Source organism: Prunus avium, chromosome 5 (assembly GCF_965620075.1).
Source record: "Prunus avium chromosome 5, drPruAviu1.hap1.1, whole genome shotgun sequence".
Classification (NCBI taxonomy): Eukaryota; Viridiplantae; Streptophyta; class Magnoliopsida; order Rosales; family Rosaceae; genus Prunus; species Prunus avium.
This window is the reverse complement of record NC_142288.1, coordinates 11,670,914-11,743,002: the sequence shown is the minus strand read 5'-3', so window position 1 is coordinate 11,743,002 and position 72,089 is coordinate 11,670,914. Positions and strand designations below refer to the sequence as shown.

The window sequence follows — 72,089 nt, the reverse complement described above, 5'->3', positions numbered from 1 at the left end:
TTTTTTGAATAAAAAAGAGCATAGAAATGATATTCGTGCTTATTCTTGTTTTAAATTTTCTCCTCAGAGAATGGTACTCTTGGCATTTTCCTGAACTGGGAAAAATTGTCACTGACAATTATCTCTATGCTAAAGTGGCAAAAAGTATTGAAGACAAGTCAAGATTGTCCGAAGACAGACTTCCAGATTTAACTGATATTGTTGGGGATGAAGATAAGGCAAAGGAGATTATTGAAGCTGCCAAAGCATCCATGGGTAAGATTCAGTGATATATTGCCTGTCATTCATATATTTCTTTATTATATATTCGTTATTCTTATTGTTACTTTTTGGGTTCTTTTTATTTTTCACAAGGCAGGATTTTTCTCTAGTTGCCTTGGATATTGTTCAGCTATTTGCACAGAGGTTGGCGGGTCTACTGAGCACAGGAAAGGCATTTATGATTTCCTAGGTACTAAAATGAATGATATTGCACCCAATTTGGCCTCCTTAATTGGTGTAGTAGTTGGAGCTCGATTGATATCTCATGCCGGTAGTCTTACGAATTTGGCTAAATGCCCTTTTTCTACCCTTCAGATCCCTGGCGCAGAGAAAGCTCTCTTCAGGTGCGCTTTTACTTTACCTTAGCTTTCCTTCCATTGTGTGTAGTATATACCACATGAAAGTTTGTTGATCAGTATGACAATTTTTATTTTTATTTTTTTGACATAGTCAGTATGACAAAGAAAGAAAAAATATACTCATTTGTTCTTTTCAATCAATTTGCAGGGCAATGAAAATCAGGGGAAACACACCCAAATATGGACTGATATTCCATTCATCTTTATTGGTCGAGCATCTGCGCAGAACAAGGGACAAATGGCTCATTATCTCGCAAACAAGTGTTCCATTGCTTCTCGCATTGATTGCTTTGCAGCCTTGTCAGCTCATGCAAAATATTGGCTTCTCTATATAAACTCCCCAACCCACCACCTTCACTCTCACCCCTCATCCCACCCTTATCATTAATTCTATTTCATCATGAATTATACTATATTATTCGAAGCTTTTGGAATCTAACGTGATTCCAACACTCTACTTCAGTATATTATGGAGAATTGTTCAGGAGACTACAGTCGTGAGTTATCGAAGGTCTTGACGAACACAGTTTCCGGCATGGTCAATACTATGCATTTTAACAGGGCGACGGGTAGAAATATCAACTTGCGCTTCTATAACATAAATGATGTTATAGTAGCAATTGCCTTGAAGTGTTTGACTTGATGGAATGGCTGTGTGACTATATGGATTGACGTGCCTGGTGATATTCATGTCATACAACATGTGACAGAAAGAGTGGGTTTGAACCACTGCATTGCAAATCAACATACTCCATCAAAGGACATTGCTCAACACTTTGCCCAAACTTATGCATCATGCAAGAGCACGTTAGAGTTTACTGCAGTTATTTGAAATATTACATATTTTCTCCAATGGACTAAGAGATCCTTACAGTAGTGGCAGGTAAGCATATGAACATGAATAAACAACTTACGTTATGTTTACTTGACCAAGTTTAATAGTTTGTTTAATTCTCATCGCAGAGTGTTGGAGGATGTATCAGACACCCTCGTTGCCGTCCTTTGATGGAGTATGTTAGTTGCTTTCAACCTCAACAATGTGCATTGATGTTAATGCCTCTATAACTGCAGTCAACTCCAACGTGCTCTTGCATGATGCATAAGTTTGGACAAAGTGTTGAGGAATGTCATTTGATGGAATATGTTGATTTCCAATGCAGTGGTTCAAACTCACTCTTCCTGTCACATGTTGCATGGCATGAATATCACTAGGCACGTCAGTCCATATAGCCACACAGCCATTCCATCGAGTCGAACACTTCAAGGCAATTGCTACTATAACTCATTGATGTTATAAAAGCGCAAGTTGATATTCATACCCGTTGCCCTCTTAAAATGCAAAGTATTGACCATGCCGGAGACCGTGTTCATCAAGACCTCTGACAACTCACTGACAACTCACGATTGCAGTCTCCTAAACAATCCTCCATAATATACTGGAGTAAAGTGTTGGAATCACGTTAGATTCCAAAAGTTTTGAATAATATAGTATATTTCATGATGAAATGGAATTAATTATAAGGGTGGGATGAGGGGTGAGAGTGAATGTGGTGGGTTGGAGAGTTTACATAGAGAAACCAAAACCTTAGATTGTAATAAAGTTAGCAAAGTACACGAAGCATTACGAGTCAGCTGTTTCTCATATCAACATGAAAAAAAAGTATCACCGCTCTCTCTCTCTCTCTCTCTCACTAAAATTGCTGGAATCAGAGATGGAAGGAGAGAGGAAGAGTAGCTGATTTTATGGGTTGCTTTGGGGTTTAGGGTTGTTTCAGTGAGGTGAGGTGGGCATAAATATTTTAAATAAGCTTATTTGAGGGATTCCACAATGGAAGTTCTCTTTGTATATATATATATATATATGGTTATTCTAGAATACCACCAATACAATTATAACATACATTTAATGATTCAACACCACAAATCTTTACTTAGAAAATCAATTTAAAACAGTAACATCCTGGTCCGAAAAAGAAATAAAATAATTAAATTAAGAGGAAATAAAAATTAAATGAGAAAATAAATTGAAATAAACAATAAAATAAAATGATTTGAATTAATTAAGGCTTTTGAAAATTAAAATATTATTTAATATTAAAAGGGGCAAAAAGGTGATTTTAAGTTCCGGAAGGAATTTGGGAATTTCGCTTGTACCGTTGCGTAGAGCGCGACGAAACAAGTCCGTGGACACATAGTGGACTCGAATCGGAGCTAAAATGAAGAAAATGCGATTAAAAATAGGTCAGGGGCAAAATGGTGATTTGGCAGGTCATAATTTTTTTTAAAACCTTTTCTCTCTTCTCTCTCTCTCCCTCCCAGTTGCGACCCCCCCCCCCCCCAGTCTGTTTTGGTAGCGACAGTGCTGCCACAGCCCTCCACCAGAGCCAGGAATGGTCCCAAAGTTACCGGCCAGGTCCCGCCGTCATAACCCAGGCCACCCCCGCCCGCCGGAAAATCGAGAGGAAAGGCCAATTTTCGTTTGAAATTTCGCTACCGTCGTTCTCCCTGCTCCGGCCACCAATCCCGTCGAGTAAGGTATGGTTTCTCACCTATTTTTCGTGCTTTAGCTGATGGTTGGGTAGGATTTGATTAATTCCTAGCGTAGGTAATTCGATTTGTAACCCAAAGTTTGGCCAGTTTTTGAATTGAGATTCCGGTCACTTTTTGGCCCTAGTCCAGAACAAAAGTGATTCCAAATTAGGTGTTTTACCTAGGGTAGGGAGTTTGGCCGGCGGTTTGGAGTTTTTCCGGCCGCCGGACAATTATCAAGCCACCCACGCATGTGGCGGCGCGTGGGCAATGTGGTGGGGTCACATTTTGTCCTAAAATGATACCTATGTTGCCACGAGTGCATAGGTGTGCTCGGATATGATTCGGATGTCGTTTGGTTACCCAACGGAGTTACGCCTATTTTGCGTTGTTCGGGGTCAATATGTTCAGACCGTTGGATTGAGTTCAAATTCATATATTTTGATCTAGGCATTCTTAAGATTGTGTAGGAATTCGCGGATCGTGAATTGGAGCCCCGGATGTTCCGATTTAATAACTTAAAGTTTGTATTTTACGATAACCGTCCGATCGTGCGATCGTGAGCGATCCGACTGTCCGATTCGAACCAAACTTGAAGGACATGTTTATTAAACCTTGTTGAATCTGTAGGAACTTCCGGATCGTAAATTGAATGTCGTGGGCCCCGCAGGCCCGGTTGACCAAGTTTGGATAGTTTGATTCTCGGTTTACCATGAGTCTTCCTATGTAGTTTTACCCTTCGAAAAGTATTAGGATAACTTTGTAAACGAGTCTTAATGGTTATTTGAGCTATGTTGACTACATTGGGTTTTGAGATGGTTTTATATTATCGTATGAATTCTTTGATTAATAGTTTGATTAATGGAAGTTGGTAAATGGTTGAGTATAAGATGTTTGTGCGATAGGGTGTGAAAATGAATTATGGGATCTCTAAAGGTCATTATTTATCATTAACTAATATTATTAGGATTATTCTTAAAGTATATGGATTAGGTGGTATTGGGTTATTTACGGAAGTTTATTATTCTAAATTTGGAATATGGTATTTTATGGAAGTTAAGAGTAAATAAGTTTTGATTACTATTTGAATTATTTTTGGGGTCTTTCTAGAATATATGCTTGAGAGTTTATTTTCGATACTATGAATAAATACATTGAAAATTTGAATTAAGAATCGGAATATTATTGTGTTTATAATATATATATATATATGAGACTTTCCGTTTATATTTTGTTAGTATTAATATTATTATTATTATTACTATCATTACTATCAGCACCTTAAATATTATTTAAAAAGGGCTATGGTAACTTTGGGTAATACATAAGGTTATACATATTTATATGTTTTGCTTAAAATTGGAATTTTGCTTATTTCGATATTTGAGAATCATGGTTGTTTTTAAGTGTGGATTATGTTGGAAATTATATAATTACACTATGTTAAGTACCATATGTCGGTTACTGGATTTCCCACATGTGGCGTTGGAAATTTCTAGCTTGTGGGAAAAGTATGTGATTACCGGGTCTCACACATGGCGTTGGAATATTCTGGTGTGTGAGACACTGTGATTTTTTATGGATTATCACATGTGCCGTTGGAGAATTCCGGCGTGTGATAATGGATTTCCCACACGTAGCGTTGGAAATTTCCGGCATGTGGGAAAATATGTGATTATTGGGTCTCACACGTAGCGTTGGAATATTTTGGCATGTGAGACACTGATTTATTATGGATTTCCCACACGTGGCGTTGGAAATTTCCGGCGTGTGGGAAAGGTATGTGACTATCGGGTCTCAAACGTGGCGCTGGAATATTCCAGCGTGTGAGACACTGTGATTATATTATTAGCTTATCACACGTGGCGTTGGATTATCCGGCGTGTGATAGAGGATCCGTATGCTTGGATTACTGAAACTTTGCTACACGTGGCATTGGACTCTCCGGCGTGTAGTAAAGTAACAGAGAGAGGAAAAAGAGATTATTTTACTATGTTGAGGAAAGATTAATATTTAAAAAGAATTATGTTTGGTGTGATGTAAATTGAATTAAAGGAAAAATGATAATTCTAATTATAATTTATTTGTACTACTGAAATCGATTGTATATTATCGAGTTCGTGACTATGGAAGTTAGAACTACGTGTGCCTTGATCCCTCACAAAGGGGTACGTAGGTAGCCTGGGGTATTACCTAGGTGCAGCCACAAACTAAAGATATTTCTGACACTTTAATTTAGTCAATTGGATCTAGTCTTACTTCTTTTGGTCTTTGGATGAGTTTGGTTTCGACTTTGTTGGTGATCCTTAAGCTCGTTTGGAAACGAGGATTGATTTAATGATTATTCATATTCCAGTTTGATTAAGTGAGGGTTGTTAAAATGTGTTCGTGGTCAAGACAGGTATGAAACCCATCTCGGTATTTATGTATGATTTGGTGTCGAGTCTTTAAACTATTTGCGATTGTGCACGCATGGTAAGTATCGCATGATGGAAATTGGAGAGTTATTTTAAGTGGATTAAAGTGAGCACGCTTGAATTTGTTTTAGATCATTAATTGCATTGCTAATGTATTATACGACTTAAGAGCATTGCTGGTTCTGTTTTGAATTATTTGAAGGTCGGGGGCACTATTATGTTGTTAACTTGTGCATGCTGCCAGATGGTATTTTAAAATGTGTTTTTCACATATTGAAAATTTGGGGAAAAGTCCAATTTTCAAGGGAGATTCTGCTGAAAGTTCGGCAGAGAGTCTAGGTTCTTAGTAAGTGGGCTCGGCATCTGTAAGATGTCGGAAATAAGACGGGATTCGTTCTGGATTCCGAGGAAATTCAGGGCAAGTCCTGTCAAAAACGAAACAGGTTTCACTTACCCATGAACCAAATAAGTTTATATGCTTTAAATCAACTAAAATAATTTATAAAACCACCAATATTTTATTTATGAACCATTAACATTCTCTAGAATTAATGTTATAATATAATAATAACAGTGTGAATTCACTCACGTCCAAGTTGCATTTTAACAACTCAACGAATCCAACACCAAACTGAGTACTCCAGAATCCTCAATGAGTAACTAAAGCTCCAAAATCACCTAAGCAAAGCACATAACTCAACTTAGAATAGAAGTCCAATAATGACTGAGCTCCTCGCTCAGAAAGGCTTAACGTGCACTGGCACACAAATTGAGGCACACGTCACTTGAAATGAACCTCACCCGTGACTCACTAAAGTCACCAAAAACCCCACAAATATCACAAACAACACATTGTCAATCTTATCCTCAACCTCGTGCAAATAAAAGATTTTGTGCACAAATGACGAGAATGCCCTTCGGACAAACCCGGGGTCCAAAATGATCAATTATCGTCCACAACACTCCAAACCTAAGACGTACACACTTTCAATGTAAAAACAAGACAAATGACACTCATTGTCCAAAAAGTCATTATTTGGGTATCGTGGGTCCTACAAGTCCAACTGACGCTCAAAAGATCCGCCTCGAGCCCACAACCTCATATTCGAGCTCTAAGTCGATCAAATTGCTGTTGAAAGTACACGGGTTGAAGGTTCGAGTTCCACTAGATGGCGAAATTGATATTAGAAATAGAACAGTGCTAGAAAAGCCAAGTTGGGTTGGGTCGATTGCGATTGGGTCGAGTTTTATTTTTTGGGCTGAAATGCAAATAGTCCAATTTGCTCAATGGCCCTAAATTTATAGAACTCCGAAGTCCGCCAATGTTGACTATTCACTTTTTCAAACATGCCCCTCCCTTCAAACTCGATTTAACTCTAATTAATGTAAGGACGTATATTTGACAGGCACAAATGAAGGACTCGTGATTCAATTTGCAGGACTTACACCATCATGGCCGCCAACTGAAAGAATCTCCGGCTCCAATTGGTTACCACTAGGTCTGGGCAACCGAACCAACAAGAATGGAAATTGATTTCTTGGTTTTGATTAGACCTGGCAAACGGGTCGTTTTAACTAGCTTTGGGTCGTGTTCATGTTAACCCGTTAATTTAACGGGTTGACACGACACGACCCGTTAAGCTAACGGGTGAGAAATACCAGACCCAAACACAACCCGTTACAATTCGCGAATGACCTGACACGACTCATTAAGAATAAACCTATAAAAAATAATAAATAAATAAAAAAACCTGTCCCCCAAAATGAGCTAGCAACCCCCAATCTCTGCCCTTTTTCTCCCAATTTTCATCTTTCATAAACACCATCCAAAAATCTACAAGTTTAGGATTAGTCTTGCATAATGATAAAACAAGAGAAGAGAAGCAAAATAGTTGGTTGATTAGATTATTTATAGATTAAAAAAAACAGAGAGGGAGAGAAGAAGAGAAGAAAAAAATGGAAAGAATAAGAAGAAGAAAAAAAAAAGGGGGGGGAGAAGAAGAGAAGAAAAAAAATGGAGGGGAGAGATGGAAAATTTCCGAAAGGGGAAAAGAAAAGGAAAAAAGTGAGAGATTGAGAGATGTAGAGGAGAAAAAAAGAGGGGGAGATGAGAAAGTCGATGAAGAGAGGAAGTGGAATGAAGGAAAAATAATATTAAAAAGAGAGTGAGAGAGAGAGAGAGAGAGAGAGAAGGAAAAGAAGAAAGAATATAATATAAAAAAAGGCATGATGTTGGGGATATGAGATTTTTATAAAAAAAAATATATATTTTATAAAATTACAGAATTACCCTCCTTAACGGGTGGATGCGAATATTCGCAAATTGACCCGACACGACCCGTTAGCTTAACGGGTGGCTAACGAATTCACCCGTTTTCAACCCAACCCATTAAGCTCAACCCAAATACTGATAATTTGATGTGAATTCGTATCATGTTAACGGGTCATGTGCAATATTGCCGGATCTAGTTTTGATACTTTCATTTTTTATTTTATTTTTCCTAAAAAGTATAGTTTTTACAAAAAGTTCCCACTTCTAATCTACAAGGTTTAATTGGGTTCTTTAATTGCTTTGAGCCTTGGGACAAGCATGGCACAAGAAAAATGAGGTTTTTATTTCTAGACAAAACTTGGTAATTTTTTTTGGGGTATACTGCTGTTAAACTTATATATAAGAAGGCGACGGTGGAGTAAATGAGAAACATGGTGCTTATTGAAAACCGAAAAAAGCAAATCTGAGGGCCCTAGTTTTTGTTTCACAATCTCAAGTCTTATGTAAAATTGTAGTGCATAAAACATAACATTTCTCACGTTCACAATGCCACACTTAGCAGTGTTATACAATATCTCAACTTCTCTGACTTTAAGATCTTTATTTTTTTGTAGGTAAATACAATTATACGACAGTGAAATTAAATTACCACATTTTTTTACGGGATTGTGACGACCTCGTACTCATGGGCGATTCTGAGAGGTGACTGCTTTGAAACAGGCCTGTCCTCAGACCACAGCTCCAAATTAACAGTACCAGTTCCCCAGTGGATTAGGCACTTGTAAACCTGGCTAACATCAAACCGATTGAGTAGCCCCAACCCAAGACATTTATCAATCAGCATCCATTCACCTGTTGCAAAAATCATAATGAAAGAAAAGCTTGATCAAATATAACCATTTTCACGAGTGAACTAAATTTTTTGAAAATTTGATTTCTTTTTATGGATGCAATGACAAAGAAAATAGGAGGGAAATAGAAAAAGAAATCTAAGCAATTTCCTGAACATTTTCGTGACATTCAAAGTGAGGCATAGTTCCACATTTTGAGCAGGATAATAAAGTTCCAATGTCTCATTGTAATGAATGTAAGACATTGAAAGATAGATAGCATTACCATTAGGCAATAAATTCCCTTCATAGAACTGCTCCTCAGATTCTGGCCAAATTTCATGCTTCGACCCGTCAATGGCTGTAAATGAGACATATGATTCTGTGGGGTGCAAGAGGGTGAACATTGGATGTACTCTCAGGCAGACCAGCCTGCAAAGAGAAAACAAAAACAGACAAAATTATGCACAAAGGAAATGATATTTACGGAAAGAAAAAAAAAAGCATGCAAAGTGAAAATCAGAATTCAAATCCATCCAAGGATTTTCCATGTCAAAATTTTAATTTATAGGAAAAACAAGGATTTAATCTGCAAGTTAACAGAAAGTCACGAATGTCTGAGCTTATTTGAAATAAAAGTGAGAGGGGAGCAACTTGTGAACTCCTCCATTTAGTCATAGTAAGAAATTCACATTTTGTTTCTAATTTAGTAGTCAAACATTTATACATTTTGGTTATATATATATATATATATGTGTGTGTGTGTGTGTGTGTGTACAGAGAAAACAAAAGGGAAAGGAGGGGGATTTGTTAGAGCAAACCTTGAAAATCCACCAGAACCAGCACCAACTTTGCGTGCTATAATGCTAGAGTCGATTCGGAAAACCTTGGGATCATTCTTTGCAACATATATCTGTCGCTGGAGAATCAAACCACCCCCAATATCACCTTCTAACAAAAGAGATTCCTGCTCTCCAGCATGCTCAAGATTCCGTCTGCATTGACGTTTCAGAGAATAATACAACTATCATAATGCCCATTAAACATACATACATACATACATACGTACAAATGTATCCACTTACTCCATTTATTTTTACTCAACCAGGAAAAAATGGTCCTCCATATTTGAACTACAACATGGCTAAAAAGTTCACATACTTTGCAACTAAAATAGAAAAGTATTAATTGATGGGAACTATAAAGCAGCTCTACAAAGGGTGGTGGCTCTTTGAGATACAATACATTAACATGGTCTTAAAATAAAACATACAACTTATGTTTAAAGTTTAGAAGGTTTAAGGACAGAACCTCATAGCTAGAAGAATATATTGAACACATATAGTGATAGGATAGCTGAAAAATATCACCTGCTTTTCACATCTAATCTATACTATGAAGTAATTTGGGGTGTCACTCTTGTGCAATTTTAGTTTAAAGTATGTTAAAGTTCTACTGGTTGAAATTTTATTATATAGTTAAAAATCTTGACACAAAGGATTGTATAAAAGAATACTTTCTAGTTTGACTACGGGAATATTTTTGGGAAACTAAGGATCGTAATGACATCAGGATTTGGGCTCATAAGGAAAACCCCAATATTTATTCAGAAACTCACTCTGTAACATTGTATTCCTCAGTACATCCAGCAGAGCGGTACTCAGTACCACTATACTCTTCATACCCATTAACCTCAACCCTACTGTGAAGCCACTGTGTCCCTGCAACAATAACCGCATATAAGTATCAACTATAGAGAGAATCCTGAAGTGATGTAGGGTTACAACCCTTATTTTTCATCATCTTGACAAAAACATCAATTCGTGCAACAAAATCTTAATTTGGAAAGTTTGTACCTAGTTTATCATGTTTGTGTCCTTAGAGTTCCTCAACTAATTATTTGTAACTGAATAGATTCATGGTAGTGAAAAATCTGAGTCATTGTCGAAACTAAAAATTTTGTGGCAGAGACTGGACTTTATCCATCATTTTAATGTTTATCAATTCATGTCTATCTTTGTGCTTAAAATTTCCTCGTCTTTTCAGGCTGTCCAGGGGTCAACATTGTAGGGTGTGCAGGTCAAGTAAAATGAAATTTTATTCCAAAGAAATTTACATGAACAAGAGATTGAGGAGTTTGCTGCAATTTGGTAGTTTTGGAGAATATTCGGGTTTCAGCACGTAGTCCAGATAGGTGGAAATGGAAACTGGATTCATCAGTGGTTTTATCTTTGTTAAAGTTTTCTATTTGATAATTAATCCCTTTCTGTGTTCCAGCCTGCTAAAATAATTTCGAAGTCTACTGTTCCTCCCAAGAAAACACTTGCAATTTGGTACAAAGAAGAAAATCCAATGTGTCTGCCTCCTCATTGGTGAATCTTGTAGGAAAAAAAGAGGCAGAATCTGGAACTCACTTTAACAATGTCCATATGCTTTGGGCTATGGTGGCGGTTGGTTGAGGTAGCAGGGGTTAATGTGTTATTCCTCATTCACTCTTAAAGATTCTTTGTCAAAAGTGTATGTCTTTCATTGGTGGAAGAAAGGCTAGAGTTTTGTGTAATTGTCCAGTGCTAGGTGGTTTGTGGGTAATATGGTTGGAGAGAAAAGGAAGAACTTTTCAGAAGTATAGTGAGGATGAAGTGTGATGTCCACACTGAGCACATCAATCTTGGGAAATTCGGAAAACATTCTTTTTAACAATTTAAAGAATTTTATCCTCTTTTTCAAGATTTCAAAATATAGCCGCTTGAGGTCCCCTCGAGTCATGCTCGAGCCCTCTCGACCAGTGCCCCAACCCTCTTCAGTGGTTAAAATTCTAAAAGTCCAAGAAAATGAGCTAAAAATCTTTAACATGTCCAAAATTTGGCTACTTTTCAAAATTTCACACCCATCTTGGACAACGATACTGATTCATCAATTAAACCAATTTAGCAAGCAGAGATTTTGTACTACAATATCCAGACATACACCAAATGAAGGGGAAGGGTAAATGGCACAACGGAGGTCATAGAAACTATATACATTATAAACATATAATAATGAAAGGAAAATAATCTTCAAAGTACTACCTGAAGGAAGGTGCATCATGGAAATTATTCTACCACCAATCCAGGGAACTACTTTAACAACCCAATCACCACCTTTCAGTTCAACAGGAGTCCTTGAGAGTTCTATTCCTTTGTGTGCAGAAGTCACATCTACGTCTGGAATAGCCTTGGCATTTTCTACATTAACAATTTAAAAGGGGCACTGTCACTAATATATAAGAGAATTTTCAAGTGAGGATGTTCGCCAATATACTTGTATGTGAACATCCTATTTGTTTTGTCTGCCCAGTTTAGATGACAAAACAGTTACCAATTTGACTAATTTTTCACCAGGAGCGACCTCAAGAATAGATGATTCTGATTATTGAATTACAATGCAGAGTGGTCTCAGGGAAGATGTTTGCATGTATATATACTTATATGCACTGGTAGCTGATTGTATATATATAAATATATTAGCATCTTACTTCTCTTTATAAATGAAACATGTGAAAACACTAGATCCTATATAAAAGTGGAATGCTACAAAAACTCGCTCAAAGACATGTGAAGTTAATACCACAAAAGCAACCCCCACCCACGGAAAAAAAAAGAGACCACAAAAGAGGAAAGAAGAGATATTGACTAGAACATCCTGCAAGAATCAGAGAGATTCTTTATCAAAGCCTTTTATCAACATAAACAAGAAATATTAATCCTTAAAATCCCATAAATTCATAAATACTTGTTGCAATTTGAATTTACGGAAAAATGCAAACTCACCAACATAAGATGTATAAACACAATTATTTTTTTTTCAAAAAGAAAACAGCCTGGGGTTATGAAATCCAGATGGTTTTATTGAGGCCTGGTTCATGCAATCTATTTAGAGGGTTTCAGAAAAGGTAACGCTTATCGAGAATTACGTAGAACTTAGCAATATTTTAGGTACACACTGAGGAAAATATGAGCCCGTATATGGCATAAAAGAATTATACCCAAACGAGATCTGTACTGCTTCTCACTGGTAGAAACCAGCTTCACAACTTCCTGTTCTGAAGGCATTAAAATTTGAAGAACCTCTCCATCTTTGCCCCATGTATCAACCTGTTTGAAGGATTCAGGATTAAATATGGTACTTTATTAGCATTGGCTTAGTCCCAGACACTGGATTGTTATCCCTAAAGAAAATAAGCCATACCATTGCACCTCCACCAAGCAATAATTGCACATGCAGGCGACGTTGTGGCCTCTTCCAAGATCCTTCAGTTTTTGAAACTTTGACAGTAACAATAGAAGATTGAAGTTCAGCAACATAGTGTGTCAACAAGAATCCACCTTTCATGAATTCATATCCATCACCATCATCTTCATATAGAACACCTTTAGCTTTCCCTGTAAATAAAGAGAAAGTTGATAAATCTTTATAACTTCTAATTTTAGCCTACAAAAATTGGAAAAACCTAATTGTCCTTTTTCTTTTCTTCCCTTGATGAAACGTTTATTGAAGAAAAGAAAACTAGAGGAACTGCATGAAACATGGACAAGCAAAGCATCCATCAGACACCTAAAACAAGAACCAAAACATCATAATCCAATCGATACACCTAAAACAACAACAAATCCACCACCCACTAAGCAATATGATGCAGAATATGGGCCCATCTTCATATTATCAATGCCTTAGTGCCACGTCCAATTGAAGTTATCATTTTATTTATAAATAATTGTTCTAATTAATATAATTGTTACCCAAAATCAAATACAACTTTTGTTGAACTAGTTAAGCAATAGGTTGTCTTAATAATTTTTTGTGGGTTCAACCTCGTAATTTCTTATCTCTATTGTAATAGATCCGTACACTTCCAAGTATGATTTGGTTTAATTCAATGTATTCAATTACGTTAATTTAAAATCTACATCAATAATCACGCATTTGACCTTAAGTTGTGCATGACCATCCAAAACTTGAAACTGTTGATTTTACAACCAAACAATCCAATTATCTGTTAAGGAAATTGACAGAATCATAATTACCATGTTCATCTAAAGCAACAACGAGAGTCAAGTCATCAAATATATTAGATTCACCAACATGCTGATGAGGAGGACCCACAGGAATAATTGTTCCTCCTTGCAAATATAAAGCTGGTAAATCCTGCAATAACCAGAAACGAGCGAGAAAAAAAAGAAGAAAAGAAATGAGTGGAAAGTATTAACATGAGCAGAAAAAATTGAAAACCAAAGCATATCAATATATAGAGTCATACATACAGGATGTGAATCATCAAAATCAAAACTCAACCAAATTCCTTTGGGCAATGTGCACTGCAAAGTATCCATCCCCTGACCAGGCAAAGTGCTGAACAAGACAAATAGGATGTCAGAATAAAATGCAAGGATCAGATATAAATAAACATTTCAACTGAACCTCCTTTACACCATCCACGAGTTCAATGAAACTAGAAAGCACTTAACAGATCTCTGTACTGCAATGGGTTCAAAGGGCACAATTATAAATTTGCATTGTATTCTTAATTTCCCAATGATGCAAACAAAGTATGAGGTGGGAAAAAAAGGTAAGAATACAAGGGTGACAGAATCACATACAATTAAACCTAGAAAGGAAGTAACATTACTTTAGCCATAATATTGATAGACTCAGGTCTTCACTTCACTTCTCACAACAGCAAAGAACACTTCGAAAAGAAACATAATAACATATAACATAAGGCATCTGTTATTGCAAAATTACTTTTCTATATAAATGAATGGATTTATAAGTTAATATAAAGCAAGGAACGGTCGCCTTTTTCATGAAAGGTGATGTCAAATTCAGTCTTTGTCTGCTAAAAGCACAAGGTACAGATTACAGAAACCATAAAAGACATAATCTACAAGGATTTGGTTCTTTATCTTGTAGGAGAAGGGTGAACCTGGAATAGACTAGAAGTGGACCCAACAGAAAAGAATTCTCCAATTTCCTTAAGCTGGGGTCTTTGGGATCTGAACACGCATTTTACATATGCACTTAGTCACGTAACAAAGCCTTATCATGTCCAAAGAAGTTAGACCATTCAACAGCTAAAAAACTCACCAGCGAAAAAAGTAGGACTTGCCACTGGAGTACCCATCGTATGAGCCATATAGAAGAGAGAGTATATATGAGGTATAAGGCGGTAGCGCCTTTTCAATGCCAAACGGCATACTTCTTCACACTAACATATAGAATTGAAATGAGTTCTGATTAATGGCAGAATTAGCAGACCCAAATCTAAAAAGAACAATAGCACACATCAACATTTTACAGCAAATTGCAACATATAAAAACCATAAAAATGCATATCCTTTCCTGGATGATTGACTTTGGCACGAAAGTTAAGGTAGCTCTCACAATACCGAAACAAAATAGCTTCAAAATTATCAAGCAAAAGAACTTGAAATGAAAGACTTGAGTGCACTGAGGTATTTTTTGGGCATTGAAGTTGCAATACCAAAGCACAGTATCTTTCTGTCCCAACAGAACCATGCTCTTATTAACGATAATGGGTTGGGGATGATATTGTCGGTCAATAAAGCTACCAAGTGCTAACAACAGCCAGAGATTTCAGTCCCACATTTTCCAATTTCCACACTTTGCTCTAACCATTCAAAAGCCATATCATCTTCAACCTTTACTCCTGAACCCCTCATCCCCAAATTCCTGTCAATTAGTCCCAATATCTTGAGCTTCTCAGCCAAAGGAAGAAACTTTCACGTGTACACAATCACAAAAATCATTACACTTGTCATGTGATGGGTAAAGGAGCTGAAGAATCAGGAGGCATATAAATGTACCAGAATTTCAAGGAACACCTAGACATATCAATGACAGCTAAAAGGACCAAAGCTGAAAACAGCTGAGCCACCCCAAAATGCAGGTCCCTGTCTGTAGGGAAGAAATCACCCTCTAATACAAATCATGATTCTTGTTCGAAACCCTTCTTCCATTTCAGTCCTGCTGCTCAAATTTTTTTTTCTTTCCTCTATTTCTGCAGATTTTAGATGTTTTCTTTTTCTTCTTCCGTTTCAGATGAGATCTAGATGGGGATGGGAAGCAGGGAGGTGGGACACTGCGCCTTCATTGAGGAGGAACACTTTTTTTATTCATATATATTTTTTTCAATTATAAATTTACTAGATTTCGAAAATATTTTTAAAAGGCCATGTGTCTTTTACAATTTGTCACCTATTTATTTTCCATGTGGTGCAAATTTGGTGTCCTTGTCAACACAAAACGGGTCCCACACTCTACATAAGCAGAAAAAAGTGAACTAGGGGTCCAACAAACAGAGGCTTGACATTGCAATGTCATCCAAACTTTAGTTTTACCATTGCAATGTTTTGAAGTTTGGTGTGCAGAGAGAAATTTCAGGTTTTTATTGTAAGATTGTAGGCTCTTCAGAGATTGTCTCCTTGGGCTTTTGTGCTTTTGTGCTTGTGGATCTATATAGGTAGGAACCAAAGAAGCATTAGACGATTTTAGGCTTTGCTTTAAGAAAACAGATGGTTCCAACTTCCTTGAAAACCCGAAATACATGAAGAAACATGGAGCTGCTTAGAAAATACATCCAAAACCTAGGTCCTCTAGTGTTTTAATTTATAAGTAGAAAACTAGTAGAACTTCAGATCATAGGGGCACTACCCAAGTACACAGATCTGAAAAAGTAAGCAGCAAAACTAATAGAGTAGAAGATTTAGCTGGAGACCTGTATGTATAACAGTTATATGTGTTCTAAGAAGGTTATCTTACTCTAATGTATGGTAAAGTGGCTCAACCAGAAGCACCAGCCGATATTTAATAAAGGGATAACTCAGGAAACAAGCACAATAGTTATTCATGATAATGAAGCATGACAAACCTCTTTCCCGAACGACCATGGCTCATGGTCAATGGTGTCCAATTCAGAATGCCCACGACAAAAGGGAAACATAGAACCTATACCCATCCACCTTCCAAAGAGCCTGGGTGTTGCATTTCCAGCAAAGCCACCTATATCAGGCCCTGATAGTGGCTGACCACTAAGTCCCTGAAAACAAACTAAACAGTAATTACAATACAGTTGGATAAAGATATATACATATATATATATATATATATATATATATATATATATATATACATTGGGTTGTTTTGAGTAACTAACTAAAAGAAACAAATTTACTTCATTTCCACCAAAAAAATCAAACTTCTCACATAGTAACGCATTATACGACACCGGTATAGACCAACATAAACTTTTTTCATTGAGTAAATGAGAACATAAAGAAAAAGCCACTGGGCAATGCAGCAACAAACGATCCATACTTTTCAGGCCATGTCAGAAGTACTGATATTTCCATGAGCAGTTAACCAAGCTAATCATAAGTATACACTAAACACTAAAATCCTTCTATTTCTGTCTAGCCACACCACCCAAAAACACAGACTACACCCATCTTGCCTCCCCCAAAATCCTTGCGCCTCTCACAAAATAATGCTATAAAAGATGCTGAAGCAACCCAGCTCAATCCAACTCCCTAAACAGCGTTCACCTAAACTTAAGACTATTGGGTTATGAACCCACAAGTGATCAGAACTTTCACCCTCTCCTCTACACTTGATGCAACAATGGGGAGAAAAGCAATTAGGTATCCTCCTGTAAAACCCCATCACAACTGTTGGCCCTACCAAGAGCAACGATCCAACTAATCCCAGATAGAATGCCTATCTTAGGTGGTGTTTTAGCCTTCCAATCATAGGAGAAGATGGAAGCAAGAAAGAGATGGGTTGTCATTCAGCTTTCCTGCAATTGATTTACAAGAGAAAACCCGAGAAGATCCAAATCCAGGTCCTCCAATGAGACAAAATGGAAAGTCAGAAACAAAGTGGCATTTTCTAACAAAGAAAGAAATGAAGAAAGCTCCTCAATTTCAGGCGAGCTTTCTTCTTTACTTTTTTCCACAACACCTCAATTGCTACAAGTAATCTTTCATGCAGACTGCACATGTTCTTCTTGTACAACAAACTAACCATATAAGAACAGGGAAGGAAAATAAAATCAAGTCTACGTCTTTAACTCAGGCAAACAGCAAGCTACTAGAGTAACATACCAATTGAAGAACCATGGAAATGCTCATATGTAGGTGCTCCCAGGTTGAAAGATTATCTCCTGTCCAAGTTGCAGCATACCTTTGGCTACCAATAAATCCAGCTCTGGTGAGAACAAAAGGACGATTTTTTTCACTACCCAGCTTCATGCCGTCAAAAGTTGATCTTGCCATCAGCATGCCATAGACCTAACAGGCAGCAAAGTCAACAAATTGAAGTTCACAAGTTTCACATTGTATCAGTGATACATACAACAATCAATCAAAATGGCATTCACAAACCAGTAAGGCAGTCAAGTTCCTCCCAATATGCCATAGACAAAAGATCCTTACAAGATTGGAACCTAAACTAACTGTTAAAAGCAAGTAAAACGAATAGCAGAGCAGCAAGGTTGAGTAAATTATACATTGTGATAGTGTGAGTGAACTTGACAACCTCCAAGTTCATCATCCCCCTTGTGAATATTGCTCTCAGGCATCGTTTTTGTGAGAGTCTGAAAAAGGAAAAAGAATAAGATCAACACCGACAAAAAATTTGCAAGCACCAATAAACTATTATCGAACTACCTTAAAAACAGCCGGTTCATTCATATCATTCCATATTCCGTCAACACCATTTACAGTGAAATCTTTCACTAAATTGGACCACCAAGATCGAACTTTTGCCTGTGTATAGTCTGGAAAAACACAAGGCCCGGGCCACACCTCGCCTGGAAATGGAGAGAAAATTTTAACACAGTAACATACTAGGTTTGACTTTTGGTACCATTACATAGAGAAAATGTACCAACAAATGGTCTTCCATCTGCTTTTGAAATCCAGACATCATTTTTAGAACCACTATCATAGACAAAATAACCATCTTCCAGTTTTATCCCTGGGTCAAGCATCCAGATTGCTTTGAAACCATTTTGGTTTAGACCCTTCACCAAAGATTTCGGATCTGGAAAGCGCTCCTGAAAGATATCAGAATATAATTTATTTATTAGGAATGATACCCAATATCCTTTGGTGTTTATAGAAACAGAACAATTCTTTCATCACCAAATTCCTTTGTAACCATTGTGTTTATAGGAACACAACAATTTTATAAAAGAAATGGAACAGCAAAACCGATAGAGGGAACCGTAAGAGAATACCAAATAGGCCTAAGAAACAGATACCCCCCATTCTACAATCCCATAGATAATAGGAAACAGTCACCAACAATCTAACATTGACTCGTAAGAAATTTACTGCCTAAAGTTCTAGAGTTCCTTTCCCTCCAAACCACGCAAAAATTGGCCAACTGTTTAGTTTTATTCTAGAATGAGGGGGTGCCATTGCAATTTCCTAGCCTCATTCAATAAAAAAATTAAAATGCATAGGTGTAGGACAAAGCACAATCTTGTGCTTTGTCGATTGAGCCAACAATGCCTACATCACTGTATATCAGTGCATAATGAATAGCAAAATAGAGCTTGTACCTGACCCTATTACTCTGTCCCAGAAAAATCACATTCAAGTTTCCTTTGGATCTCTTTGCCCTAGAACTCATTTATCGACCTTCCAAATTTGATCCTATTACTTTCTCCCAACGGCAATTCATTGCATAGCATTCAAAGATTGAAGTCAACATCAAAAGATTAATTATGACAGATTTCTAAAGATGGACTCAAAAACTTGAGTTCGGCTAATATACATGGTAAAAGATGTGGTTGTGTATCTTCTATTCCGTTTTTTTCTTTTATTGCAAGGTATCCATTTCTGGTGTGGTTTGTACTACTACAACTACACAACATCTGGTTATGCTTATGTTTACACCAGTTGGGGGTCTCACAAGCCAATAAAATACTGTCTCTAAGGCTCTGGACGTAAAATAAAATGAGACTGCTCACACTGCACCTCAAGCTAGAACGTAAAAGTCAAAGATACCCAGCATGGAGTAAAATTCCACAAATGAACGTCATAAGTGGGGCTTGGTTAAAATATCACCAAGCCAATCAGAAGACTTTATATGAGGAATGTAAATATGTTTTGGCATATAAAAAAAAACAAAAGACAATCTACTTCAATGTGCTTGGTATGCTCATGGAAGACTGGATTACAATAAACGGAAACAGAAACCTGATTCACAATACATCCGCATCAATAGCACCACTTAAATACCCATGCCTAGAAGACGAGAGCAAACCTAGAACATCTTTGTTGTTTTATGTTCTCTAGACATATTTTTAGCCTAACCACTCAAAGGAACAGCCACACAACACCTTTCACTCTCTTGAAAGTAAATCTCTATAAAAAATTTGGAGAATAACTTTCAACCCTAAACATGTATAAAATGTCTCAATAACATATACAAGATTCTCAAACTTCAATTCACCCCTGAAAGCAGTAAATGGTTTCATTGATGAACTGAAGATGGGGAACCAGAAACAATGTATTCTCATCCATTAAGAACATTTAGGGGAAAACATACCTTGTCAAAAGTGAAACAACGAAAACCATCCATGTAATCAATATCCATCCATACAACATCACAAGGTATACCCTTCTCTCGAAATGTTCCTGTAATCTGCAAGTGTAAGCTGGTCAATGATCATGGCAATAGATTGTATAACGCTTTAGAAATTTGTACTGTCTATTTAGTGGCAAGGAATTTACAGAACTAAGATGTACTGTCTAGTTCCAAGTACTATATTATTTGATTGACAAGCTCATTCTTATGTTATGGCATAGTATTTGAATATGTATTTGACCAAACATATAAGCGAACAAGAGAAAGTGAGAGAAAACAAGCATGCATGAGAGACAGAGACAGAGACAGAGAGACAGACAGGGAGAGAAACTTTAACTTGAGATAATTATCAAATACTTACCTCTTGAACTTTCTTATCAGAGTCATAGCTCCAACGGCATTGATGATAGCCTAACGACCACTTTGGTGGCATAAATACAGTCCCTGGTGAGGAAATCATAAACAATAAAAACAGATACTAAAACAATAAATTAAGAATGATGGAGAAGGAACCGCATTATATACTATGGACTGCACTGACTAGTAAGCAACATACATCTGCAAGCGCCACTATATGCAAAGAAACATATAGCATGTGTAATATCTACTTTTTTGAATTCAAAAGTCTAGTTATTCTAATTCATAAGAAATCACATAACACATAACTTCTTTCATACTGCATACCTGTCTTCTCGTCGAATTCCTTAAATCGAATTCATCAATTATAATCAAATTTAGTATTTATTTTCTTTTATCTTATGTTACATGTATATTAGATGTCACATTTCAGTTATGAATGTTAACACAAGGTATTAAATATTGACTCAAATACCCGGGTCTAAAAATACAGCAATGACAAGGAAATATCGACATAATACCAATAATGAGTTCAATTATATGGGCAATTGAACAAAATGTACCAAAAGAAAATATTTAGCTGTCACAATAAAACATTTGAAGAACATACCACAAGAGCATATGCTAAATGGTTTAGGAAATTACCAATTGCATGGGATAGAGATATTAAAACAGCCTGGGGTGAGGGAAATGGACCAAATGTAATGACAGGATAAGAGGATGGAGCAACGAACTGTATCATCGATTCTTTCCTCGTATCAATCTGCTCATGAACAAAAAAGTGAACCAAAAAGTAGGTTAATAAATTAAAAGAAAAATATATAAAAACATTAACTTTCACATACAACAGAAGGTCAGAGATCCAGATGTCACGGCACCTCACAGCGTCGTGTTGTATCAGCGAGAATTCCCAATGCCTCTCCAGTTGGAAGAACAGCTAGAACCCAAGGATGTGACTGGTACAATGATGTAGTTCCAGAACCATAACCCCATGCATCAGTGTTCCAAGTAAAAACCTAAATCAAGCAGAAATACCAAACATTTAGAGGGGAGGAAATCTTTCATGGATAGATCATCAAAAGATGACTTACTCTTTTCCCTGTCCGCTCAAGTTGCCCACTAACTTCCCCAGTTCCATAGAGAGAGGTCCCGACAGGAAGCTAGACCAAAAGCAATTCTATCACGTTAATTTAAGGCATAGAAACTATCACGATGAAAAAACAATATAGTTAATAGATAATACAAGGAGCACCAAATTCAATTTGAAAATCTATTGCTGACCTCGAGTTTAACAATCTGCTGCCCCAATAGACATTCGAAATTTGGGATATATGAAGGTATCTTGTGACTCATAATTGGTGTGTCCCTATCCTTGCTATTAATAAAAGAGATACTAGGATATGCTGCATTTCTATCATTTGCAGAACAATCAAATCGGAATACTCCATCCTCAATGATAGGCTCAAAAATCATAGATCCTGAGGTGACATCTGTAACGGCTGCTTTTCCTTCATAATCAGCCATTTTAGAGATCAAACTTTCAGTAACCAACCTTTTAGCAGATCTCTTCTTTCTGCATGCCAAAATAACCATAGTAAATTTTGGAGTAATGAACTTCTTATCAGACCTCTTCTAGCACAAAAACTAATATCGTAAGGGAATATGCATTTTGAATCTAACATTTCATTCTGGATCACTATTAAAAATGTGAAAGAAGATTATAGAGTTGTCAATGTAAACAGAGAAAATTTACAGTGTGTTTGTATCATATGAGCTATTACAACTCAATTATCACACATTAGTGAGGTTTTTTCTCCATGCAAACAGAAGGAAATGTCAATATAGAATTTCAAAAAAAAAAAAAAACAAAGAGTATAAATAAAGTTTTATAGACCAAACATCAGTAATGGACTAGACAACTTGAAGTACTCCTCTACCAAGTTCCATACACCCTCAGAAAACAGAAGGCACTAAAACTAGCAATTAGAAAGGGTTGGACCTGGACTTTCCCCCTTTTCTTTCCTTTTCCTTTCATAAGTTCGAAACTAAGACTTCCCTATTTGGTAGAAGAGAGATGCTACCTGGCCCCTAACACCTAATATTTACTATTTACTTCCGGTTGGAATTGTGAAGTTACACAAAATTTAGAACTGAATATTAGGTCAAACTACATATTCATGTTTAGCGTCCCAACAAAAAAGTGGCGGAATTTTTAATACCTATATAAAATATCATCACATCTCTCGAATGCATAAACGTATGTGCAAGGAATAAATTACTGTCAAAAAGTGAATATTCTAAATTAGCAACGACCAAATGAACGGTGCATTTCCACATACAATTGTTCATATTTGCAAACCTTGGATATACAAATATATTACTACCAAACAGGAAGAAAAATTAAATAAATAAAATAAAGAAACTTGCTACATACACATCACAGCGGTGTTTGGTTGCTAGAATGAACATGGAAAGTATTGTGGATAGAAATCAAATAAGAATTGGATGTGAAGAGAGTTAAAAGGGTTAAGTATGAAGAATATAAAATTAGTAAGGAATGCATCACAAAACAAAACAAAATGAAACAAAACAGAACAGGCAATGACTTCAAAGAGCTGTTGTAAAATCATAAACTTGATAAAAATTAGTGCACTTTTTTAAGAATTCTTATCCCAACAAGGCAGAGGGGCACCATTGTCACAATTTGTTGCTTAAAAACACACCCCAAAAAAAAACAAATCAGGCAAGAATACGTACAAACCTGATCGATCCAAATTGAGGACCAGTCTTCGTCCTCAACCTCACCCCTGAAAAGAGGCTTGCATGAACTACACTGTTGCCGTTGGTACCAGATAAAGGAAGACGATGAAGATACCCTAGCTCGAGTTTCGACGATCCCCCACCTACTCTGCCACTCAATGCTACCACTTCTGCCATTGGTGTTTTGGACCTATATGATATATTTCTCTCATCAATTATTTTGTTGTTATTAATTTACTGTGATTAAACTTATTTTATTTCATCAAATAAAATTTAAAATTTACTTCTGAAAATCATCTTAAGTCCCTCCCGTGAATCCAACATCATACGAAACTAAACTTCAACCAAAATTAAATTAAATATGAAAAAACAGAGGAGGAATCTAGTAGCTCATTCGTCGTTTTCTAGTGGAAACTGGGAAGTATTGGAGAGCTGACACGTAGGGGATTGTATCTTGTAAGCTGTGTCATTGGTTTTCTAGCTATCAATTATGAACTATGACTCATTTCCTTTTGTTTCATGTGAATGTTAGAAATAGGGAGAGAAATGGCCAAATAGTTTATTTTTCTAGCTATCAATTATGCATTGTAGAATTTTCGTTAATCATGTAGTTTTGTGTCAGTAGGAAACAAGTCATGTTATATAGTGTACAATTGTTAAAAGAAAAATAGAAGAATTGATTATTGTTGTAAAGAATGTGATGGAGCCCATTAACTATTTATTTGAAGACTTGTTGTCCGAGTGGGTAAAAGTGATGATGAAGGTGTTGTAGAAGTGGAGTCCACATATTGGAAGAAATAATTGCACACCCACGGAAAGCCAAGAGGCTTTGCCTATAAATGGACTTCATCCCTTCATTGTAATGAGACACACCATCAAAGAAGAAATATGAGAGCCCAAGTATATAGAGGAAGGAAGACAGAAAGAAGAGTGAGAGGAGAGAAACGATAGCAGAAAGAAATTCTCCAAGAGAAAAATATCAGTGAGTTAGAGATATTGTAAACACTAAAATTGTAGCCATATTATTTTACATAGTGGAAAAGTTACTACTGTTATTCTCTGAGGACGTAGGCATGGCCGAACCTCGTTAAATATTGTGTCTCATTTACTTTAACAACAGCTCAATATTTCCACATATATCGTTCATTTTACAACAATTATATTTTTTTTATTAAATGCAACAATTTTGTAGAGACTGTCAAATGAGCTGTACATTCTTAATTAGTCTAAGTCAACTATTTGATTTTGCAAGATTATAGGCTCATAATTACATTCCTAGAATAGTTTCCTAGGCTCTGTATATATATTCTTCTTAAAGTTGTACATTGGAATAATCAATGAAATATTATTTCACCCAATCTGAGATGGTATCAGAGCAGTCGATCATGACTGTCTCTTGACCTAACCCTAACAATCGCTTCTACAGCAGCAGCGGTCATACAAACCAATTCAGATCATTGTTATCGTGATTCAACAAATATACAACCCCTTACCAGCCCATTACCTTCCCTCTAGTCAAATCATTTTTTTTTTTGTCTTATTCTCCTCCTTTGTAAATCACTTTCCACCATTCTGAGCATCTCATCCCCAATAATACTTTTAAGTTCCCAAACAAAAGCAGCAATCGTTCTCTTTGCTTTTTCCCCTCAGGCCAATATTTTTTTTTTTTTTGTCTTTTTCTCATCACTTGTAAGCCAATATCATGGCCAAAGATAATGGGTCTGCAAACACCAATCAATCCTTGGTGTCGGGAGGCTCCAACACTACCACACAAATCGTTACTTTGCAGAGTGACACCTCAAACTTCTCGACAGGAATCAAATTGGATGAGAATAATTATTCTCTATGGCATCAAGTCATAGAGATGAAAATAACTGGGCGAGAAAAAAAAAGACACTTGACCAGTGATATTACCCAGCATACAGCCACAGATCCCACATTTAATAAATGGCATGCATCGGATTGCCAAGTCAAGAGTTGGTTGTTCGACTCAATGCAACCTAATCAGATTAAACGGTTTATCTGTTATGACACAACAAAGCAAGTCGGGGATGCAATCAAGCAAACCTATTTAGATGGTGCTGATGAAGCCAAGATTTATGACCTTCAAAGGAGGTCATTCACATTGAAGCAAAATGGTGCATCATTTGCCAAATATTACAGTGAGCTCAATGAGATTTTTCAAGAGGTTGATCAATTAAGTCCAAGCAATATGGAGCATCCGAGTTTATATCTTTCTTGCAGGTTTGGACAACAATTTCGATCAAATCCGAGGAGAGATTTTGATGATGGAGCCTAAACCTGAACTTGAGGCAGCATATGCTCATATTAAAAGAGAGAGTAACCAACACGGAACCTTGTCTGAAGCTGGTGTAACCTCCGACACCACAGCCTTGACTACTGCCATGTCCAAGCAATCTTGCCCGAACAATCACAGTGACGACCCTACTCGTAACCAGCCTCCAATGAAGTGTACCAAATGTCGTTTAGATAACCACACAATTAAGTGATGTTATGAGATCATTGGTTATCCAGAAGGATGGGTTCACAAAGGGCCTTCATTAAGTACATCTGGCTCCAAGGGCTTGGCCACCTCAGGTGCCTCTTACACATCTTCACTTACTTGTAATAGACATCTAGTTTTACTGGGTTGCACTCTACCAAACCATCAAGCCAAACACATATGAATGCTAATGGAACCACTTCCCAAGTTATGGGAGAAGGGTCCTTATATCTTACATCCTCATTAAGTCTTGATCATGTCTTAGTTGTCCCTTCACTCGACTATGACTTGTTATCTGTTCCTCAAATCATTGATTTCCTTAATTATACCGTGTGTTTTTGGCCATTGTATTGTTTGTTTCAGGATCTTCTCACTAGGGCCGTGATTGGATGTGGTACTAGGAGGGGAAAGTTGTATTATCTGGACTTGACAGAAGACGCCAATAAGAGATTGAGTCATGCACATCATATGCGAGGAGACGAGTCCATGAGGATGAAGAAAATTTGGCTATGGCATAGATGATTAGGGCATGCTTCTTTTGGTTATCTGAAACTTTTATTTCCAGATTTGTTTTCCCAGTTTGCTGAATCAGACTTTCATTGTGAAACTTGCATTTTGGAGAAAAGTCATCGGATTTCTTACCCATTAAGATTGAATAAAAGTTCTATGCCTTTCATGATTGTCCACTATGATGTTTGGGGACTGTCTAGAGTTCCCACTATTAGTGGTTTTAAGTGGTTTGTGATGTTTATTGATGATTGCACCCGGATGACCTAGGTTTTTCCCCTAAAGCAGAAAAGTGAAGTCGCCGCAAAATTCAAGCAATTTCATCAATATGTTGCTACTCAATTTGACAAGAAAATCACAACACCTTGGTCTAGCAATGGAGGAGAGTACGTCAACCATGACTTACATAATTTTCTGAGCCAACATGGTATTGTTCATCAAACCACATGTGCCTATACATCACAACAGAATGGTGTCGCAGAGAGTAAGAATCGTCATCTCTTGGAAGTTGTTCATGCCTCTTTATTTGAGGCTTGTATGCCTCGTCATTTTTGGGGGGAAGCTCTTTGTTCTGCTGCTTACCTCATAAATAGAACACCATCTAGCACTCTTCAATATCAAACTCCATTTTAGACATTGACCACTCTAATCACCATGCCGTCCACACCAAATCTCGAACCACGTCTCTTTGGTTGTGTTACTTATGTTCAAGCATATCCACATCAACGTGAAAAGCTTGATCTATGTGCACTACGTTGTGTTTTTGTGGGGTATGCTGACACTCAAAAAGGCTATAAGTGCTTTAGTCCTCCCAATCAGACATTGCACATTACAGCAGATGTGACTTTCCACGAGAGTGAGTTCTATTACTCAAGAGAAGTTTCTGAGCATCCTTTGCAAGGGGAGAGCTCTATCTTTGCAGAAGATACTAAGAATTAGATCATCCAAATTCAAAAAAATGTTTTAGAGCAGCCAGTGTTCAAGCAACCAGCTACAGTGGTGCAATAAGATTAAGCATCGCAAGGGCTGAAGACTCCAGATAGTGGTTCAAATACTTTTCCCCCATACAACTCCTACTACAGTACCACCACCACTCATCCAATCAGGTCCTGAAGATTCCCTATAGGTAACTGAACATTCAAACTCCAACTCAAGCACTTTACCTGAGTCGAGTAATACAGGAAACATAGGTTATCAGTTACCCGCTCGTACACCTAAAGGGATCCCTCGACAACAATATGACTCTAATCCTAAAGCAAAAGTTAAATACCCTATTGCTAATCATATGTGCATCATTTGTATGTCAATTATCCACTATATCTATTCCAAGTAATGTGCAGGCAGCTCTGAAAGATCCCAAGTGAACTCAAGCGATGAATGATGAAATGGAGGCCCTCTAGAAGAATTCCACTTGGGAGATGACTATCCTTCTCAAAAGGAAGAGAATAGTGGGTTGTAGATGGATATATGGGGTAAAATTCAAGGTAGATGACACCATTGAATGATACAAAGCAAGACTAGTGGCAAAGGGTTACACTCAGACTTATGAGATTGACTATGAGGAGACCTTTGCCCCTGTACCCAAGATCAACACAATTCAGGTATTGCTTTCTCTAGAGCAAACATGGACTGGCCATTACACCAGTTTGATGTCAAAAATGTCTTCCTGCATGGTGACCTAGAAGAAGAAGTCTATATGGATTCCCCTCCATGATGCAAGATGGGGCCCAATACAAGCAACATGGTGTGTAAACTGAGAAAGTCTCTCTATAGATTGAAACAATCACCCATAGCATGGTTTGGAAGGTTCAGCAAATCAATGAAGAATTTTGGATACAAGCAAAGTAACTCAGATCATACTCTTTTCTTGAAACATAAGAAAGTTAAAGTCACTGCTCTTATTGTATATGTTGATGACATAGTAGTTACTGGGAATGACCTAGAGGAAAAGGCAACATTGCAGCGCCACTTGGCAAGTGAGTTTGAAATGAAAGATCTTGGTGCTCTAAAGTATTTCTTTGGCATCGAAGTGGCTTGTTCAGAACAAAGAATATTTATATCACAACGAAAATCTATCCTTGACATTTTGACTGACGTTGGAATGTTAGCCAATAAACCAACAGATACTCCAATAAAGTTGAATCATCATTTGATGAATATCCTGATCAAGTACCCACCAACAAATAAAAATATCAACGTATTGTGGGTAAGTTAATCTATCCAGGACACACTAGACCTGATATAGCATATGCCGTAAATGTGGTGAGTCATTTCATGCATGCACCAACTGAAGCCCACATGAATGCTGTAAACCGAATTATGAGATACTTGAAGTCAGCTCCTGGAAGAGGATTGATGTTCTCAAGACATGACCATCTAGATGTTGAGGGTCACACTGATGCAAACTGGGCTGGGGGGGGGGGGGGGGGGGTTTCTGTTATTGATAGGCGATCTACATCTGGATACTCTACCTTGGTGGGAGGCAATCTAGTCTCTTGGTGTTATTGATAGGCGATCTACATCTGGATACTCTACCTTGGTGGGAGGCAATCTAGTCTCTTGGTGAAGTAAAAAAAACAGAAAACGGTGTCAAGATCAAGTGTTGAAGCAGAATATTGAGGTATGGCACATGGAGCATGTGAGCTACTCTTGATAAGGAATTTGTTGCGGGAATTGGGGTTCCAAACCCAAACATGTCATGCAACTCAATTGTGATAACAAAGCCGCAATAGATATCGCACATAATCCAGTGCAACATGATAGAACCAAGCATATTGAAGTTGATAGACATTTCATCAAGGAGAAACTCGAGGCAAAGATCTTTGAGGTACCATTTGTTAAATCCGAAGATCAACTTGCAGATGTCCTCACCAAAGCAATCACAGGCAGAGTATTTCACAGCTCACTTAGCAAGCTGGGCATTGACGACATACATGCTCCAACTTGAGAGGGAGTGTCAAATGAATTGTACATTCCTAATTAGTCTAAGTCAACTATTTAATTTTGCAAGATTATAGGCACATAATTACAAGTTTAATCAAAACAAGACAGCAATAGTTATATAGGACTAGTTTCACATATAAGATTTAATTGAGACATATATGGTATATGGTATACATACATGGAGAGATAAAAATGCTTGATTGCTTAGTATTGGGCCCAAAAAATTCAGGACATGTACAAGCATATTCAAGGCCTAATGTTAGTAATGTGCCCTTAAAGCCAACTAATTATGTAATAAATTAAGAGTGCTCTTAAATAAATCCTAAAATTAACTGAGTACACCCTATGATCTAATCACACCCTAATATTTTAATCAAAATATAAAATTAACTAAGTACAACCTATTTAACTACCAAAAATAACCTTGGTACACCCTAATACACTCTCTCACACAAGACCCTAATACCAATCCTAAACTAGGTTTCTCTTTTTACATGAATTCATGCCCTCTCCTTGTGTTGTACTTTTCCAACTCTTGCTCATTGCAATATCTACACTCATGAATCTCAATAGATGCAATTTATTTAAAAAGTTTACTTCGGCAAGAAAGCAAGGGCGTAGAGGACTTTGGTGATGTTATTAGAGATGGTGGTGGAGCACTGGCAAAAGGCCTTTTCAGAGGAGTCACTCGAATATTAACAAAGCTGCTTGAAGGTGTAAAAACTTCTAGCATTGAGGGTTTTGTTCAAGGTGTTGGGAAAGGATTAATAGGTGCAACTTCACAACCAGTGAGTGGGGTTCTAGATCTTATGTCAAAAACTACCGAGGGTGCCAATGAGATGAGAATGAAGATAACATCAATTATCACTTCTTATGAGCAACTGCTACGCAGACAACAGCCATGAGCAAAAACTTCTCTATGTTTGATTAAGGTTGAATATGGTGAGTAGGGTGTACTTATTAAAATTATATTGTTTCACAAGTCAATATATCCTTTTTGGTCATTTTATATTAGGGTAAATTAGTAATTCAATAAATACTTTGGTAGTAAGGTGTACTTAGTTAATTTTAAGGTTTGTTTAGCAGTACTCTAAATTAATGTGAAAGACATCTTTTGTAAAGACTTATTAAGTTATTAATGGGCAAGAACAATTATTTTTCAATCATAATTTCTGGTCTATTATCATAAATGTAAAACAATAGTAGTACTAGGAATATGAAATAACATGATAACTATGTAATGAGATTGCATACCTTGAGACTTCTCATGGTTCCTAATCATATCCTTAAAGGTTCTTAGTCATAGGATTATATCAATTGGGTGTTGATCTTCCTCAAAGACCAGTACACACTATATCTACTCTATTGGAGGATGACAAGGTCTCGAGTCATTGAGTGAAGGGACACCAAGATAAATGTGTAGGTGCTTGCAGGAGAACAAGTACATTGAACGCGATCAAACTATGAGTTCTAGAATTGAAGTCTTTACTCACATGTCAAGCTAGAACTCATGAGTTGCAATGGAGTAAACTGATACTCATACCTGAGACATCATAGTTGTGTTGTGACTCTATTGTTTGTCTCTGAAAACACCATACACTTGTGTTATAAAACGTGACCCAAAGGTGTTATCAGAACTCTCAACAAAGTCACATAGACAAATTAATGTACTACAAGGGATCTCTACTCTCAATAAGGAGTCCTGAGATATGATGGATCAAATCTTTACGCAAAGTAGTGTATATGATTTGAAAGAAGATGTTTTCAAATCATAACCAAGACAATCATATAGAAGGATAATAATTCACATTAAGGTTTTGACATAAGCATCCATAACCTAATAATGTGAATAAGGATTATTGTATTAGAGAATGATTTAATTTCACAGTCAATAGCTTCTTCACCTTCTCTGATTAACTTGGATAGCCATGACATACTGCTATGCGTCACTTATGGTTTCTGGAAGTCCTGTAAGGATCAATTATAATTGGCCTTCAATAATAGGAAGAATTAAATTATGGGATTTAATTCACAATCAAATCATAGGAATTGAGACAACCCACTGCCTCGCTAAAAGGAACCTATGGATCACACTCCGATAAATGTAGGTAGATGAACAAATCAAGAAGTATAAACTTGGGAGAAAAAATTCAAAGTCAATGGTCATGGTCAAGGTCAATGGTCAAAGTTATAGTCAACTCGGTTAACTATGATAGTTAACCAAGTCAAACCACATAGACCATCATTGGGACTTAACAGTTAAGTCATAACTGCTTTTTGACACTTTCTAAAGGCTTTAATGGTGCCGTGTCATCTTTTGTTCTTCCTCGGGGGTGTGAAGGTGTGGGGTGAAGACATTTGGAGGATTGTTTATCCACCATACTTCATGGAGAACAAAAGGCGAATAAAAATGTGGTTAGCGCAACAAGGGATTCATCCTTAACATATAAGGACGTGGTGGAAGGCATTGTAATCTCGGGAGCAAAATATCTGAATAAGCTGGAGTGTTCAGGTGCGAAGTCTGCCGACCCCTAAGTAGATACCGAGACAAGTGATCTCACTTGGGCTTGTGTGGTGGTTTGTGAAGACCAGGTGGTTCACCATCCTTAGAAAGAAGTTTATGCGGCCTTATCCCGTTGGCTTGAGAAGAAGCAGGGGCGGACCCAGGAATCTTATCTCATAGGGTCACAGTGTAAAAGTTTAATTTTTTTTAAAAAAAGATTAAAATAACATTGAAAATGAAACTATAGTACGTTCATTCATAATTTATGTCAAAAACAACATTACAAATTACAATTGGCCACGACGAGGTTTCATATTTTGAAAACGTAGCATTATAGCTTCATTTTCAATACAGTCAAAAACATCATTCTCAACGTAAACAAGTAAGCTATCACTTAACCATTGATCTCCCATTTTGTTCCGAAGTGGACCCTTGATAATATTCATGACGGAAAATGCTCTCTCGATTGAAGCAGTTGCAACCGGTAAAACTAAAGCCAATGTGATAAGCAAATACACATAATTGAATGCTCGATGCATCCTTGTCTCCACCATTGTTTTTGCAAGACCACCAATCCCTTGTAATTAAGAGAAATCACTACTCGAAACGCACATAATGAATATAAAGCTCAAGTTGATCTTCAAGTGCCAAAAGATCCCCATCCGAAAAGTCTTGAGGATAAAATTGAGCAAGACGAAGTAGCTTTTGTTTATCAAAAGCTACAAATGAATCATTCGGACTCAAACATGTTAAACAAATAAGCAACTCAGTATTTGCCTAATTAAAACGATCATCTAACTCCGTAAGTTGCTCATCAATGACATAAATAAAGAGCTACACATGATAATGATGACGATTTGTCTTTATTGGAGCATTACGCCTTGACCTCCCTGGAAGTATGAATGCCTCATCCATGGTAGAAACATCAATATGATGTTTGTCACAAAATGAAGACACCTCATCAACCAATACATCAAACCCATTATTCCTCATCCAATGTAGCTTTTCCTTGCATAATTTCACTAAAGCCATTGCATTCAAAATTTCTTGATCTTTCTTTTGCAATTCTTGTGACACATCATTTGTGAGTCCCAATATAGCTTTCATTAAGAATAGGTGAAACACAAACTCAAAAGTAAGCATTTCTCTTTGAATCTTATTTGCTTCACCGGCACTATCATTGGGATTATCATCAGTAATCATTTGAAGCACATGAATCACATATGAAAACATAGAAATGATGCTAATAATGGTACCGTAATGTGAGCTCCATTGTGTGTCACCGACATGTTTGAGACTTGTTTCTTGATGCAAACCTCGCCTCGTTATAAGACAATCATTTTCAAAAGCTATCACAAGCTCTTCTTGGAGTTGCGCTCTAAGTGCATCACGCCGCTTACAAGATGCTCCCACATGGTTAACCACACTATTAGTGGTTGTGAAGAAAGAGGCAATATCAATATTCTTCTTTGCCACGACAACAAGTGCTAGTTGAAGTTGATGAGCAAAGAAATGAACATAATATGCACAAGGTTGTTCTCTCAAAGTCTTTGTTTTGAGGCCATTCAACTCACCTCTCATATTGCTAGCTCCATCATAACCTTGTTTTCTTAAAAAATCTTTCCATAATTCTACATAAATTAATCAAAATAATAACTAAAATCAATTAAAGAGAACACCAAATTTATACCAATTAACCACAAAAAATTCATAAATGAAACATCCAATAAATCAAAACAATATAATACAATCATAAATTCAATTTCAATTCAAGTAATTTAGGTTTAGAGTTAGAATGGAGGAGCTGAGGCTTAAAGATTTGGTGGGGGAGACGGTTAAAGGTTTGGGGTTGGGTGGAGATTGGGGATTTAGTTTTGAGGGTTTAGGAATGGGGGTTTTTCAAAGGCTGAAGTCGGGAGGGGTGTTTTAAATCTGTTCTTTTTTTTTTCTTTTTTTTTGTAAAAGACCTGGACCAAAACGACGTCTTTTGGGGTTGCGCCAAAACGACACCGTTTTGCCCAGCATGTTTAAAAAAAAAAAATTAAAGCTAGGCCAAAACAGTTTTGGCCAACATGTTTTAAAATATAAAAAAAACAAAAGCGCTGGGCAGCTTCTTCTTCCTCAGACAGCAACCTTCTCCTTCAGCCATTCATGGGGTCACACAGCCATTAAAGGGGACCTTCTACCTTGCTTGCATGGAGTCCATAGGGTCGTTTGACCCTATTGACCCCATTGTGGGCCCGTCCCTGAGAAGAAGGTTGAGCTCTTTCCTTACTAGAATGACAAAGCTTTTTTTGTTTGTGATAGTAAAGAGGAAGCTCTGTGGTTTGCTGGTGTGGGAAAATTTGTGATGGATGGTTGTCCTCAGTTATTACTGTCTACGTAGGAGTAGAGTCTGAAAAGGAATTCGACGAAGGGGGTGAGCTTTGGGGGATGAGTTGCAATAACTGGGCTTCCATTACATTGGTGTCCCCAAAGTTTTTTAATCGAATTGGTGAGGCTTACGGATGGCTCATTGAAGTCAATAGTAGGACTTAAAAATTTGAGTATTTGTTTAATGCAAAATTAAGAGTCGGGATGAATGATTGTGGCCTACTACCTAACTTCTTGATAATTTCATAACGGAACGAGGTTTATTATGTCCAAATTAGGCCCTTGACTCCTGCAATTCGACCCCCCTTGCCAATAAATATTCAACCTACTGACCCACATAGTGGGCTAAGGTCGGGCTCTGTTTTGATCGGAATTTGCATAAGTTAACCGATGGCTGGATTCCAGCACGAGGATGGAAGAATAAGGAACACGATTTGCTCTCTAACAGAAGATTTGAAAGGGAAGGTTTACGAGGCAATCAAGCTGAAAAGGTCAGTGAGGGTGAGCTTAATGTGTCTTCTCGGGGATAAGATGTGGTTACCTTGGTATTTGGAAGTTTAGAGGTGGGTATTAATGATCCTAGTACAAAGATGGAATTGGGTTATCCCAAAAAACTCTTAAACAGAGATAGGGGCCAGGCTGGTGAACCTAGGGGTGATGCTCACATGTGCCATTTTAAATTTGGTGGGCCCAGTAGTGTTTTGAGTGAATTGGGTGTTCAATTAGGCCCAACAAAGTTGTCTGGGCCAAAAATTAAGAGTAGCATTATTTGTGTTGATACTTAAGGGAATTGCTTTATGGCCTCTTATGTTGTCAGGCCCAACACGTTGTGTGTTTTTGGGCTTAAAGCTTTTGATATGAAAAGTGACCCAAAAACCAAAGGTATTGTGTCTTTATCCCCCATATCCGAATCCATATATGAATCAGTCTCTACTTCAAGTTTCTATTCAAAGTTTGGCTCTTCTTCGAGAGGGAGAAGTAGACGGCGAAGAAGTCAGGGAGTTCCTCACCTTCAAATCAAACTGGTGGATCTTGGAGGTGATACGATGGCTGGGTCTTTACTCTCGAAGGCAGTGGATGAGAGAGATAGTGATTCTTCCTTTTGCCTCGACTCTGTCAACCATGATGTGGAGGTGTAGTCATCGTCGGATTATGTTGAGGGAGTCGACGTGTATTCTGAAGACGAAAGGGCAAAGATAGACGTTTTAGATGCCGACCCTGGGTTTTTAGCTGATCTTTTCGTTGACCCCGCCAAACCCATTGATGTGCCGGAAGTTGATTATGGCGACGCTGGTATCTGGGTGGTGAGTTCATAAAGGATCCAAAGTTAAAATACAGCATAAGACGATTCAATTGTCGCATCGCTGATCCAATTTATGTTAACCTTAAATCAAGGCATCCGATGTCTAAATTGAATATTTCTATGGTTCCTCTCAAGAGAAATATTTTCCAAGGGAAATGTGGGAAAACAAGTAAATTGAGTTGCGACTCTGATTATGTGGCTTCTGGATGTAGCAGCAAGGTAAGGAAAATTCATAGGGATTATACCTCTCCTTAATGAAGATAATAAGTTGGAATGTTAGGGGCTTAGGCAGTAAGTCAAAGAGGCTGATGTCGTAATGTCAGTTAAGGCGCTATAAGCATGACATTGTAATTTTGCTTGAATCTAAAAAGATGGTGGTTGAATCTAAAGGAAGGAGCTATTAATCTAGTTTATTGTCGAAGTGAAGATCAGGTTGCAAACATAGACTAAACCACTCAAAGTGGCTGCTTTTGTGAAGTTGTGTGGGTTACTTAGAGTTTGCTCTAGTTCTTCTCTAAACTGATTTCTTGAATAACATTCAGTTTAAGGGAGGGTGCTAAAGTTCAGTTATTGTTTTTTTAATAATTCCTATTTTATAGGATGTTATCGTTGGCTTTACCTATTTCTTAAGAGAATCCTATGAGTTCAATACTTGTAAGTTATGGGATATCTATTGCTTTATTTTCTGAATTTATTTTCTTGTAATTCTATTTAAAAGCAGACTTTGGGTCAATGAATAACACACGAGTTCTACAAACTATCTTTCGCATGTGTTCTTCAAAGTATCATTCAGTGTCAACATACCCAATTACCCAACCATATATTTGTGCAAATATAATAGCCTATTACTTGGCTTGTTACTTGATATCCAATTGTCGGGTTTTTTTATTATAAATATTTCACTTTTACTCAAATGTTACATGAAGCAACTTCTAAGTGGAGTTGATCACTTTCATAGTCATGATGTCTTGCATCGTGACATAAAGGGGTCAAATCTTCTCATTGACAACAGTGCCATCTTGAAATTTGCAGACTTTGGCTCGGCAAGCTTTTATGATGCTCATCACAATGTTTCATTGACAATCATGTAGAAACTCTTTGGTATGGACCTCCATAAGTTTTAGTTGGAGCCTCAAAGTATGGGGTTGCAGTAGATTTATGGAGCACCAGTTGCATACTAGGAGGAAGAAAGCAAACGGGTATACTTGACATTTTGTCAATCCAGCCTAGTTAGTTAACTAAAAATATGTTAATATTAACATAAGGGGGTGTGACTGTTATAAATGAAACTTGTGGCGTGTGACTATAATTATGCCAAACCTCCAAGGGTTTAAGTGAAATTCTCCCTTCTTTATATTTTGAACTTCTTGTGAGCTTTGTAATTAAGTAGATTATTGTGAAGACCCGTATTTTGAAATATATATATTGGTTATATTTATGTGTGTAATTATCTTGGTACGTATATGTAAATATTGTTGTTATACTTCTATATTAATTATTATGAATACTATTATAATAATACTGATATATTTATGATAATATTTAGTTTCTTTGATTATTAAATAAATTTTTTATCCATGTGGCATCCACTTCATGCATGTTAAATGGCTAAGTTCAAAGGTGTAGTAATCCTATTACATTTGCAACACCTCCTGCTATTACATTTTATACCTGGCAGTCTTATATTCGTTACATGCATTATCACCTTGAGTTCATCTATTAACTTTGTAGAGCATGAGACACCTCATGCTATAATTTTGGGTTGCTGGCAGACTTATCTTGTTAATATCATGCCAAATCGACAACATGCTATTTTGTTAGCCGCCATAGGTTAGTAGCAACCAACTTTCCCTTAATAGAAATAGGCCATTCTGCAATTGAAATGAGATTAAGAAGAGAGGGAGAGAGAGAGAGAGAGAGAGAGAGAGAGAGAGAGAGAGAGAGAGAGAGAATGTAGCTTGTGTTTTCTTAAAATTTTGAGCTAGCTTTTGAATAGAGGTAGAGAAATGTAGAATTGTTAAGAAAAAGAGTGGGAGACTAAGTTTGTGAATGCGGTGGAAAACTAGAAAACACCTTACATTTCTAGCAAAAGCTTAGTTGTCAAGGTAGGGGTTTCTTGGGGGCCTTTTACAAAGATTGTTTTAATTAAATTTCGTGAGCATTATATTATGTGTGGTACAGTTTGGTTGACATTCCTTGTATTGGGTGTGTTTACGTACTCTTAACTATTTGAACAATGTTGGCATAATTATATATGCATTGGTGGTATTTTAAATAGCTGCATTGTTGTGGGATATATGGATATGTGAAATGCATAATTATATCATGTCATGGAAATTAGTTGAAGATGTTGGGTGGAGAAAATACTGATGGAAAATAGGGTAATGAAAATAGTCTTTTGTGTAGTTGAGTCTAACTTTTGGTAAGCACCAGGTCTCAAGGATCCCACAGTGCACATGGTTTTTATTGGGTGATTTGGGACTGGCGATAGGGAGTTAGACAAGATGACTACGAAAAGGGGAATTATGGGATGATTGAAATGGGTGTTAGTTCATATAAATGGGCATTTGAGACCAAGTGGTATAAGCATGGTATGGGGACCAAGTGGTATAAGCATGGTATGGGGACGTGCAGGTCTGCTTGTCTAGTTATATGAATTAACGGGAGTAGATGAAGAGCATTCATGCATTATTATTAATAATGTGATATTTGGCTTTGTGATTGTATGTCACTTAATTTAATTGTATCAATTTCCTGTGAAAAGGTTTATGTCCCTATTGAGCTATGGTTTCGCTCACCCCCTAACAGATTTTGCAGGTACCGAACCTGAAATCTGGAGCTTGTGATGATTTTGGCATATCTATAGAGTGTATTGTGTACATATAGCTTGTAGATGAATAATGAGCTACTCTTTTTGTGGATTCTCGAGTAGTTCTAACTTGTAAAATAATGTAAAATTTTTAAGATTTCAGATGTTGTCGTTTCCTCTGAATATTCTATGTTAAATATTTATTTTATTTATTTAAATGTTTCTTCACATTTTAGTTATAGTTTTTATTAAATTCTATAATTAAGGTGTGAATCACGTCTTAACCCAAGGTTACTTAAATCTGTGGATTGGGGCATGACAATTATTGCTATGATATTCTCATGTATATGGTGTAGTGACACATTTAAAGGGCCCGAGATCCTATTGGTGAATAGTATGATATTCCATGATGATAAAATAGGTATTTTATTCTACCGAGTGAATTGAATATAAGATTGCTTGGTCATGAGATTTTTCTCGATTGTATGGCGAGGTAAACGAGCTCCTTGGTTACTATGTTTCGCAACTTGATTTGAAAGACCTTTGAGCCTTTCTTTGTTTTAGCACTCATATTAAGTATATAAAGAATCAATGGTCTTATACATTATTTGTTCCACATATTACATTTTTTTTTACTTCTTATTGCAATAAGAAATATTAATAATTCTTCGTGTAATTGTAGCATGTAGTAACTTCTTCTTGTTGAAGCCTAGTATACCCAAAAAAAAGAAATTGAAATTTAGAGCAATCCCTAATTACTAAGACACATCTGCTAATTCTTGAGGCAAAGGTAGTAGCAAGTTTTGACATAACCTTAAAAAAATTTTGAATCTGTGAAAAAGAAGAAGAAATTAATACGAATCTCATAAGCCTATATAAAGTAACTATTATAAAATATTTTATGTAATTATGTATTGATGCTCTATTTTACGTTTATACATATAAATTTTATAAACATATATAAAGTAATTCTTTACGTTAATATTGTATGTGTTAATGCTACACTTATAACAAAAAAAATATTGATTTAGGGTCAAGCTCAATCTCTCATCATTTAGAATTTAGTGTTTGAGGTTCATACTAGAAAAACAATTCAATTCTTAGTCAAACACAATTTTAGGACAAAAGATGTATCTAGTGGATCTGAATGCATGTTCATATATCTATGTATACTAACATAAGCATAAACAATTGACCATATGGATCATTATGAATAAGAGAAGAAACAGACGTTAATCTCAACTAGCCTATGAGGTCAGCCACGTCGAGAAGGCGTGATAACATAATGGAATGTCGAACACTTAATTGTAATAAGGAGGCACACAAGGTGCAGAGTCTACATGAATTTAACCTAATGCTCTGACACCAATTGAATGAACCCACCCCGAATTCCCTATTGGAATCCATGACGAACCCTCTTCCTATTTGACACTAGGCATGTGTCAGCTCAAATTACTAGAATACCCTTCTTGCCCTAATTCCAAACTACTTTAGGGCTTGACTTCTACCAGAAAATCGACAAAGCTTTCCTTGAAACTGGCTCAAAACCCAAAAATCTACCTACACATCAAACACAAAGTATAAACCACACACCAATTAGCAAAAGTTTCACTGGGCTTCAGGCCCCCCTTTACCAACATAAGGAAGTCAGCAAAAACATCTTAACATAACTGAACATAACAAACAATAAATTTTGAGTGCATATCTTATGAATTTAAAAATAAATAAATTTTGGTACAATCTTCATATATTTTGAGAATTCCCTAATTTGCGGGGGTTGAGTTTTTCCTTAACTATGTGGGTAATTGTTGGAATCTTTGTGGGTATTTTAAATACAAAATTAATCTCAATACTTATTTTATGTTGAATTTAATTTTCCAGATTTTGAGTGGTTTTGATTACCTCTTTGTTAAAACTGAAGTTATGTTGTACATTTATTATATAAGTTTTGATATCTCTTTTATTGGGATATATCTTATTTTGTTTTAATTAGCCCTCAAATGTTTACGTTATTTGCTTTTGATAATAATAATGATTATTATTTATTTTAAAACCATGTGGACCTCTCTGGTGGGAGTTGATTTTTATTTTCAAAGTAAACTTTAATGCTATAATTTTATGTGTGGCTAATGTTGAGCAGTTTTTGTTTTATGTTGAAAAACGTTAGACTCATTTAATGTAGTCTAATTGCATTGCTTTAGTGTCATAGTCTTTTTGGAGGTAACCAACAATCATTTAATTAAACTCCTTTCTTTCAAAATATTAATAATAATAATAACAATAAAATTAATTAAATTATATAAACTCTTCTTGTTAATTGTTGACATGGAGAAATCGTGCAATTTCCTTCTCACTTCTCTTTCCCACAAATTTTGAGTGTGTTTTCAATTTCCTTGTTTTCTCATGGGAAATGCTCATTATACTCATTTAATGGCTGTAATGTTAATTTCAGTAATAATTACCCTCGGCAAACATGTCGTGTCTGTGTGAAATTTGTTTTTATTATAAAATTTTATCATGAGACTAACTTGTCTTCAATTTTGATATGAAAGTGGGTGTGCAACTAATGATGGCCTTAGTATAAAATTTTGGTAAAGACTTCTTATTGTCTTATAGGTTCATATTGAGAATCGACAAGATACAATTTCAACTTGGATATGTGATCATGATTTTAGCCACTTAAAGTGTACAAAAAGGGAGTAAGAGTATCCTAAAATACTTAGTATTTATAATTAAATTTATTTAATGAATTAAGCGTTGCATAGTTTGTTCATAGCTTCTCAAGTGCACTCAAAGTTTCAAAGACTATTGCAGACCCATATTTGAGTACCAATATTTGAGAGGTATTCAGATTATATGAATTTATATATAGTGGGATTTCCGTTATATTTTAATGTATACCAATGTGTATATAATTTCCAATTATACTGAGGTGAAATCCACTAATTATTTGCGTGCAAGATTGTGTAGGAAATATTTCTAATAACATGCAGGTTTAGAGCACGCTAAAGTGGAGAACAAAGACGTGAACCACATTATATATATATATGCATGCCTCGTGGAGGAGGCTATTAATGCAAAATGTCGAGGGGGTTGTGCTTAAGCCCATAAGAAAGTCACCTAGGGAGGTAACCCAACTTATGTGACTGGCGATCCCATGAAGGAAGTTCAATTAGGTAGAAACAATCCATACTGCGTGACTCATATAGCATTCATAAAACTATGGAGATATCCTTGAGATATTCTTCTGCTCATCCCTAAGGCAAAAGTGCTATTTTATGTGGTATTAGGAAGGGATTTATCCCTGAATGAGTTTTGAGGTGGGCAAACTCCCGTAGGGTGCAAGTCACATGTACTATTGGAGAACTCACCTAAATGAGAGACGTCGTGAGGCCGCGACTGTGAGAATTGGGCTATTCTCTAGTAACTCTCATGAGAATCAAGATTAGCACATGGCCATAAATAGCGCTACCCCGCATCCAAGTCTCTACCAATACTATGTGGGGGACATGTTGAGCCGAGTTCAACACTCAGGTTCCTCAAATGGAGACTATTATCACTAGGTGAAGGTTCAAGCTCGGAAGGCACCTATACCTATTGCATAGTATTATGTTGCCCATATATAAATATAAATTTTCACTGTTTTTTTTAATGTAAAATTTTGAAAACCTTGTGGGGGATTGTTGGAATTTAAATAGGTTTTAAAAATTTAACTGTTTTGATTTATTTAATTATTTTGGTTGTTTTATTTTATTTATTGTGGGGGTTATAAATATTTAATTTTCAGGTTTTATTTCTATATTGAATGCCTTAATTTTCTAGTTTAATGTGGTGAAGGTTACATGTTATTGGATGCCTATAAAAGGCCACTCCTCCTTCACATTTGAACAACCATACCACCATCAGAATATCACATACCACAATTTGATTCTCCCCTCTTCTACTTTTTATACTTTCTCTACTTATATTATTATTTTGGGCAATGGTTTTGTGACTTGGATACCTATATCCGTCTATGAACGTGCTCATAGGGGATCTTGAGCTTGTGTATTAGGGTCGTATCTTGGAGTCTTGTAGACCGCCAGTACCTGTACGTAGGGAGGCTACAAAGGCTTTAGGACAACGTCTTTGATGTGTTTCACCGTACCAAGCTCACTTTCTTACTTATAATTTATTTTTCTTTTACTTACCTATCAATTTGTTTTGCTTACCTTAATAGCTTTCCAATTTGTTTATATGTTATTTATAATATAAAGATTTTTGTATTTGGCTTTACAGAAAGAGAAAACCTATAATTTTTATAACAAAATATGTACACAACATGATCTTCATAGCTGCTAAAAGTAGAGCCACTCTGCTGAATCACTGTAATGCTCAATATTTGGATGAGCATTTGATTATGTGCTAAATGGAAGAGACTGGGAAAAAAAATGAATATAAAAAATGGAAGCTCCCAGATTTCCAAGTGCTCTGTCTCCCTGTAGCTAGCCATCATCCAATCCAACTTATATCAATTGGATGTTATTTACACAACAGTTTTCGATTGAAAAGGTCATTGCTATAGAAAATCAAAGAAAATTACCCTATTGGATTGTAGGAAGAGACTTGTCTGGGATGAAAATGGGGCTACTAACAATGGCTGTCATGTCATCTAAACTGCTTAGTTGTTAAAACCAAACCTTTCAAGACTATATTATTGACAGACATACTTGTACTTGTACCACTAATCAACTTAACTTGATCAATTTTCTTCCTCATGCTTGGTCAAGATTCCAAACTACACATAGTGCATGCCTCATAATTTCACAACCCTCTTCTATTTATTTTATTGTTCATTCCATGCAAAGTATATATTTTTTATTTCATAACATGAACAATACCAGACTGCCTTTAGTCCACGGCAGATGTTGAATAAGAAAGTATAAAAATGATTTTAAAATGTGGAACAGGTCAAATCTCATACATATGCAATAGAAATGGCAACTGACTTTGTTTTTCCGGATTGATTAATTTTAGTGTCATGCCATAGCCAGTGGCGAAGCCAGAATTTCATGTGTCTGGTGGCCTTTCACAAAATATAAATAATAAAACTTCGAACTCATAAGACATCAAAACATCAAAAATCATATTGTCTATATTGTCTATATTGTCTATTCATTACAATCATAATTGTCCTCGACGAGTTTTCATATTTTGAAATCGTTGCATAACAACCTCGTCATCTATACTATTAAAAATGTCTTTCTCAATATATGCAACCAAGCTATCATTCATCCACAAATCCCCCATTCGATTGCGTAACCGATTCTTCACAATATTCATAGCAGAAAATACTCGCTCTACACTTGCAGTCGCAACAGATAGGATTAGTGCTAGTGTCAGAAGCAAGTACACTAAAGGATAGATCTTATCTTTATTTGTCTCAACCATCTTTTGCGCAAGATCACTAATCCCTTTCAATTCTGTAAATTCATTGTTAGAGCTCACGTCCCAAATGTAATTCTCAAGTTGATCTTCAAGTAATTTGAGGTCATGCTTAGAAAAATCTCTTGGATAAAATTGGGCAAGTCGCATCAACTTTGCTTTATCAAAAGCAGAGAATGAATTACTTGGACTCAAGCATGCCATACAAAGAAGTAATTCAGTATTCTTCTCATTGAACCGATCATTTAACTCTCGGAGCTGAATATCAATGACATCAACGAATAAATGAACACGATAATGATGTAAGTTTGTGATAGGCTGAGCTTTACGCTTTGGTCTCCCTCCACTGGAAAAAATATCATCCATTTTAGGAATTTCAATATGATACTTGCCACAAAAGAAAGAAACTTGATCAAGTAAAGAATCCCAACCATTATCTCTCATGCTTTGCAATCTTCCTTTACATATTTTGACCAAGTCCATGGCATTCACAATATCTTGATCTTTCTTTTGTAATGCCTGAGACAAGTCGTTTGTGATTCCCAAAATTCTTTTCATCAAGTGTAGACCAAAAATGAAGTTGAATGATTGCATAAAAGTCAATAGAACCTTTGCTTCAAATTTTTGTTCGTAACCTGATCCATCTGTTCTTACAATCTTAAGCACATCTATCACAGACGGGAACATGTTTTCCAAACTGATTAAACAATTATAATGAGAGCTCCATCGTGTATCACTAGACCGCTTAAGATTAATTTCTTGATTCAGGCCTTGCCCACTTAAGAGCTCATTATTATTGAGTGCTTCAAAAATTGCATCAGCATGCTTTTCTCTTAGCATATCACGACGCTTAGCGGATGCACCCACAACAGTCACCACATTAGAAACCATAGTAAATAAATCTGCAATTTCTGAATGTTTCTTTGCCACAGCTACTAGAGCTAGTTGAAGTTGATGAGCAAAACAATGAACATAAAAAGCAGAGTCATTCTCATTTAGAATGAGTGTTTTAAGACCACTAAACTCACCTCTCATATTACTTGCGCCATCATAACCTTGCCCTCGCAATCTAGAGATGCTTAATCCATGTCTCGAAAAGAAATCATCAACGGCTAACTTGAGTGAGGAAGATTTAGTATCTGTAACATGTACAATACCTACAAAACGTTCAATTACCCGACCTTTATCCACATAACGTAGCACAATTGCCATCTGCTCATTTGAAGACATGTCACATGATTCATCAACAAGAATTGCAAATAATGAATCACCAATATCTCTGATGATTGCATTGATAATTTCAGTTGAAATAGCACTTGAAATGTCCTTCTGGATATCAGGTGATGTCAACTTCATATTTTCAGGAGCATTTTTTAGCGTGACAGCTTTTATATCATCATTGAAACGACATAGCCATCATAAAAATGCAAGAAAATTCCCTTGATTCGTTGAATTTTTAGATTCATCATGCCCACGAAATGGAAGCTCTTGTTGTAAAAGTATCCTGCTAACACCAACTGATGCACCTGAACGAGTTCGATAATCAATTCGATCTTGGTTTGAGTGTTTTGAGAGAATTGTTTCAATATGCTGTTTTTGGTTTAATAAGACCTCACAACTTCTCCAAGCTTTATTATGGGCACTATTCGGTCCTCCAACATGAATTTGTAGTCTATCTTTTTTCTTCCAATTCGAAAATCCAACATCAACAAAAGATTCACCACCAGATTGCTCTCCAATATCAGGTTTAAAGAGATAACAACATAGACAAAAGGCAGCATCTTTTTCTATGTTGTACTCTAACCAAGTAGGAAACTCACTAAACCAACTAGGATTAAATCGTCTTTGTTTTTCTCCAAAATTTTTGTAAGGAAAATTATGCCCTCGAGGTTGACAAGGACCTTTTTGGAGATAAGCTCTTTGAACTTGGTCTCGAACATTTGGATGGTAACTCAATATTTGATTACGTAATCCGGGATCAGCTGGCAAATTTTCCAAGTTAACTTCCGTAGTTTGGTTTGAACTACTATAATTTTTCTTTTGACTCTTTGCAGGTGACGACTCCACTAACTCAGACTTTGATTTTCTTTTGAAAAATCTTTCCATAACTTGAAATACATATATGAACTAAATTTAAATTGAAACAATTATGAACATCTTCTCAAACTTATAAACCGAAGCAAATTGAGCATTCAATTCAAAACAATATATTAATCAAACCAATAGAAAATCATATATATAGAAATTTATAAATTAAAATTAAAATTTCACCAACACAAGTTCACAATTGCATAAATAATTACATACTACGCAAGAAAAATTACAAGGGATAGACAAATACATACTTGGAGTTGAATAGCGATTTACCAAATATCTCCAAAGCCTTTTCTATTTGGTAATCTACACATAAATTGAAAGACCCATTAAAATCAATAGAAAAAAAAAACTTGATAATATAATTAGAATTTGAGAAGAAAAAAAACTCACAATCAATTGGTTGGTCTGGTCGTGTTTCTAACCCAAGAAAAAAGAAAAAGGCTTAAGTTTATTGATTTATACAAGAAGACAATATATAATAATAATAATAGTTCTAATCCTTTTAGGAATGGGTAATGTATGATTTTAGGATATTGGCTGTTAATAGGGCCCACGTTGCTGAAATCTACTTTGGCTGCTTGCTGGATCACGCCATTATGGCTTAAATTCTTAGGCTGAAATCTGCTTTGGCCCATATGCCTTCTACAATCTGCTTCTGCTAGACTCTATATACTAGTATTATTATTTTTTTAAATAAAATTTCAGTGGGGGCCAGTGACTGCACTGGTCCCCATATGCCTCCGCCACTGGCCATAGCTATGCGGAATAGGAGGTTCGTTATAAAGTTTCGTGTTTCATCATCTACTTATAAAGTGGGCTAGGCTTGTGCTTGAAGCAGGCTCAGGTCAAGCCCGGCTCATGTCGGGCTACGAGCCGGTTCAGTCCATTGAACCTAATTTTTTGATTTCAGTCTGGTCCAAGCTTTCATGCCGTGTCAAACACGGCCCATTAATATTCATGTTCTTGCCGTGCCGTGCCCCATTTAAACGGGCTAGGCTCATGCCGTTCTGAGCCAGCCCGTCTCGTTTGATACCTCTAGTTGTGACTCATAATTTAACCTATAAAATAAATATAGAATCATAAAAGTTGCAATTCGATCCAAATGCCATCTGTTCACAATAATAAGTAGCATTATTGTCACTTTAAGAAAAAAAAAAAAAATGTTGCATGATCGTTGTTGCCAATGAGGTCTAGCCCAGTGAAAAAGGGTCTTCAATTGTAGATGAGTGGTCTCGGGTTCCAATCTCCACCACATCATAGTTGTGTAAGTATGTGAGAAATCCCTCTTCTCTCTAATTTAGACTATTACTTGTACTTTAAATAATAATAAATAAATAAAGTAGCATCGTTGTTTATTTTCTTTTACCCATCAGTATTATTGAGTTAGAAGAGCTTCTTTATTTTAATGATGATTCTTTCTCTATTTCACCCAAAAAAAAAAAAAAAAAAGATTCCTTCTATGGCTTTGCGTGCTTTGTATACTTGTTTAGCTATCCTGTCAACATGACAAAATTACATGAATCTCCTTCTGCTCTAAGACAAAATTTATCCACCCTACTCTGTAATATCCAACAAAGACTTAGGACAGTTGCATAGGAAAAAAACGAAAAAAACACCTATAACGTCATTGGACAGATAGCTTCCTAGTTTGACTTCACACACACTTGACACTTGCATTGGTCCTAACAAGAAAGAGAGAAAGCAATCTCAGCCTCTATATTTCCGTTCTTTGTTAGTTTGTAGATTTTGTTTTTGATGACAGAGAGAGGATAAACGAGCAGCTGGAGGTGCTGTTCTGAAAGCTCTCTTGCTGGCCTTGTTCATGGCTAGCTCTTGGTCACAGTGTCCTCCTTTTGAGTTTTCAAGCAAGTACTACCACGTGGCAGGAGATGGTGGTGGCTGTGTGAGGCAAACCAGCTTCTTTGGAGGCAAACCAGTACTCAATCAGGGCGTTGGTTATTCTGTGATTCTTGGCTTTGGAGCCTTCTTTGCTGTCTTCACATCTTTCCTGGTATTCGTCACTTGTTCATTTTAGTATGGAGTAAAAGAGTTGTCATTATTGATGTTTTTTTTGTCTGTTTATTAAACCTTTTCACTAAATAAAATATAAAAAACTAAATTTACCTTTTACCAATGTGATTCACCATATCCCAATTTCTTGGTTTCTTTATATGTACTTTTGGGACCGAGTACGCACGTAGGCTGTGACATATAATATTGGTTCACATCGGAGTTTTGGTCTAAACCCCTAACTTATGATGCCCCTATATGTTGTTCACTAAACAGAATTGAGTTATTAGACATTGCAGGGATCTGGTGAAACTTGTGGTATCTAGTTGATATGGATTGAAACTTTAATGCGTTGATAGAACATAGTAGTTCCATTTGTGATTCTAACAACTATCTTGATCATATTCTAGCTTCTTACAATTCAATTCATGTCTCTAATAAAATGTTAACTAAGAAACTGTTTATGTAATCACATAATGCTGGACCCTTATTGTGTTAAACAATCTATTATTTAACCTCCACCATTGTATTTTCATATGCTTTAAAATTCAAACACAAAATTTTTAGTTAGCAGTAACCAGAATAGGATTTATGGTACTTGCCTGTTCCTGAAAACAATGCAAGATGTTGATGCCTTGCATGTTTATCTGTGGGTCAGGTATGGCTGGAGAAGCGATATGTCGGTTCCAAGCACACATCCGAATGGTTCAACACTGCAGGTAGAAATGTTAAAACAGGACTCATTGCCAGTGTGATTGTATCCCAGGTACAGTCCCTAGCACGTAAACAATTTACGGATTTTAATGGAAAAGTTTATTTCTCAAGATGATTTTAGGAGACTGATTGCTCTTCCTTTGTGTTGAAAATTTGTGCAGTGGACTTGGGCTGCTACAATCTTGCAAAGTTCAAATGTTGCTTGGGAGTATGGAGTAAGTGGACCTTTCTGGTATGCTAGCGGGGCTACAATTCAGGCATGTCCAAGCTGTTTCCTTCTGTTGATTGTTAGAGATAGCTCATTATGAATAATCTTCATTTAAGTGAAAACGAAGGCATGTTAGATTAACAACTTAATGTTCCTAATAATTAGGTACTCTTGTTTGGTATAATAGCTATAGAGATCAAGAGAAAGGCTCCTCATGCTCACACTGTTTGCGAAATAGTAAAAGCTCGGTATGTTTGGTTCGATAAACCAAAAGATAAGATTCATCAAGTTCCATCCCTCCCTTACAGGGACTTGTGTTCTAAAGCTCATAGTTCACTAATTAATGTTATGAATAACATTCCTCTTCAGCTGGGGCACAGCAGCACACATTGTCTTCCTCAGTTTCTGCTTTTTGACAAATATTATTGTAACTGCAATGCTGCTGCTCGGAGGTTCAGCTGTCGTAAATGCACTTACAGGAGTAAACATCTATGCTGCTAGCTTCCTGATACCTCTTGGAGTAATTGTCTACACATTAGCTGGAGGACTAAAAGCTACCTTCTTGGCAAGCTACATACATTCTGTTATAGGTAGTCATTTAAATTTCTTTTATAATGTCCTTGATGCAATTTGATATGTTTTATTTTATGTCATCCTGAGATATGTGTTCTTGGTTTGGTTTCAGTTCATGTGGTACTAGTCATATTCGTTTACCTTGTATACATTGCAAGCAGTGAGCTCGGTAGCCCCAGCATCGTGTACAACCGTCTGGTAGAGTTAGCGAGTAAATCAAGGATTTGTAAGGAGCCTGTTTCTCATCATGGACAGTCTTGTGGTCCTGCTAGTGGGAATTATAAAGGGTCGTACCTAACAATGTTGAGTTCTGGAGGGCTAGTGTTTGGGATTATCAACATAGTCGGAAACTTTGGCACTGTTTTTGTTGATAATGTAAGCTGTTCAATAGATTACAAGCAACTAAGCAGACATCTTTTAAATGTCTTAAGTTCAAAATTTGTCACATTTTACAAGTTTCATTGAAAACTTCAGGGATACTGGGTAAGTGCCATAGCTGCACGGCCTTCATCAACGCATAAGGGCTACCTGCTAGGTGGACTTGTCTGGTTTGCAGTCCCATTCTCATTAGCAACATCATTGGGACTGGGAGCATTGGCACTTGATCTACCAATTACAGAGAGTGAAGCAAGTCGCGGACTTGTTCCTCCTGCCACAGCTATAGCTTTGATGGGAAAAGGAGGATCTGTGCTTCTTCTTACTATGCTTTTCATGTAAGTTCAAGCATAAGTGTGAGTCAACGAACATAACATGCCAAAACATTGAAGAATTGAACTCTAGTAAAGTATTTATCTTACTTGTGTTTCATTTTACTTGATTTTTTCTTTTTTGGATCTGGAGACAGTTTATCTTGTTGAGCACAATTTAATACATTTACTGTCGGGATGTATCGAACACTCGAGGATTACCTTACTCTGTTGCACTTTCTTTTTCAATGTCTTTATGGTATTGATAATTCAACTCTCTTATATATTCAACAGGGCAGTGACATCAGCTGGTTCTTCAGAGCTTATAGCCGTATCCTCATTATGCACATACGATATCTACCGTACATACATAAACCCTGATGCAAGCGGGAAGAAAATCCTCCAGGTATCAAGGGGTGTCATCCTTGCTTTTGGATGCTTTATGGGGATGTTAGCAGTAATACTAAACAAGGCTGGAGTTTCATTGGGTTGGATGTATCTGGCCATGGGAGTGCTCATTGGTTCAGCAGTTATTCCCATTGCGTTAATGCTTCTATGGAGAAAGGCAAATGCAATTGGTGCAATTCTAGGAGCAACTGTTGGCTGTGTTCTTGGGATCATCACTTGGCTATCTGTTACAAAAATCGAGTATGGCCGCGTAAATCTTGACACTACTGGTCGAAACGCACCAATGCTTGCTGGAAACCTTATCTCTATACTTACTGGTGGAGCCATACATGCTATCTGCAGCTTCTTGTCACCACAAAACTACGATTGGGGCACCACTAAGAAGATCACTGTGGTTGAGAAAGAAAAGAGTGATCTACCAGCAGAAGAGTACAAGGAGGAAAAATTGTTGAGAGCAAAGGCATGGATTGTGAAATGGGGTGTTGGCTTTACTGTGGTCATTGTTTTATTGTGGCCTCTTCTCTCTCTTCCAGCAGGTAAACTTTGGAGAACTTATTAAAATTCCAGATAGTAACAGCTTATGAGTGTTTGTCAAAAGATAAATAATGCATGGACTTCCCCAAATTTTTCTTATTGATATTTCATAAATTGTTTCTGAATGCAGGGGATTTCAGTTTAGGGTACTTCACATTCTGGGCAGTCATTGCAATAGCATGGGGTACGATAGGTTCGATTGCAATCATTGCATTACCGATAGTAGAAAGCTGGGAAACGATCAAGAGTGTCATTCTTGGCATGTTTACAAATGACAGGCTCATGGAAAAGGTTGAGGAAATGAATTTGAGGCTGCACACAATCATGCTGGCTATACCTGAATCAGAGAAGATTTACTTGCTTGAGAAAGAGAAGGCTAAAAGGAAAGAAGCATCAGAGCAAGAAACCTCTATTTCTGCTGCAGGACAAGCATGAGACTTGGTCAGCTGTTGAAGACTACATATAGTGGCAATCAAATTGGCTTTAATTTAACCAATCATATGAATGTGCTTTTTCTGGGTATAATGCGTGGGTTACTGAGGATCAATGTTGACCCTCTTAACTCCTTTCCACATTTGTAAAGCATTTAATCAAACTGTAATGAAGAATTGTATTATCAAGCAACAGCTTTTGAAGTTCACTGCATGAAGTGGATGAATTGGTATCAGTCCTTCCATTTCAACATTTTCAGCATCTTTTGGACTCATCAGTTGTAAGGTTGCTAGGGTTTTGAACTGACAATCTGCCACTTTGTATGTGCAAAAAATCATTGCAGTTTTGAGCTCAATGTCATTCTTCACACGGCAATCCAAATCCAAAACTTCCCAACAAAAAATTTGTACCTGTGACAAGATCATTGATAACCAACCTCATAATCACAGACAACAACCAATTTGGGAGGCACAAAATTGTGATTGTCTAGTGCAGGGAGAAATTGACATAACACGAAATCAGATAATACGCTAGAAAATGTTTCAAGAGAAGCAAGGAAAGGATTACAACGCCAGCATCTGTTCTTATAATATTTACAGCTTGAATACAACTGATCCATGGGTCGAGGATGTTTCAAAATGAGCAAAGGTCAAGTCGCCATCTGGCTGCCATCTCGGCCTGAACAGCAACTTCGGAAAAAGTAAAAACCTGCCTCTTTAAAAGAATTGGGCACACATCAGAATTTCGACTTGCTCTTGTCAACCTTGTGTAAATTGTTGGTCGAATTTGGGCATGAACTAAAAGTCAATTCTAAAATTGACCGCCTGTTTCTGCAATATATTGATTTTACCCACCAAAACATAAACATGTGTATATTTCATGTTGCTCTATTTAACATCTTTCCTTGCAGATGAATTAGTTACAGTTCGTTCTTTCATGGCTTCCTTTTCAAGCTTCCTTTTTTCGACGTCAGCGAGTCTTTCATTTTCCTCTCGTGACTTGTTGAACATCTTGACAAAAACGAACAAGACCTGTGTCACTGCAAGGCCAAGACATGTCAAAGATCAAAGGTTTTAATAATTTGACATGAAAATCAAAGAGATCATAAAATAAATTTCGGATGAAATTCATATAATCTCTGGAAAACTAGGAACTCAAAAATTGGATCACATGATCGACCGAATTATAACCACTATATCCATATTTTTATTTTCCTTGAATATTTAAATCAGTACTTGGAAAACTATGAATGGATTTCAATCATTTTCCACCACCAATAATAAAGTGAAGAATGTGTTGTGTATTCATGAGTTGAAGATCATAGCAGACCTTGTTCAAAAGGACACCGAGCTGGATCTTCCCCAAAATATTGAGACAAAGAATCTGCATTTCTTCCCTGGAAAAAATGAGTTAAGACATTATACCATCAGTAAGCTGCATAAAACAAAGCCATCAATCAACAAGATAAGAACTCTGGAACTCCGGACTGCACTCACCACTTCAGAGTACAGGGATATTAGTGACCTTACTTCAGCTTCAGCAGTATCAAGAAAATGTTTCAGGACCTGCAGAGGAGGAAGTTCTGCTTTTTAAGTTGAAATGTAAAGGTAACAACTAAACTTATCTCCTATGTTTAAATGTCTCGAAAATATCCTAAGCCTTGACCAAAAGAAACAGAAAATATCATAAGCAATTTACTTAGAAGAAACAATGAATGAGAAAGCTTAAAGTGGAAAAAAAAACTCATGACTTTATCTCAGTACTTTCTAGGACATACATTTGTATGCACCAGAAAAAGGTCTAAAAGAAATTCCAAAAGATCCCTCCTAGGAATAACATTAGGATAATATACTTGGCAGTGGGTCCCAACTAGTATGGACCTCTACATCGCTACTGTCTGGTACAAACCAATCAGATTATAATCATTATATCCATCGGGTTGCTGCTGAAACTACTTCAGATTGTTATGTGTTATGGAGGTGACGGAGGTGTTATTTCAATTTCTATTGGGAGGAAGAAAAGGGGATATATAAAAGGGACCTGCCCAAAAGGTATACTGATCACACTTTTCTTGTTAATTTATACTTCAGAACAATAAATTATCTTAACAGGAGGAGAGCAAGAATTAAACTCTTTCTGCGGGTTTTAGGGTGAAGTGCTGTACCACTGGAACTACACTCATTGATTGTAACACATTTAGTTTGACAACATTCTTCTTTCACTTCAAACACAAGAATATGATATAACTGAAACATTTAAGAAGTGTGACTAGTTTTCAAGATGAAGTTGCAGATAACAAGTATTTAATTAATGTCAAGGATGAAAATGTCAGCAATGTAGATAATATCAGCCCTCCAATTTATACATATTTCAGGGATATTGATATCATTTTTTATATAAGTGAAAATGGACAAAAGGGTGAATTTGATTAATTGGCTGGGTTAGTACATGGGTAATTAATTAAGGCTTGGTGTGGTTTATAATTGACTGAATTAGAGATTCTAAACAATGATTACAGTTTATTTTGTTTGAATTTGCGTCTTCTTCCACTTTTTCCTTACAAATCAAGAATTTTTTTCTCTGGGTTTGTAGAGAATATCAAGATATGTTGGGATTATAGTGAAATGTCAGCGATGTTGGGGAAATCTCGCCAACATGGGAGAAGAGATGCTTTTAGCCCCTAGTTTCACTGTTGACACTTGAAAAAAGGGACACTTTGGCCGAAATGTCTAGTTGTCGGCCGACATTTTAATCCATGATTAATATTATCTTTATAAAATAGAAATTATAAACTGGTATATGCTGTTTATTTGAGAAAACCAAAATATCATCAGTATTTCTCACCTTTTGGAAGCCAGCAGAGATTGCTCCATCATTTTCTGAAGCAGCAAGTTCTTGCTCAACCTTTTCAAGACCTTTACTCACGGCTTGCATTTCTTCAGCCAAAGCTTTCAACTGAATCTGATTATTTGATGTTATGATCAAACATATGCAAGCAAGGAATTGGACAGGTCAGCTATGAAATGGTTACTAATACAGGTTACAAACATCGGAAAGAACGAATTCTAGCAACATAAACAGCATACCTTAGAGGCAGCTTCTAAATGAACAAGATCCTTATTAAAATCCAGCAACTCTGGCATTTTCTCAGCAATGAGCTAATGAAGACAAAAATTGATAAAGGCATGACATGAATATCCTTAATAACGCCAAAAAATTGCAAAATATGAATGATAAAGCAAGACATCTGCACAGATGGATACGGTTCAGATTTTCAACGGCCATACCTTACACAAATAATGCATTAAAGTCATTTTGTTGTTTCTTGCACGGGTGTCAGACAATTTAAGAAGGCTGTCCAATTTGAATCCTATGGCAGATCCTGCAAAATCAAAACTAAACATTTAGGCTAAGGAACATAATGGTAATAATGTAAATACCAAGAAATATAATGGCAACAGAATCATAGGAAGAATTAAAATAAGCATTAGACAGTGGTACCTCGAGCAGTGCCTTGATTCAAGGCATTTCCCAAAGTAAGAATTGTCTGCATTATCTGTCGTAGTTTTGCGGATTCTTTAACCTGCACATACTTGTGAAATCAAATGGAGGCCAAAAATATGCTCATATGTACTAGTTTACTAACCACTGATTCTCATGATACCTCTCTAGCAGCACCATTGATTGTATTCAGATGAAGTCTTAAGTCATTCACCTGATCCAATTCAAGCACCAAAATGCTGTTAAGTATACACCACGCAAAATCATATAAAGAAAATAAAGCTCTACAATGTACCTGACTAGAAAAGGTAATTTTGAAAGCAAATACTCGCAACTTGGATTCTACTCGTGGAACCTTCATCAGCTCTACGAAAAACTGAAGTACTTACTAAAGACACTGTTAGTAGGAAATCAAATAGAAGTTAGAACAAACTTGCATTTAAGATGATGGCATTAGAAAGAACCTGTTCACATTTTCCTAGCATTTCCTTGTCGCCTGTATAGTTCTGGAAGGAGGAAAATGGAATCAGCACTACCTTCTAAACTAGACAATCTCTAATAATTCAAAGAAATCTATAATCTCACCATATTTTTTTTTTATTTTTTAAAGAAAACATTTATTGATCAATCTCAAAAGCATTACAAGTTGTGGACAAAGGGGTCAACCTCGACACTACAGCAAGAAGACAAAAACGCTATCAGAAACATTAGGTTTGTTTAATTCACAGTGCAGCTTTCTTTGTTGGTTTGTTGTGCTGATGTAAACTCATATTGTGTCAACCTTAGGGCTGTTTAGAGTCTTATACCGTTTTAGTGTGAAAAAGAGAAAAATCATCTCACTTTGATTCCAAGTTTGAGTACAAGAATACTGGCAGGGTACTATAAACTGAAGAAACTTTTTTTATTGGGAATAAACTACAAAAACTATATGCAAACAAGATTCTAAACCCATTATCCAGAACACTAAGATATTACTTTTCTTTTTAAAATACAAGTGAAAATTCATGAAATCTATGTACACAGCATCGATAAAGATCAAATTACTAGAGCAAGGATAACATTAGTATCAATCAAAAAGACATGTACATGCCCAACATATAGAAGTATGAATTGCTGCAGAAAAGGAGTGGGAAGGAAGAGCAACTTACCTTCAAAGTTTCCATTTCTTCTTTACTAGGACAAAATTTAATGAGATTCTCAACCTGGTCAATGTCAAGAACAGAAGAATCCAGAGCCAGAACTGCATTCTAGAAGCATAAACACCTAACTTTAGCACCATTATAGGCTAATAGCCTAATAGGCATTATTAATGACCATATACAACAATTGGGACATGACACAATCCGCAATAAACATAAAACATCCATGCAACAATCACAAAAGATGCCAAAGTTGAATTTCCTTCCTTTATCTTTGTTATAAGATAAGATGACCATGAATTAGAAGAAAGGAATGATTTTCACACATGAATGAGAGAAATGTCATCAGATATGAGGACATCAATGTCACTAACTACGAAAATATCAATGATCAACATTCATGTCCTCAACAGTAGACACAAAGACTTAATCTGAACATTCATCCATCCACATTTCCCCAAGCCATGCAAATAGAAGGCTATGAAACCAGAGGAAAACACTTTTTTCTGACGATATCTGTGAAATGTACATGAGTAGAAAGAAGAACTTACAATCATATCCGGCAAAGGGATCTTTACATTTGAGAGCATGATTTCACAGTTATATGCTCGTCGCAAGTCAACCTGATAAACACAGACAAAATATCAAATTAAGTCTACATACATATCCTAAGATCACACTTGAGGGAATCAAGGCTGGAGATATCATAAAGCATAGGTACCCTAAGGAACATGATTTCCAACTTTCTTGAAATTTTGCAGAAGTTTCTGCTTTCCATACTTATAATTTGTTCACTTAGGGATTATAATTGAAATCTGGGGCCAATTAGGCTATTTGGAGAATTCAGACTCTATCCTTTCCTAGGATTTTCCTTGATATCAATTAGACAAAACAAGAATATGTAATACGTGGTCTTGGCCAAGGATTAAAATTTCATTGCCAGTAGATATATCGGTACTCCGAATTTAAGGAAATAACAACGGAAATATCAACGTCACTGGAAATATTGATGAAAAATAAAAATTGTACGACATGAAGATTGTGAATGAGATTTTAAGAAATGCTAGCAAGCCATATGTATCCCTGCTAAATATATGGCATGTATAGTTGAAAAAACTTACGTGGGTGACCTATACTTTCATGATTTACGTTCATATTTTATATTAGATCTATCTCAACTCATTTTCTTTTTAGCTTTATATAGAGCTACTATGTATTGAATTGACAAGTGAGTTTTATTGGTTAACAAGGATTATGTGTGTTGAGATTATTTCAAGTAACATGAGTCATTTACTTATATTTACTCCTCTGGAGGAGTTAAATGATATTGTTCATTGGCTACATTTATCAGTTGTAAGTTACAAAGCCTAGCCCGGAGCTTTTATCAGAATTCAAAGGCCATTTAGTCTACTGCTTTTTGCAATCAAGGCTAAAGGCTAGTTGACAAAGCTAACTGATTAAAATGAAAATCCACATGGTTGGGTAAACATGGTCACTGGGTAATTTCACTCAAATTCCACCAAATTTCAGTATGAAAAACAAGACTGATATGCATAGATATACCAATACTATGTCAACATTACTGAAACTGCTGAGATTTCTTCAAAATTTCTGCAACTGTTTTAAGATACACCTCCACCCTTATCAAATGTTGCACCCTGATTTGACCGAAACATCAACAATGTCGCCAATAACCTTGGTCTTAGCCTATGTTGTCAATTCCATTCCTTAGGCACAAGATTTAACAAACAAACAAATGCCTGCCGTACCCCATCCTCCCACTACTTGGGTGCTTATGTATAATTGAAAATTGACATACATTTAGCAGCAGAGACATGTTTGATCGTGCATCAATTGAACAATTTATGAAGTAAAAACTTGTCACTGAAACAAATAATGATTAATGAACCTACAAGTGGCAAAGCATCAAGCACGATAAAAGCCTAAAGCAAACCAAAAATTACTGCATGGCAGAAGAAAGAAAGAAAGCTCACCAATTGCACTTTCTCAGGTTTGGTGATGGTAGAACCGCGTCGACCTCCACCCTTACTGCCATTCCCATCTGAAGCAGAGGCTGCTGAAAACAGACTTTCAAGTTCTGTTATATCTATTTCTGGAGCCCTGAGAAAAAATCCCACAATGTTACATCAGAAGAGAAACAGAGAGGAACAGAGGAAAGAGAACCAAGAGGAAAAAAGCAAAAACTAACTAAAGACAAATTAGCATCACATGGAAAGAATGAAGAAAAAATAACGTGACAATGTATAATGGATTCTCTTAAGCTCATTTCAGTGACAATTATAATCCTGGTGTACACTAACAAGGGGAACCAAGTATTTGACAAAGTGACTTTTCATAGTGCTTGTGTTCTTTTTTCTTTATTAAGAATCAAGTGTCTAGAAGAATTCCATAAGAATGCACCTTGACAGATTTTCCTGTTGCTGAGAATCTGCCCATAAACTCCCTTGCATTGCTCGAGTAACTTTGACCCAGTGTAAGGGCTTTAACGAATTTTTCTTCGGGGCATTAGTAGCACCAGTGCCACGACCTTTTCCAAGACTTGTCGGCCCAGAAGAAGCTCTGCCCCTTCCAATGGCTGGTGGTGGTGGCGGTGGTGCATTAGAGCCCTTTGCTCCAGGTGGTGGAGGAGGTGGTGTTGCACCACGACTTGAGGGTGGAGGAGGAGCACTTGGGGGCATTGGTGCTGGTGGTGGAGGTGGCGGGGTTGGCCTTCCCGGTCCCGAAGGAGGTGGAGGTGGGGGTGATGGCCTAGTATTATTACCAAGGCTACCACTCATAGGAGGAGGAGGTGGAGGTGGTGGTGGTCCACGACCAGAACTAGAACTGGATGGTGGAAGAGGTGGAGGAGGCGGTGGTCCACGACCAGAACTAGAACTGGATGGTGGAGGAGGTGGAGGTGGTGGTGGTCCACGACCAGAACTAGAACTGGATGGTGGAGGAGGTGGAGGTGGCGGTGGTCCACGACCAGAACTAGAACTGGGTGGTCCACGACCAGAACTAGAACTGGATGGTGGAGGAGGTGGAGGAGGTGGAGGAGGCGGTGGTCCATGACCAGAACTAGAACTCGATGGTGGAGGAGGTGGAGGAGGCGGTGGTCCACGACCAGAATTAGAAATGGATGGTGGAGGAGGAGGAGGAGGAGGAGGTGGTTGTAGCTTGTTAGTTGCAGGAAGAGGGGGCGGTGGTGGTGGCGGTGGTGGTGCTGCTATTGATTGTACCTTGTTGGGTGCACTTCCCAAAAACGGAGGAGGTGGAGGTGGGTGTGGCAGCAAAGACTCTTGACTAGATTTAGGAGGAGGAGGTGGTGGTGGTGGGGGAGGACGTAGTGGTGGACCTTTGCTAGAGACACAACGAGATAGAGCAATAGGTGGTGGTACTGGTGGACCTCTGCTAGTACTGGAAGGTAGGAGGTCTAAAGAATCTCTACAAGCACCAATGGAAGGAGGTGGTGGTGGCGGTGGTGGTGGAGGGTGAAGAGCAGGACATAATGGTTCCGTTGATAGTGGTGGTAGTGGCAATGATTGAGGGGATGAACAAGGTGGAGATCCATTACTTGTATCTAATGATTGTTGATGAAGAGAGTGCAGAACAGGTCCAATTAACTCTTGATCAGGAGAATCTGAAGCAAGGTTCGCTTCAGGTGGACCATCATTTTCAAACGATACAGGAACTGAATCAAATGTGTCCAGCATCAATGCTTTCGCTGAATCTGCTGAAGCCTTGGAAACAGTATCAAACGCTTCATCAGCACTGTCAGCAGTGCTAGATGCATTATTTTCTTCTTCAGAGTCAGCAGGTGACGAATATAAATTCACTTTGTTTTGCAACCTTGAAATTTCTTTTGCATCACTTAGTACAGAGAGCTGTTTAAGCAACCACAAGGCTGCATCATCATTGCTATCAACCCACTCAACCCCATTGAAAAGTTCTTGAACCCTCGAAAAAGCTTCAAGGGGCAATCCACCTTTCTCCTCGCCATTTAAAATTGTAGTTGGAGCTTTAGGAGGAGATATGCTCTCAAACTCCCCAAACAATACCTGAATAAATGAGTTCATTCAATCAGATGGATGGCTAACTTATATGAAAATTAGCATACACAAATATATGTTATGTTTTTAATATGGTGTATACATAGAGTAAGTTCTCTTGCACTGTCTGGCAACATAAGACGCTTATGTGCCACTGTTAATCTGGACCATTGATCAGGATGATTCTTACTAAAATGTGTGCTCCAGATCCTTAGTCTGGCATAATAACATTTCCTTGCAAGTACATACACGTCTATATTCATACAACAAAAGGCACCATGTTTAATCATTTTTCTATGAAGATCAAAACAAAGGGCTCACTAATAGTCACCTCAGCTCGGAAGCCTTTTGGATAGCGTTCCTTTGAATCCCATAGAATGTCTAAGTTATCCGAATTCAGCATCAGTATATTGGAACGAATAAATGCAGTGTTGAACATAATACGGAACATCATAACTTCCCTCTCTGGATCCAAATCTACATGGACACACTCCAATACAACATCTCCTTGCACTAGACACTGAATGTCAATTTTGATGACATCACAGTCTTCCTGCAAAGAAAGAACATTATAACTGGAGTAGTGATAAAGGAACATTGACTAATGCAAAAACATAGAATGACAAACATCAAGTGGGAAAATTCTTAGAACAGTATAAATCTTACTTGACGGTAGTTCCGAAGTGTCTTCTTCCTGGGCATGGAGAATATCATCTGGGTCGAAAGCCCACCCTTGCTAAGTAGATTCCTACCAAAAATACGGATAATTGGAGTGCAGCCTTTATGGGTATCGAAGTTTGGAATGGCTCGAAGAATGACACAGTCTAAAGAAAGTGCTCTCTCAGGAGGTGGCCACTCTGGAGCTATATTTCTTCTTGCCACATACTGAAGGTATCGAAGCTGAGACGGAAGAGGATTCAAAGGCGACAAGAGCTGCAAGAAACCTTTAGGAGCTTCTCGATGTACAATTTCAAGAGTCTTTCGTTCACCACTATGCAATTTTCTAAAAATGAGAAAGCTAGCTAAAAGAAATGCCAAGAGTGGCCAACCTCCCCTCTCACAATGGAGAAGAATAACATTCTGTTGCTTGTCAAGCAAGAGCCAACTCTCACAAACACGGAGAAAATGTTGAATGAGAGATAATGGGAGGATTGGACAACCCTCGTACTGCCGCGGATAATCCATAACTGTAACATCGTATTCGCATAGTATCTCAGCAAATTGGCTACGTTTCTCACCCTCACGAAAATTGAATGCAAGGAAGGATGAGTCCGGGAATTCTTCATGTAACTCAGTAATAATTTCATCTAGGTATATTTGGTACATTTCCTCAGGCAAGACCTCGGTGGAAAAACACGAATCAAACACTGCCCCATATTTAATATCATGAAACAAAAATAAGAAAAAAAAAACAAGTTATGAAAACATATGATTTAATGCAAACAAATAATAGCAACACTAGATTAAAGGATGAAGAAAAGAATGTTACCATATACTCTCTCTACAAATTCAAGCAACCCATCTGGGGGTCTTTTGTAAAAGAATCTACTTAGAAGCGTCATTTTCCTCTCTTTCTTGAATTTTTCCCAACTGAACTGAATTGAGCGTAGGATTTTGCCAATGAGCTAAACCTGAAAATACAAAGTTCAACAGAAAATGGTGATCACTGACACTTTCAAAACTCACACTATTTGGGCCTCGGCAGCATTAACTCAAGCAACTCCCTTAATCAAGCTAATCTTATTCCAATTGTAAAACCCCATTAGACCTAAATTTCATCATTTCCTTTCAGTTTCTCAGCATTTCCTTTCAGTTTTCTCGGCAACCAAACAGAGTGTGAGCTTTAACCCGGATCAAAACAAACTGGCAGGCGTGAAAACCAACGAGTTACATGAAGGCTTGACACGAACCTGAGAGATTAAACGGAAAGTGGAAATTTCTGGCAGGTATCGACGGGCTATGGAAAGTCCCTTCGTGCCTCGTAGTTTGAGTCTTGGAGAACCATTACACCTTCAATTTCAATTTTGAACTCTTTTTCCTCCTCATGAATTTCAAATTTTAAAAAAAAAAATTCCAAAGCCACTTTCTAGTTTTTCTTTTTTTTTTCTTTTTTTTAACACCTCTTAGCTATTTTATATATATATATTTTTTAAAGTTTGAATTTCGGTGGAAGAGGAAGAGAGCACGCGTATTTCTTTTCTTTTTCAAGTTTTCTTTATAAGACGACATCGTATTATTTGCTCGGCTCTCTATTTTCATTTAAGTTGGAACACACGTTTTGAGTAGAAAACATAATTAATGCAATTTATTGTGGGTAATCAACTTTTAAATTTTTGGAAAGAAAACTGATATGACTTCAGCACCACCGGTACCCTTCCCAATCCCAACCGGATTTCGAGGCTTTGCATTTAGCATCGGTACATTTATACATATTTAAAGGAATCTTAATTATTTGATAAGAGTGCTGCTAAACGAACCCTAAAATTAACTGAGTACACTTTACTACCAAACTATTTATTGAGTTACTAATTTATCCTAATATAAAATGACCAAAAAGAATATATTGAATTGTAAAACAAATGTAATTTTAATAAGCACACCCTATATTCAACCCAAAACCACACCCCCCCCCCCCCCCCCCCCCTTCCTCTCTCATCCAAATTCTAATGGTTTTCCCAGAAAACGCATTCAACCCACCCAAAACAATAATCATTTTATGTTCATCTACGATGTTGGTGGTTTCAATACAACTATTTCTTCTTTGAATTAGATACCTTGGGGGTTGATAGCAACCTCAACAGTCTAAGAAACGAACCCAATTCGGCATTTTCCTTCTTCCACCAGTTGAAGGGAGATGGGTTCCAACATGATATTCCACGCTTATTAGAATGTATTAGGGTGGAGTTGTGTTATAGAATGTATTAGGGTGTACTAGGGGTATTTTAGGTAGTTAAATAGGGTGTACTTAGTTAATTTTACATTTTAATTTAAATATTAGGGTGCACTTAGATCATAGGGTATACTAAGTTAATTTTAGGGTTCGTTTAGCAACTAATTACTAAAATTTTACCATGTCAGAAGAATTATATGAAATTTAAAACTCACCTTATATTACTGTATTAATCACCCGTATTGTGGAAGCAAATATTTTTGTCTCCAATCACAGCACGCCACGTGGAAAAGAAGATTATCCCTTAAATTAATTAATTAAACCAATTTATTTGGTTAATTAATTAATATGGATAATATCTAAATTATAAGATATTATCTTTATTTAATAAGATAATATCATTAATTTGGATATTATCCTAATAAGGGGATAATATCTTAATTATAGGATATTATCTTATAATTAATGAGATAATATCATTAATTCAAATATAATCAAGTCCGGCTCAATTTCTACGAATTTGAGTAAAGAATAAACTCCATTTAATCAGAGTTTATTCTCTACGAGACTCTACGAAACCCTAGCCCCGAGGTTCCTATAAATAGATGACTTCATTCATCATTCAAGGTATATCTAAACCTACTCCTGATACTCGAGAAAAATACCTGAAGTTATCTCTCTCCCTCTCCACTCTCCATATTTTCTCCACACGTCTCCGGCCACCACACGCGGCTCCGGCCGCCCGGTTTACACCATACATACAACTATGTACCCTTTGCTTAGCTATTATTTTCCTACAAACACTTGAACTAACTTAGGCATCGGAGGGCCTTTGGCCAACACCCCACGGGTGTGGTCTATTTACTCCAGTCTTTTTTACAGGAATCGAGGAAGAGAGAGAAGGAAGATCGAAGGTTGAAGGATCTAGAAGCGAATATTCTCCCGCGAGAGTATTTGCACAAACTTTTGGTGCTTTCATTGAGAGCGCGAGTTATACTCAATGCGTGCTCAAGGAATCCGTTCCTCATATTTTCTAATCCACCGAAGCCTTTCAAACAACCATGGTTGGAAGCAAGCACACGAGGAGCAAGACCGCTGCGATGGCTCGATCTGTGACTCCCCAAAATCACTCCTCCCACGATCCCATGATCGACATGGTGGCACCTCCACCACTCGCCGTCGTGAACCCGCAACAAACCCTTGCTGCCGCACCACAACAGCCACCCCGTGTGGCTGGAACCACCGTGCCACTTGTTGGACCCGCAGCTGGGACCATCGCACCAGCCTCTGCCGTCGTCGTACCATCTCAAGGCCCCGTGGCTGGATCTAGCCACCTTCATAGCGCTGCCACTAAACATGGTGAAACCTCCCATCAAGGTGGGCTCACGACCACCACCGACTTAGGTCCGATCTTGGAGCAACTTCAAGCATTCCCTCCATTGCCTTCGCACTCGACGTACGCTCCCGCGTACACCTCCAATGAAACCTTAACCCATGTGCAATTGGGCTCCACACAATTCTCTCCTCTCGATCCACGAAGTCAAGTATACCTCAATCTGAGAGTTGACCAGCTAACTCAGAGAATGGACGACCAAAACAATTTGATGAGGTAGCTCCTCAACCAAATAAACTTGGCTCAAAATCTTGGCCTTGGACAACAGGGCGAAGAGAGAAGGATGGATGAACGCGTCGATAGGCAGTTCGATGTGTATCAAGCAGGTCGAGCAGGAGTAAGCAGACAAAAAGAGGGACAACAACGCAGTCGGCTTGCCGACATGTCGCAAGCATCTACAAGCTACACTCAGAGCAGACGAAGTCTCTCATCCAGATTGAGTTCAAGGACCAATGTTCTCGAAAGGCTAGGCCCCCAGGGAGGTCAACCTGACGACCCTCACAATGAGGATCGTGAAGAAAGGCGCTCTGTTGCCCGCTCCCGAAGAACTAATTCCCGTCGACAAGCTACAGGAAATTCCTTGCAAGCGCAGTCCATCAACACGCCGCCTAGGCAGCACAATCGAGGAGTTCGACCCTTGCGAACCAACGAGGAAGTCAATCAGCGTCGCCCAAATCGCGAAGGTCACCAACATGGCCGACCAGCTATGTGTGCGGAAGATGTTGAGAAGCTTGTAAATAACTGACTTCGAGATTTAAGGATTGGTGGAAATTTCAAAGATGCATTACGCATGGAGGTAGACCGAGCAAACTCCTCACCTTTTATCGCCAAAATCAAGAAGGCTGCTCCCCTGAAACGATTCTCAACGCCCTCTTTCACATGTTTCAAAGGGGATTCCGATCCTGAAAGTCATCTGAAGCACTTTAAGAGCTTATGATCTTCCACAAGGCTGAAGACGCGTTAATGTGCAAAGTGTTTACAATGACTTTGCTAGGAGCAGCTCAGGACTGGTGCCACACCCTGCCATTCGAGTCAATCAGCAGCTTTAAGGAGCTTGCTTATGTCTTCATGAAGAAATACAGTTCTTACCGAACGATTAAGTAGAGCTGGCAAACGAGTCGTTTTAGCGGGTTCCGGGTCGTTAACGGGTCAACCCGTTTTCTTAACGGGTTGACACGAACACGACCTCTTAAGCTAATGGGTCAGAAATACTAAACCCAAACACGACCCGCACATATTCGCGAATAACACGACACGACCCGTTATGACTAATGGGTCGTTTTTCACCCGTTTCACCCGCTTCACCCGCTTAACCCGTTTCACCCATTTTAAAAATAAATAATATTTTTGCTGGAATTATTAAATAAAAACACCTCAACTTAGAGATATAATACAAATAAAGCTGAAATCCTTAAATAAGTCTTCCACATTACACATTGGCAAACAAAAAAACTCTTAGACAACATGAGTTTCAAATTAATCTCAATTGCTTCTAGGGCTTGACTCTTTATCTTCTACATTTGCAGTACTTGTATCCCCACCCATTGAAACATCAATAGACTCCTCATCTGTGAGTCTCATAGCTTCGGTACTCTCTGTAACATCCATAAGCTTCAAAAGAAAAAAAAAGGACATAAATTCAATATCAATTACAGTAATATAAAACTCACGGATGGAGTGTTTCAAGAATCAAAATAATAGCCTAGTGTGCAGCAAATCAATCATTATCATACCCATTGAATATCCAATAAACTATCTTTCAGCAACTATCTTTTGCTGTTTCCGTATGGATATTGTTTTACCTCTTTTCAAGTTGCAATTGTTTGGTTTTTTTAAGTAGCAAGTCTTCATCTAAACCAATAAATAAATCAAACAAAGAAAATAGGAAAGTAGAAATTAATAGTGCAGCAAGTTGACAAAATAGGTAGAAGCCACTAAACTAGTAAAGGATTGGATTGATCGGTTGGTGTTTTATTATATTCCCCAATTTCTATGAATCAATGAATCTTAACCTGAGCCTACTTTGCTAAGAGAAAGATAGAGAAGGAAAAGACAGACGGCATAAAAGAAAGCAACCGTTCCAACTCAATTTCATACCTTTTTTCGTTGGAGAAGAGGAAAGGTAGTTGATGTTGATCCTTGATCGTTTGGTTTGGATCTATGGAGAAAAAGAGAGAACTTTTTTTTCTCTTGAGAGAAAGACAGAGAGCGGCGTGAGGAGGAGGAATAACAAAATTGAAGCTTCCTTTCAAGTTCAACCTAGGTTAATTTTATAACGAAAATTACAAAAATGCCCTTGCTCTTAACGGGTTAACGGGTGATTCGCGAAAAATACTAACATGACCCGTTAGCTTAACGGGTGACTAACGAGTCCACCCGTTTTCAACCCGACCCATTAAGCTCAACCCAAATACTGTTATTTTCGTGCGAATTCGTGTTGTGTTAATGGGTTGTGTCCGATATTGCCGGGTCTACGATTAAGAAGAACCCTGACCATCTGTTCAACCTACATAAGAAGTCCGATGAATCCCTCTAAGACTACATCAAGAGGTTCAAGGCGAAGAGGGCAAAAATCGTAGGATGTGATGACCAAGTTGCGTCCTCTGCCTTCAAGAGGGGCTTGCCAACTAAGTGTGAGCTGTATCGCGAGCTGACCATCTCTCCCTGCCAAACACTGGTAGAAGTTTTCGAGACAGCAAAGTGCTACGCACTTTGGGACGATGACCAGGTTGCTACAAAAAAGGCTGCCAAGCAAGCCGATCAACCGACTGAGTAGGCAAGCCAAAGGAACGACAACAACAAGGATGAAGGAAAGCGCAGATCACAGCCTGAAGAAGGTGCTCCAGCAACTAAGAGCTACATCAAGTTCACTATCCTGATTCACCAGATCCTAGCCCAAGTAAAGGACATGCCTTGGTTGAAGAAACCATCGCCTTTGAAGGGAAACCCATCCAAGAAAGATACTAGTAGATACTGCGCATTCCATGAAGGGCACAGTCATTACACAAACGACTGCTTTACCTGGAAAAGGCACCTAGAAGAGCTGGTCAGATATGGCCATTACACAGAATTCGTTGCAATGAGGTCTATCCGGCAAATCAAGGATTGTGATGCAGCTGCCAATGAGCCTCCACGAAAAAAGTCATACAAATCAACACGATTCTAGCCGACTCCAAGAGTCTGAGCTGACCACCAGGGAGCAGAAGAGAAAGATCAAGCAAGTGACTTTCATCTCCCAAGCCGTCACTAGCTACCCAGTCATGGAAGACGATCCTGGAATCATCTTTTAAGGGAAGGAAGTTATAAGACAATGGAATGCCCATCACCTCTAGGGGTATTATCCACGAAACTCCTCACCTATCAGCTCGCCTCTAAGCGGGCGGCCGAGCCTCCCTCACCATCATTGAAGCCAAGTTACTTTTGATGTTACCAGTGCAACTCATCTCTTTTGGTTAATAAAGCAATGTGACTCACATCAATACAAGTTCACGCTTTTCTTTCCAATGAAGTGTTCACAAAAGCAATCGACACATCTCCGGACATAGGCCAAATGGGCCACACTCATCGACACGTCTCCTGACGTAGGCCAAACGGGCAACTCTCATCGACACGTCTCCGGACGTAGGCCACACGGGCCACACTCATCGACACGTCTCCGGACGTAAGCCAAACGGGCCACACTCATCGACACGTCTCCGGTCGTAGGCTAAACGGGCCACTCTCATCGACACGTCTCCAAACGTAGGCCAAACAGGCCACACTCATCGACACGTCTCCGGACGTAAGCCAAACGAGCCACACTCATCGACACATCTCCAGTCGTAGGTCAAACAGGCCACTCTCATCGACACGTCTCCGGACGTAGGCCAAACGGGCCACACTCATCGACACATCTCCGGGCGTAGGCCAAATGGGTCACTGTCATCGACACGTCTCCGGACGTAGGCCAAACGGGCCACTCTCATCGACACGTCCGGACGTAGGCCAAATGGGCCACGCTCATCGACACGTCTCCGAACGTAAGCCAAACGAGCCACTCTCATCGACACGTCTATGGGCGTAGGCCAAACGGGCCACACTCATCGACATGTCTCCGGCCGTAGGCCAAATGAGCCACACTCATCGACACGTCTCCGGACGTAGCCAAACGGGCCACTCCCATCTACACGTCTCCGGATGTAGCCAAACGGGCCACTCTCATTGACACGTCTCCGGACGTAAACCAAATAGGCCACTCTCATCGGCACGTCTCCAGACGTAGGCCAAACATGCCACAACCCAGAGACACTCAACCAGTTCACAAGACACTATGCAAATTGATGTTAGAAAAAGCAACTGAAATTTTCATAGCAAACTGACCAACTGGCCGAGTTCAACAAAAAGAAGATGGTCAAACCAGACCAATTATTCTAAACAAGAAAGCAGAGTACAAAAGTTGAAGAGAAATAAATGAGTCTTCATCTACTCCGAAATGCCAGCAGGGGATCCCTGATCTGCAGCCTCTTCAGCATCCACCTGATCAGCCACGCTCTCAGTAGCTCCACATGCCTGATCCATGACGTCTGCCACCACCTCATCAGCTGCATCTTCTTTTGCTCCATTCTCTTGAGCTACCGCCTCTTGAGCCACCTGCTCTTTAGCTCCTTCCATGTTCATAGCATTAATCTGCTCACTTTGCACAAGGAGCAAGTCAGGACAGAGTATCTCGATGCCTCCATCTCCAATGGCATAGAAGGGATCATCTCCATTTGTGCAGTCCAAATAGCTCAGCTTGTATGCATCCAAGGTAGCTTCGAACTTGGATTCTTCAACAAACTTGTGATAGGCACAAAATCTAGCCAAGAGCATGTCATAACTAAGAGAGATGTCAGCATTCTTTCGCTCAAAACGGAAGCAAGCATATTTTCAACATAAGTGGATGGACTTGACAGGAAGTTCGTGTTCAGCAAATCAAACACGCCTGCATCCCTTGCTGGGCTGGACTTGTCCACCTTGGGATCAGCAGTTGACGTTGCAAAAGAATCTTTAGCCCGGATAGATGAATCTCTCGTCTTCTTAGTTGCCGCCATCCTCACCTCTAAAGGAGTCAACGATGCTGAATCAACTCCACGCTTGACTGCTCGGGACCCAACAGTTAGATCATGATGGTTGGACAGATGAGCAGACCTCCCAGTTCAATCTCCATTCTTGGACTGGTGTAGACGACCCGAACTTCGGAGAGGAATATTAGCATCTCTTTGCCTCCCAACAGGTGAACTAGTTCTCACACGAACTACTTCACAGAGCAGAACATGGTCCTCAAGCTTGTCAGCAGGAGGCTTGAGTGGAACATCCCGAACATTGCGCATACTGTCAATCACCTGCATCAACGAGATGCTTAACCCTAGCTAATGATGAGGGAACAACTCCTACTTGAGTCTTCTCAGTAAAAGGGATCCTTGGCTTTTTCCTCAAATGGAGACACATCCTTCATCCTCGAAGTCACAGCTTCATTCCTTGAAGACTTAACATCAGCCTTCCTTTTTTAGGGGGTTCCGGCAGAGCACTCCTCCTGCCCAGCCAGCAGATCATCATAGTCTAAACCATTCTGCCTCCATATCTCAACATCTTGGGCAGGGGGCAGACCACCAACTTCCTCCCGATACTCGCTTAGCAGCCACCAGCGGCCACTGCCTCTCCAACCGTCTTTGACCGCCAGTCACGACAACGACCAGCCTAGTCCTACCCAGTTGGTCCTCGCAGCGAAGAAGAGAAGACAAAGAAAAATATACGTGCTCGACTTACCATGGGATGCACGGCAACTCCTCTCTTCAATAAGCAGTACAAATTCTCCAAGATCTTTCTCAAGCTAGAAAGTAGAGAAGTTAAGTTTGCGATGTGAGAAAGAGTGAAGAGAAGCCCTGTATTTATACAAGTTAGACAACCCGTGTCAAGAAGGAATTGCAAGCTCATTCCTATTGGGAATCCAACTCTAAGAATAGTCAGAAACCTACTCCAATTGGGAATCCGATCTACAAAAGGAGTCCAACTCACAGAAGAAAGCCCAGACACAGTTGGAGAGCCCGAAAAATAATTTTATCTCCTACATGCCACACAAGCGCCATGCAGAAGCTGGGGGGCATTTGCGGGAGCAAATATTTTCGTCTCCAATCACAGCACGCCACGTGGAAAAGAAGATTATCCCTTAAATTAATTAATTAAACCAATTTATTTGGTTAATTAATTAAGAGGGATAATATCTTAATTATAAGATATTATCTTTATTTAATAAGATAATATCATTACTTTGGATATTATCCTAATCTTAATTATAGGATATTATCTTATAATTAATGAGATAATATCATTAATTCAAATATAATCAAGTCCGGCTCAATCTCTACGAATTTGAGTAAAGAATAAACTTCATTTAATCAGAGTTTATTCTCTACGAGACTCTACGAAACCCTAGCCCCGAGGCTCCTATAAATAGATGACTTCATTCATCATTCAAGGTACATCTAAACCTACTTCTGATACTCGAGAAAAATACCTAAAGTTCTCTCTCTCCCTCTCCACTTTCCATATTTTCTCCACACAGCTCCGGCCACCACACACGGCTCCGGCCGCTCGGTTTACACCATACATACAACTCCGTACCATTTGCTTAGCTATTATTTTCCTACAAACACTCGAACTAACTTAGGCATCGGAGGGCCTTTGGCCAACACCCCCCGGGTGTGGTCTATTTACTCAAGTTTTTTTTACAGGAATCGAGGAAGAAAGAGAAGGAAGATCGAAGGTTGAAGGATCTAGAAGCAAATATTATCCAGCGAGATTATTTGCACAAACACGTATCATTTGGATCTTGAAGCAAACATGTATTGTATAATCTGAATATTTTTGGATATTGGCAGTTGACAATAGCAACTTGACCACTAATAATTGAACAGTCGACAATGAAGGATTTGTAGATGCTCCTCACCTGTTACTTGTTTTCCCCAAAGATTTGAATAAACCAATTGGCAGATACCCAATTTTCCCTTTAAGATGTGATATAAGAATTATGTTTTAATCATGAATGGTTGCTTAGATAAATTCTTCCCAATATCCAATTGAATATTTAAGTTTTCTTTTAACTTTCTCCGATAAATTCTTCATTGTTGGGTTAAAGAACAGTTAATTCATATTCACGTGAAAATGATGTTTAGATACAAAAGATGAAATTCAGAATTAGAGTTAGAGCATTTGCAATGGTGAGGGTCATTTCAATTTTATTGCAATAAATTGAACTTTTGACTTGCAGTGGTAAAGTTCAATTAATTTCATAGATCAATATTTCATTTTGTGGATCAATAATTCATTTCAGAGGTCAATAAAATGAAGGCTTAAATGTTAAAATGGTCCTTGTGTGTTTACCCATTTGACAAATTTAGTCCCCGTGTTTTCAATTTGGTCGATTTAGTCCTTGTGTTTTACTTCATTATATTGTCCATTCCATTAAGCTGCCGTTTAAAAAACTCATAAATATTATTTAAACTAATTAAAAATCTCTAATTATTTAATAAAACATAAATTTTCAATTTAAAAATAAAAGACCAGCCACCACATTCGAGGGGGGAAGTTGTCACATCCCGGATCGGCTCTGCTGTAGCACGATATTGTCCGCTTTAG

At 37.7% G+C, this 72,089-nt stretch overlaps 4 protein-coding genes and 2 pseudogenes across 7 annotated transcripts in view; 2 read left to right on the top strand and 4 right to left on the bottom strand.

Moving 5' to 3' along the window:
* The window catches only part of LOC110768266 (nucleolar protein 56-like), a 3,721-nt pseudogene extending 1,177 nt beyond the window's left edge, over positions 1–2,544 (top strand). Inside the window, exons 4-8 of the transcript XR_015835651.1 lie at positions 68–255; positions 359–451; positions 577–605; positions 769–1,503; positions 1,584–2,544. The product of XR_015835651.1 is annotated as a nucleolar protein 56-like (transcript). The remainder of the gene's footprint in view (positions 1–67; positions 256–358; positions 452–576; positions 606–768; positions 1,504–1,583) is intronic.
* A 5,770-nt stretch (positions 2,545–8,314) lies between these two features.
* Positions 8,315–23,927, bottom strand: HGL1 (heteroglycan glucosidase 1). 3 transcript variants are annotated; one of them, XM_021971972.2, is made up of 24 exons: positions 23,722–23,927; positions 23,439–23,627; positions 21,959–22,250; positions 21,769–21,837; positions 21,556–21,693; positions 21,323–21,440; positions 20,682–20,764; positions 20,282–20,377; positions 18,611–18,779; positions 18,391–18,533; positions 18,231–18,317; positions 17,827–18,012; positions 16,596–16,763; positions 14,792–14,912; positions 14,631–14,700; positions 13,969–14,056; positions 13,732–13,852; positions 12,896–13,089; positions 12,693–12,801; positions 11,737–11,892; positions 10,287–10,389; positions 9,490–9,663; positions 8,955–9,100; positions 8,315–8,690 (listed from the first exon to the last, which is right to left on the bottom strand). In XM_021971972.2, the coding sequence occupies exons 2-24, from the start codon at positions 23,612–23,614 to the stop codon at positions 8,497–8,499; spliced, it is 3,201 nt and encodes a 1,066-aa protein (XP_021827664.1). In that variant the 5' UTR covers positions 23,615–23,627; positions 23,722–23,927; the 3' UTR covers positions 8,315–8,496. The 3 variants fall into 3 exon arrangements, with proteins under 3 accessions (XP_021827664.1, XP_088109273.1, XP_021827665.1); XM_088253147.1 differs by having other exon boundaries at positions 23,439–23,927; XM_021971973.2 differs by lacking the exon at positions 23,722–23,927 and having other exon boundaries at positions 23,435–23,575.
* Positions 23,928–32,180: 8,253 nt separating this feature from the next.
* LOC110768261 (uncharacterized) lies at positions 32,181–34,042 on the bottom strand (annotated as a pseudogene).
* A 9,499-nt stretch (positions 34,043–43,541) lies between these two features.
* LOC110768510 (uncharacterized) lies at positions 43,542–45,908 on the bottom strand. The gene has a single exon (XM_088252970.1). The coding sequence runs from the start codon at positions 45,156–45,158 to the stop codon at positions 43,542–43,544; it is 1,617 nt and encodes a 538-aa protein (XP_088109096.1). The 5' UTR covers positions 45,159–45,908.
* Positions 45,909–47,542: 1,634 nt separating this feature from the next.
* On the top strand, positions 47,543–51,699 carry DUR3 (urea-proton symporter DEGRADATION OF UREA 3 (DUR3)). Its single transcript, XM_021971988.2, has 9 exons — positions 47,543–47,910; positions 48,568–48,675; positions 48,785–48,880; positions 48,997–49,079; positions 49,201–49,421; positions 49,517–49,779; positions 49,879–50,117; positions 50,385–51,034; positions 51,163–51,699. The coding sequence occupies exons 1-9, from the start codon at positions 47,722–47,724 to the stop codon at positions 51,465–51,467; spliced, it is 2,154 nt and encodes a 717-aa protein (XP_021827680.2). The 5' UTR covers positions 47,543–47,721; the 3' UTR covers positions 51,468–51,699.
* A 267-nt stretch (positions 51,700–51,966) lies between these two features.
* Positions 51,967–62,213, bottom strand: AFH14 (Formin Homology 14). The gene is made up of 18 exons (XM_021971984.2): positions 62,064–62,213; positions 61,643–61,784; positions 60,820–61,520; positions 60,485–60,706; positions 58,526–60,162; positions 58,099–58,225; positions 56,656–56,727; positions 56,114–56,212; positions 55,430–55,471; positions 55,261–55,341; positions 55,129–55,179; positions 54,966–55,047; positions 54,752–54,846; positions 54,551–54,622; positions 54,309–54,425; positions 52,961–53,029; positions 52,794–52,860; positions 51,967–52,503 (listed from the first exon to the last, which is right to left on the bottom strand). Exons 2-18 carry the CDS (start codon positions 61,713–61,715, stop codon positions 52,352–52,354), a joined length of 3,759 nt encoding a protein of 1,252 aa, XP_021827676.2. The 5' UTR covers positions 61,716–61,784; positions 62,064–62,213; the 3' UTR covers positions 51,967–52,351.
* Between the last annotated feature and the right edge of the window lie 9,876 nt (positions 62,214–72,089).

Coding starts and splice junctions, on each gene's coding strand:
- HGL1 (XM_088253147.1), bottom strand. CDS start 23,614: ATGGCAGAAGTGGTAGCATTGAGTGGCAGAGTAGGTGGGGGATCGTCG. Junction 14,701..14,791: donor AAGTCCTACTTTTTTCGCTG/GTGAGTTTTTTA, acceptor ATGCGTGTTCAG/ATCCCAAAGACCCCAGCTTA. Junction 9,101..9,489: donor GGTTCTGGTGGATTTTCAAG/GTTTGCTCTAAC, acceptor TTCTCTTTGCAG/GCTGGTCTGCCTGAGAGTAC.
- LOC110768510 (XM_088252970.1), bottom strand. CDS start 45,158: ATGAAGTTGACATCACCTGATATCCAGAAGGACATTTCAAGTGCTATT.
- DUR3 (XM_021971988.2), top strand. CDS start 47,722: ATGGCTAGCTCTTGGTCACAGTGTCCTCCTTTTGAGTTTTCAAGCAAG. Junction 50,118..50,384: donor CTTCTTACTATGCTTTTCAT/GTAAGTTCAAGC, acceptor TATATTCAACAG/GGCAGTGACATCAGCTGGTT. Junction 51,035..51,162: donor TCTTCTCTCTCTTCCAGCAG/GTAAACTTTGGA, acceptor TTCTGAATGCAG/GGGATTTCAGTTTAGGGTAC.
- AFH14 (XM_021971984.2), bottom strand. CDS start 61,715: ATGACGCTTCTAAGTAGATTCTTTTACAAAAGACCCCCAGATGGGTTG. Junction 60,163..60,484: donor CAAAAGGCTTCCGAGCTGAG/GTGACTATTAGT, acceptor TCATTTATTCAG/GTATTGTTTGGGGAGTTTGA. Junction 55,472..56,113: donor AAGAAATGGAAACTTTGAAG/GTAAGTTGCTCT, acceptor TCCTCCTTCCAG/AACTATACAGGCGACAAGGA.